Below are 72,089 nucleotides of genomic sequence, written 5' to 3' on the forward strand. Positions count from 1 at the left end.
TAAGCTCTCAAAAATTGTATATACTATGTAGGGGTACTTCACCCCTCTATCTAAAACAAGTTAACGGACATCAAAAGTGTAGAATCTAGCTATGTTCCTATCTACAAAGAAGGAATTATGTATGATTCTCCTTCTAAATGAAGGGAGTTGTAACCCGTCAACATTAAGCTCTCCTCTAGCTTCTTTAAGAATTTGAGAAGGAATACTGAACCAAGTGAAGTCTTGGCACTGCACACCAAAATTAGCAAGTTTGTCTACAACATTGTTGCCTTCTTTATAGCAGTGATTGATTTGGAAATGATCAAAATTGTTGAGAAGATTTTTGATATTTTGAATAATATCAGAAAGGTTCCAAAGAGGGATTTGATTTTCTAAGAATCCAGTTAACTAGGAGTTGAGAATCACTTTCAATCTCTAGATTCTGGATGCCATTACTGGAGCACCAATTCACACCAATCAACAGGGCCATTTCTTTAGCAAAATTATTGGATCTCTGGCCAAAAGTAGTAGCAAAAGCTGAAACCATGTATCCATCAGCATCCCTAACAATACCTCTACCACCACTGGGGCTAGGATTGCCTCATGAAGTGACATCTGTGTTCACTTTCATATAACCATTGCGAGGAGGGGTCCATGTTACAGGAATGACAGAGAAAGTAGGAATTGCATCTTGACTCAGGTTACTGATGTTTCCATTGCATAAATGGTGAGATGTGGTTGAATTGTTTGTGGGCTATGATATTGAGCTGATGGTAGGTGGATGTGATAATGTTGTAAGCATTCATTCTCTTGTTGTCATACCTATATTTGCATCTAGCCTTCCATAATTGCCATATAAGAATAGCTGGCATAACTTGAAGGGCCATTTTCACAAGAGGCCTCCTACCTTTGGTAATCCACCATTGAATTAGAACATGTCTAATATTAATGGCATGTATAGAGACACCAACCACCTTGTTGAAATGAGACCACACCTCCTTTGCAATGTCACTTTGTATGAACAAGTGTTCTTGATCTTCCAGATTCCCAATAGCACAACAAGAACATTTTGAAGGTAAGGCCACACCTGATTTGATGATGTTAAAATCCCCTGAAATTTTATTTCTAAGTAGTCTCCAGATGAAAAAAGATACTTTGAAAGGCTCCTTCTTGTTCCAAGTCATGCTATCAACCAGTGACTTCGAGTGCCATGTCCTAGTTGCATGCCAAGCAGAGTTACAAGTGAATCTTCCATCTATTGAAGCAGTCCAAATTGGCTGATCATCCAAGATAGGAGATCCAATTTTAACTCACAAATATGTTCCACAATATCTGGGGCTAGGCATTGGTGAAGCTTGATCATATTCCATCGACCATCTGTAAAGAAAGAAGAGACACATGTATTAATAGAAGTAGAAGTTGAACCATATTGTGATAATTGGTCCTTACCAAACCAATTATCCCACCAATTGTTGGCATTTCCAGAGTTTATTCTCCATTGTATGAGGTGATCTATTCTTCCTTTGATTTTCATCATTCTTCTCCAAGTATCATACTGTGAATACTTGAATTTCCTAGCAATATTTAGCATTTAAAAAATCAGTCCATATACATTTCTACAATTTTGAAAATACTCCAAAGTTTTGTGGCAAAGGTATCAGCTATCTCATGAAGAGATCTGATGCCAATGCCTCCTTCATTGGTAGGTGCACAGAATCTTTTTCAGGAAGCCCAATGATGTCTATTTCTACCATCCACAGTATCCCATAGGATGTTAGAGAGAACCATTTCAATCTGATAGAAAATAGTTTTAATGGGCTGACAAATAGAAAGTAAATGTGTAGGCATTGCACTAAGAACATATTTTATAAGAATGAATTTACCACCAGGGGAAAGAGATTTACTATTCCAAGTGCCTAGCCCTTTGGAGAATTTTAGAAGCAATATCAGTGAAATAGTGAGTTTTTTTCCTACCAGTAAAGATGAGGCAACCCAAATAATTAAAAGGAAAATCATTTTTCTGAAAACCAAGGCATTTAGTGACGATTTTCTTCCTTTTGTTAGGAATAGAGTCATCAAAAAAGAAACAAGATTTGCTCCTATTAATCAACTATCCAGAAATTTTTTCATAGTCATGAAGAGTTTCCATAATAAGGTTAAGAGTATAGGATTTCCCATAACAGAAAATGATCACATCATCTGCATAAGACAAGTGATTAATTAGAGGACCATTATTCTGCATGTAAAAACCAATGAATTTGGGATCTTGGAAAAGCTTATTCAGGCTTCTAGTAAGAACTTCAACCGCTAAAATGAAAAGATAGGGTGAAATGGGATCTCCCTGTTTGACCCCTCTTTGAGATTTGAAAAACCATGTTTGTTGCAATTGATGTTGATAGTATACTACATATTTGAAAGGAGATTTCATATAATACCAATCCATCTTTTAGAGAAACCAAATTTTCTCATAACAGCACAGAGCAATTGCTATGATAATCTGTCATGGGCCTTATTCATATCCAGTTTAATGACCACATTGTCGACTCTGTTTGGTTTCTTGAGCCAACAGAACATTCTCACTTATAGATCTATTCTTGACAAAACCACTTTGATTTTGAGAGATAATCTTGGGAATGACTTTGGCCAATCTCTCATTAAGGACCTTGGAAACTATTTTTTTGTGAAACATTACTCAGGCTGATGGGTCTGAATTCTGAGAAAGGTTGAGGAGCCTCAACTTTAGGGATGAGGACCAAACAGGTACTGGTGAAGAACTTAGGCATTTGAGCACCATTTATAACAGTCTTCACCATTTCCACAAAGTCATTTTCGACGATGTCCCATATTTTCTGAAAGAAACACCCAGTGATGCCATCAGATCCAGGAGAACTGTTGGCATTAATACTGAAGACAGCTCTTTTAACTTCATCCATGTTGGGTTCTTCAAGCAGAGAAAAGTTGTCCTCTTCACTAATTAAAGAAGGATTGACATCAAAACATTCCATATCAATTAAACAGTATTCTTGTGAGAAAAGTTGATGATAAAAATTGACTGTAGCAGCTGCAATTTCTTCATCATTTTCCAGTTTAGAATTGATCTAATATTACCTATTGGCACTCATGCTATAATAAAACTTAAGAGTACACTTGGTTGAAAGCTAGAGGAACATGACCCATTCTCACTTAATGTATTTTTTTCCTTTCTTAAATAGTACACTCATATTCCAAAAATTCTAAATTCAGCTCTGCTGAAAATTCTAAATCCACCTCTGTCATTATCTGTTTTGTAGTATGATTAATATGAATTTACATTGAGAAGTACTACTATACAGATTAAACTTTGTTTACAAAATGCGACTCTATTTTCAGAGCTCATACTCGAAAGCAATAACAAACTTTGTTTTTGTTTTTCTAATATAATAAATCACAAAAATCTAGCCTTTTGAGTTGTACTAATATGAAGGCCATAGGTGAATAGACATAAAAGTTGGCCACTTGGCCTAATTTGTTTTTTGGATGCCTTCAGTCATTTTTTTATTTATTTATTATTTGGCTTAATAGTTCGGGAACCCTGACATTTGACACCTTTTGTACATTTGAATTATAAATGGTTCTAATTACCCTGAACGTGGTATTTTGATAGCATTCGCTTATCTATATTTTTTCCATTAAAAAAAAAAAAAATTGTAGGGAGTCAAATGTTATTAATTTAATGGAAACGGCTCAAATATGCCATTGAACTATCGGAAATGACTCATTTATTTCACTCATCAATAGTTTGGCTCATTTATGCCATCGAACTATCGAAAATGACTCATTTATGTCACTAATCAATAGTTTGGCTCATTCATGCCATCACCCGTTACCAAAATGACTCATCCATGCCATTTTTCACTAATGCCGATTGTATAATACCATATATGACACGCGGCCTTCAATTCAATTGTGGTTGTGGGTGGGTAGGGTGTATGAGTCGGATTTTTTTATTAATTTGGGATTTAAAATTGGGCCGGTTTAATTAAAAGACGTAGACCTCTAATTAGAGGTCACGTGTCATATCTGGTATTATAAAACCAGCGTTAATGAAAAATGACATGGATGAGTCATTTTGGTAACAGACGATGGCATAAATGAGCTAAACTATTGATGAGTGGCATAAATGAGTCATTTCCGATAGTTCGATTGCATAAATAGGCCAAACTATTGATGAGTGGCATACATGAGCCATTTCCGATAGTTCGATGACATATTTGAGCCTTTTCCGTTAATTCTTTTACTGAATAGATCAAATAGCTCTGTTTTCAGGAGGAGTTGGCCAAAAGGCCATATTGAAAAGTTATTTTGCCAAAAGGCCACAGGTCTTCAAAAATTGGTGCTTTGGCCACCATTAATGACGTCAGTTTTCAGAGATTTGTTGTGTCAAATATTAGCCCTAAAGTTTTGAAAACTACACTTTGGCCTCAAACGCCCAATATTTTAATTACCCAAAAAAAAAAATCCCTCCAAAAGCTCCCGATTTATCCACTTTTCATATTCCGTTTCCGGCAAAAATTTCGGCGAAAGTTCCGGCTTTTCAACGAAAAATCAATCCCCAGCAACGTAATATGGCGTCGATTGCAGTCATAGACCATAGCCGTAGTCTATTATCGATTTATTATGGCGTCGATTGCAGTCATAAACCATAGTCGTAGTCTATTATAGATTTATTATGGCGTCGATTGCAGAATATATCATGGTAGGTGGTGATTGAATGGATGAATGGGAGGAGACCTCAAAATGTTGGAACTGGATTTCTATGAGCAAGGTGACAGGATGATCCTGATAGTCATGACGAAGAGCGAACAGACAAAAAAATAAAACACAAACCCCAAATTGCACAAATCTAAGGGATCATGGATAGGTATACCATAAACCGATCGCCGTCAATATAATAGCTAACAGTTATCATTTAGGCTCGACTTCACGCATGGTCAATAATTGTCCACATGTTATGTATAGACCAAGGACAATATTTGTCTAAAAATCCATAAGTAAATAAAATAAATAAAAAGTACAATAACACTTTTATACCATATGAGAGTCCTCATTCATTGAACACATGATTAAAAGAGTTTTAGGACAAGTAATGGTACTTAAAAGGCCAATATTTGTCTAAATAGCCATAATTTGTTTTTTTTTTTAAAAGGACATACCACTATTTAAACATTATAATAACACTGTAATACATCATATGAGAGTCACATCCATTAACACATGATCAAAAGAGTTTTAGGACAAGTAATGGTACTTAAAAGGCTAATATTTGTCGAAGTAACCATAAGTAAAAAAAAATTAAAAAAGGACATACCACTATTTAAACATTAAATAACACTTTAATACATCATATGAGTGTCCCCATCCATTAAACACATGATCAAAAGAGTTTTAGGACAAGTAATGATACTTAAAAGGCCAATATTTGTCTAAATAGCCATAAATTTTTTTTAAAAAAAAGGACATACCACTGTTTAAACATTATAATAACACTTTAATACATCATATGAGAGTCCCCATCCATTAAACACATGATCAAAAGAGTTTTAGGATAAGTAATGATACTTAAAAGACCAATATTTATCTAAAAAGAGCCATAAACAAATAAATAAAAAAGGACATACCACTATTAAACATTATAATAACACTTTAATAAATCATATGAGAGTCTCCGTCCATTGAACAAATGATCAAAAGAGTTTTAGGACAAGTAATGATACTTAAAAGACTAATTTTTATCTAAAAATGCCATAAATAAATAAAAGGACATGTCACTATTTAAACATTATAATAACACTTTAATATATCATATGAGAGTCTTAATCCATTGAACACATGATCAAAAAGAGTTTTACGAGAAGTAATGATACTTAAAAGACCAATATTTGTCTAAAAAAAGTCATAAATTAATAAAATAAAATAAAAAGAGGACATACCGCTATTTAAATATTATAATAACACTTTAATACATCATATGAGAGTCTTAATCCATTGAACACATGATCAAAAGAATTTTAGGACAAGTAATGGTAATCATAACACTACTATCCAATTAGTCTCACAATAAGTTATTGTTCTCAAAACACAACCTTGTTTTAAGGATAACCATTACTTGTGCTTAAACTCTTTAGACCATGTGTCTAATGGATGTGGACTCTCATATGATATATTAAAGTTTTATTATAATGTTTAAATAGTATCAAGTCTTTTAATTTATTTTATTTATTTATGGCTTTTTACACAATTATTAGCCTTTTAAGTACCATTGTCCTAAAACTATTTTGATCATGTGTTCAATGGATGGGGACTCTCTAATGATATATTAAAGTGTTATTATAATGTTTAATATCCTTTTTTATTTTATTTATTTATTTATGACTTTTTTAAACAAATATTGGCCTTTTAAGTATCATTACTTGTCTTAAAACTCTTTTGATCATGTGCTCAATGGATGGAGACTCTCGTATAATGTATTAAAGAGTTATTGTAATGTTTAAATAGTGGCATGTCCTTTTATGTATTTATGAATTTTTAGACAAATATTGTCCTTGGTCTATATATAATAAATGGATAATTATTGACCATGCGTGAAGTCGAGCCTAAATGATAATTTTTAGTTATTGATGGCGGTCAGTTTATGGTATACCTATCCACGATCCCTTAGATTTGTGCAATTTAGAGTTTAGGGTTTGGTGTTTGGGCTTGGGGTTTGGGGTATGGGGTCTGGGGTTTGGGTTTTATTTATTTTTTTTCAATTTTTTTTTCATTAGGCTAGTGTAAATTCAGCATGCTTTTCATTCCAACGGTCGCCTTTATTTCTCTGGTTTATCATCAACCAAAATGGTCTAAAATTATTCTAAGTAGTGAGTTATTATAAACTACGGTGATTTATTTCCGGTTTGGCTTATAATCTACCCAGCACACCTGGCTTTATTTCGACTGACGGACCACAAATTTCTCTACAACGGTAATAAAACAAAAATTTCTTAAATTTACAACTTTAACAATACATCCTTCCCTATATAAAACCGACAAAAAGTTCAAACTACTCCATTGTCTTTTTTCTTGAACAAACTCCTCCATTGTCTCCTTTCTTGATCAAACTCCTCCATTATCTTTCTTGATCAAACACCTCCATTCTCAGATACATTACCATCATTCTCAACTCTACTATCAACTCTATCTCCTCCATCACCATCAACACTACACTCATCAATGGGGTCTGAGTAGGACTCACTCTCAGCTTCTACACTTCTATTTCTTTTACATCTCAGCTAACTTCTTCACCTCTTCTTTTTTTATCCTTACGATCTGCAGTAGAACGGGTTTGAACCATATCACCAGAACGGGGGAGTATTTTTCCTCTTCTTCCTCTACACCTAGTCATTTATACGGTCTATATATAAAAAATACAGACTTTGTTGAAACACAATATAAGAACCATCACTCTCAACTCTCAACTGTATCTGAACTATCTTGAACGGGGACGTGACGGTTGTATTTGAACCATCCTCAAATAGGGACTTTATTTTGCCTGTTTTTCCAATACAGAATAAGAATAATGGACCAAAAGTCTATTAATAGACCATAATTTACAAAAAGCAAAAACACAAAAAGAAAGATCAAAACAAGCAAAATAAGTATAAATAACGCACATTTCCACGAGAAAACAGGCAAAACTTCAAAGGTTTTGGAAAAAAAAACGGAACTTTATAAACACTAGGTTTTTATCAAGATCGAAAAAAAATTAATCGAACCAATCTTTTAAATAGGCAATATGGATCTTAAAATGCTTCGCCATTGATGCAAAATTAATTAACATACCTGAAGACGACGATTGGAGAGCTTCTGGGCTCTAGAGAGAAGAAAAATAAACTGGAGAGATTGGTCTTGATAGAGAAGAGAGTGAAGAGAGAAAAGGTTTTGTATATTTTACTACAAGTCACGGGGACTTAAGTGTATAACTTAAAACCTCCAAACTTTTTAAAATTATGAAATACACCCCATTCCCCTTTTTCTAAACCTTAATACCAAAAATATTATTGAAAAAGAAATTGAACGGCCTTATTCCCAATTGAAACTTGAAAATGACCTCCTCCACAAATCTTCTCCTGTTTTTATCGGGGATATGGACGATAATATAAATACTATTGCTTGTAGCTTCTTAAAATATAACTATTCAAATATGAAAAAGATATTCAAATACTTCTTTTAATTATTTCAGAAACCTTTTAGAAAATATTTGTCTGCACTGTTGTCGAGTACTCGAGTTCCTCTAGTTGAATTTCTTTTTTACTTAATAATTCAATTTTCAGACAAATTTACATGTAGTTATAATTTGATTAATTAAGTCTAATCTGTCTGTAACTTGATTAAAATTATCATTTAGCTAAGGAACCTCTATATTGGTTATCCCCGTTAATTGTATGAGACAATTCTGATGAAATAACCTCTTTGCAATTTATTATGACATTTAAGTCACTAACAGTCAACAGACTCACTAGATGGTCTTCTAAGTGATTTTTCTTACTGAATATTGAAAATTTAATGGAATAATTAAAAGTCGTTAAAATACTAATTCTGGTATTATCCATGGACATCCTCACACAATGAAGTTTTAATATCCTTGGCCGGCTTGTATTCAATTTTTCTTTGTTCCAAGTAATAATTTTTATTACTGGATTTCGAAAAATTAATGAATCTAATTAAAAGTCGTTAAAGTATTAATTTTTCTATTATCCATGGACATCCCCCTACAATTACTCCCTTTGTCTCAAATTATTTGTCCTTTAAAAAAAAAAGAATTCCTTAAAAAATATTAATTAGGAGGAGTATTTGACTCCATATACCCTTATTTAAGTCTAAGTTATAATCTCTCTCCATTAAATGTTTACTCTATTTATGTATCCTCTCCACTAATTAATGATAAAATTCTACCAAAGTTAAAATGGGAAAAAATAATTAATTGTGCCTTGAACTTTTAAAACGATGATAATTTGAGACAACTATATTAATTAACAATGACATATAATTTGCGACGGAGGGAGGACGTTTTAATATCCTTCGCTAGATCTTCTTAGTGATTCTCTTTGCTGGATTTCAAAAGGGGAACTTACACAATTACTAGCAAATAAGTATTAAATTATGTAATGTACAACTATTTTCTAATTTACAGAATCTACCATATATACCCTATAAATGAGTAAAGGAGAAAATCTTTGGATATGGTAATTTTCCTATAAGTAATTATTTGATAGGTTATATTTTTTTTCCTAAATTTAATTAATTAATCTGTCCCTACAACTACCTATCAATAAGGAAACATTATCATCAAACCCTGGAAAAACTCCATTAACAGACAGTAGAATTTGCTCATACACTCGATCTTCTATAAGGTGTATTGTAATACTGTGTACTACATATATATTATACATAAGGTATTATTATGTTATATACTGTATATAATAAACAAACTTAAATATATTAATTCCTACTATTACACCCACAAATATTTATTATCATCTTTTCAATTACACTTACCAATTTGAATATACCATATACATGGTATTATTATATTATATACTATATATAATATAAAACTTAAATATACTGATTCTCATCTTTTCAATTACACTTACCAATTTGAATATACCATATACATGGTATTATTATATTATATACTATATATAATATAAAACTTAAATATACTAATTCTTACTATTATACCTACAAATATTTTATTACCATCTTTTCAATTACACTTACCAATTTGAGTATACCATATAAAGTTTTAGCATTTTCCCCTAGAAACAAAAATAGTGTGAACACATGCTTAGAAATAAAAAAAAATTGAAAAGCTTAAGTAAAAAACTACAAATAGTTCATATCAGAAGACTTTGAATATGTATATAAAAGCAAAGATTGAAAATTTGTATTTCTAGGAGCTTGAGGGAATGAATATGGAAGGGAGAGGACATGAAATTGAAAATTAGAGCACCTTTTGATTGATAAGGTAAGTTTTTAGGTGAGAGAATTACATTTTATTGTGTATTTAATTAGGAGAGATATTTTAGGGATATGAAAGATTGTATACAATATGATGAAAAGTTAAAAGATTAGAATAAATTGTATTAATGTAATTTTTTGAAAGTTGTTGTAATTTTTGAAGATTCCTTTTTTAAATCTTGTATTTGTGTGATTTTCCCTTTTCAAGAAACTAATAGCTCTAATTAAAAGCCGTATAAATGTTAATTTTGATCTTATCCATGGACATCCTCATACAGAGACGTTTTAATATCCTTAGCTGGCTAGTACTCAATCTTTCTAATATAAATAGAACCATTTATCATGCCACTGCATATGCAAATTAACAAACACCAAACCATTCAATTATTAGTTAGTGGTCATGGCTTCTAATATTCCTCAATTTCTTTTTGTTTGCATTTTTATTTTTCTTTTCTCGGATTATATTAGTTTTTGTTCTTGCCAATTATTCAATAATAGTTTAGATGGTGGCTTAGCAGTGGCAACTTGGTATGGAGATCCTAACGGACCTGGCAGTGGTAATGTGTCTCGCAAGATTGGGGGTTTTTTTTTTTCCAGTTTTTATTTGAACTTAACTTATGATTAACGGTATACAAATACCTAATAACACTATCAGGTTAATTTAAATGATCTATAACGAGGAGCTTGTTGATTACCTAGAAATAAAGTAAAAAACCTGATGTAATTGGTGAAAATAAAAAATATACACCATCAATGTACTTAATTTTTTTTCCTTTTTCGTCCTTTTTTTATTCTTTCTTGTGTGTTTATTTATATTATATAGGAGGAGCTTGTGGACTAGAAGATGATGTAGCAAAAGCTCCGTATAACGCCATGATAACTGCGGGAAATCAAGTTCTATACAAACATGGCTTTGGATGTGGTGCATGCTATCAGGTGCACACATTACTTATACGGGTGAAAATCATTTTCACGCCTTAACTTTGCTTTAAAAATCAAACTCCCCCTCAACTTTGAACAATAGACATTCTTCCCCATTTATCCTTTGCAATGACTATTTCACTGTTGTTTTTTTTAAATCCTCTATCATGTAATACATTTTTATATTATATATAATATATTTTTTTTAAATCTAGGTATTTATAGATTCTTATTTAAATTCATTAACATTATATGTAGAATAATACTTTTATGAATTTGTGACAAAATCTAATGCTATTTTGTATGATTGTTATTTCAATATTATATGCAGTAAGTATGTATATATGTATGTACATGCATGTGTGTATATTTAAGTTTCACTTCCCTCTTATTCTCTATTGTTTATTTAAATAGATAAGTTTTGATTGTCACTAATGAGATATTTCTTAAATATATTAAAATTCATTTACAGTATAAATAGATAAATTTAAAAAAAATTCCCCTATTTTTTAATTGTTTTTGCATTACATGCATAGAAACATATTTATGAAGTTATTTTGACATGTTATTTTTCACTTGTATGAATAAATATTAATGTTTTGATTTTTTCTTTTATTAAAATTATTTTTTTGTTTATTCTGCTAATTTATTTTATTATAGAACATCATTAACTTATATACCCAATTAGTATTTCTCACTTTTTCATTCGCCTAGGAGATAATATTTATCTTTTATAAGAAATTTGTTACATAAATTAAAAAAATTGAAAAATATCATGATTTTAAAGAAGTAAAAAAAGAAGACAAAAATTGATAATGTAAGGGTAAAATAGGCATTTAAAAAAGTCAATAGGATAAAGGGCGGACAATGTCTATTATTCAAAGTTGAGAGTTTGATTACTAAAACATAGTTGGAAGGTGTAAATGATTTTCACCCTTATACTGACTTTTTCTTAAATTTATTTCGCAGATTCTGTTGAACAATTCTCCTTACTAGTAGTATTATTTATTAATTGCATAGTTTTTTATTCTTCAATGTGTATTACTATCTGTTGCTTCATTTACTTTTCATCTTGCTACCTTGCTCTCATATATTTTTCTTGCTACCCTGCTTCCCAGGGCAGATTTAGAGGCTGCCTAGGGTGTTCACCCAAACACCCTCGGTAAAAAATTACAGTATATGTATATGGCAGATTTTTTGTTTTTATGTACATATATTAACTTTTGAATACCCTGAATAAATGCAAAAGGTTAGCTCAAGTAGTCTAGGGTGTTCAAAACTAAATCTAGCATCCTAGGTTCGATTCCTAGTAACAACATTATTTTTTTATATTTAGTTTTTGTTGTTTTTTCCGAACCCCCTAAGTCAAAATCCTAAATCCGTCACTGTCTGCTTCATAAACTTTTCTTTTGAGCCGAGGGTCTATAAAAAACAACATCTCTCTACCCCACAAATGTAGGGTAAGGTTTGGGACATCCCACACTCCCCAGACCCACTTTGTAGGACTACATTGGTATGTTGTTATCGTGGTAAATTCTGTTGAACTAGTGTTTCAAAATCAAACCATATATATGTATTTGTGTGTGCGTGCACACAAAATACAAGTAACTAAAGATAAAGTTAAATATCTAATATTTCAAAACTAATTCTCCCAATTTGAATCTCGTGTCTAGTCTATATCCACTATGTTCAATGTCCATAATTGTATCACAAAAGGAAGAGAAACTCAAAAGAAAAAGGAAAAACACATAGTTGATTATTTTATTGTTTTTGAAAAGTTATCCAAATAGATTTATATATATCATCTTGGTGCTATTGGAATGTTTTTTTCAGGTCTCATGCTCTAAACCACAATGCTCAGGGAAACCAATAACAGTGCCTCTTACAGATGAGTGTCCAGGAGCATGCAATGATGATCCAGTTCACTTTGATTTAAGTGGAACTGCCTTTGGTGCTATGGCAAAGCCTGGTCAAGCTGACCAACTACGTAAACTTGGAAGAATTGATATTTCCTACAAAAGGTGAGTCTCTTTATAACAAAATAAAAATAATTAGTGTTTTGCGGGTTTAAATTCTATGCATTAACATTAGGGAAAGTTACTTAAATATACTATTTGGCCAACTAGTTTATCAAAAATGGCTGAAGTACACACTATCTATACACTTTGGTTGTATATGTTGTATATAGGTATGTATAGCATGTATATATTTAGTATAAACTATACTGCATCTATACATTGTGTATATATTTAGTAAATTAAATGTCCGAATGGTATTCGGCTATAATTTTCTCTTAACATTGTCTAAATTGTTACCATCTAATTAAATTGACATATAACAATCCAACAACAACAAAAAAACTATACTGAAAATACTACTATCTCTGTATATTATTTAACTTCATTTTTATTTCGCTAACTTTTGCTTGGGAAATTTTTAGGGTGCCGTGCGACTACAAGCAAAATATTATGTTTAAGGTTGACAAAGGATCCAACCCTTACTTCTTTGCAACTGCAATTGAAGCTGAAAATGGAGATGGTGCACTTTCATCGGTCGAGATAAAAACAGCAGGTTCAAACAAATGGCTTCCCATGAAACAAATGTTTGGAGCAACATGGTCTGCTAATATTAATCCAAAGACACAAAAACCTCCATATTCACTTAGGTTAACTTCAGAGTTTAAGCGTCGGGTTAAAGCTGATAATGTTATTCCTGTGGGATGGCAGCCAAGAGCAATTTACAAATCAAATGTCAATTTCCCTCCAAAATTATAGTCTCTTTACTCTAGAGGAATTTGAAATTACAAAGTGAAATGTTGGACTCATTTGTATGCCAACAGTATGATGAATGAAATTTTTTAGTTTTCAAGATCCAAATGCTCAGTCTCACTTTATTTCATAGGGTTTTACTCCATCAAATTTTCTCAAATGTGATATAAATATCTAATATCTTCTTAGAATAGACCGTTAATTACTCTTGCAATTACATACTATGTTGTTTACATCAAATCAATAAATGCAAGATATATATCTATTATACCACATTTATTCCTGAATGTTGTAAAGTGTATGATTTTCACTTTAATTTTTAACTATTGAAGTTAAATTTGATAGAGAGAGAACAACAAAGACTGACTCCTAAATTTTATAGTCGAAAAACGTATTCGCTCTCGATGACTATTTGCACCACAAACACAAATTCTAATTTCTAAGACATGTATCTTATCATATAACTCTATCATTTAACCTTGATCAAGAGAGACGCATTTTAACTTTATTTTATGACCTGATTTCGTGAACGTGTTTAATTTAGTATAAATAACGAGTGGGCGTGTGCATCTTTTAAAAAATATAAACAAAGATGAGTGGCTAGATGAGTGGCCGCTCCACTTTGAGAAATCTTTTAGTCCTCTCCCTAACTTTGTACCTTGCGTAGACTCAAATTAGAGATTGTTCTCAAGACTTTTTATCAATATGAGGTGATCGTAAGACTGGTATATAAGATTCGTGATTCAGGCAATCCAATCTTCTATGTGTAAGGCGGAATTCTAAAAGTATAACAGCTGTTTAAGAGATGCGTGTTGTTGTATGCCAAGAAAATTAAAATGTAAATTTATATTTAGACATGACCATACTTTAATTGTGTGATGAAATCTACACCAAGAAATTTGGCATTTACATATATACTCCTACATTTTTTTGTCTAGTTGCTTCAAATGAGGGATTACATTTCTCATTTGTTCTTAACAATTTGTTGCTGCACCACCGTGACTGAAACTGGTCCATTGATCTCTGCAGCAGCAAGCATATCAATAACTGGTCCAAGTTCTGGTAAATCATTCCATTCATTAAGTCCTAGCTAATAGCTGTTGTAAATCGTCTCGATGGCGCCTTCCGACCACAATAAGATCAAAAGCTTCTTCCATAGCATGTATATAGTCAAAGTTGTTTCAGCCCCATCTTTAACTCTTTCCGCTTTGTACACAGTATTATCTTGGTACACCAACAAGTCTTATTTCCTTCAATAATTCAGCTAGTGCACATTCGAGAGTGCATCTATGAGTAATATAGATGCAGTTAGCATGGAAAAGGTTTCTCCATCAAATGTCTGTGATTCAACACAGGGGAGAGAAAATGGAATTAAAAACTCTGGTTGAAAAAGGTGAGGAAAATGATAAAAATGGTCCTTATGTTTGTGGGTTTATTTAAAATAGTCTCTTAAGCATGCACCGAACAGTTTTGGTTCTTGACAAGAGGGGTTGCTTAGGTGGTAAGTATCCTGTACCTCCAACCCGAAAATTGTGAGTTTGAGTCACCAAGAGAGAAAAGAGGGGGAGCTCCTGGGGGAGGGGTGAAAAAAAAACGGTTTCGGTTCTTTAAGTTTGTTAAAAGTTAACATTTTTCAAACAACTTCAATTGTTCTAATTTTTTAATTTAAACACTTATCTCATTCAAATTCCAAACTTTTCTCAATCAAAACAAATGGAGAATTCGATTTTTGCCATTTAGTAACCGAATGAGAATGAAATTAAATGTAACACAGATGTTAGCTTTGATATTCACATTATTCTGGCGAGAGTGGGAATGCTGATACGCACTACTATAGGAGATTTCATTAGCGGCAAGCAAGGTTGTTAAATAAAGTACCTAACCCGTTAGTTGCAGAGATTATGGGTGTTCGGGAAGCTCTCGGCTGGTTGAAGAGCGGCTTTGCTAATAGTCATGTGGTGATTGAGATAGATAATCAGCTAGTTCGTTAAGCTCTCAACGGAAACATTTCAAATAATTCTTATTCTGATTCTCTTGTTTATAATTGTAAGGCAATAAGGAAAGATATTCAATTAGTGTCTGTTTTTCTAATTAGAAAATCAGCGAATCAAGCTGTCCATGCTTTATTTAGGGCGGCTATTTCTATGTCTGGTTCGATGGAATATGGGTCCCCCCTCCCCCCCCCCCCCCCCCCCACCTCACATCTTTTATTTTTGATGTACTCACTTTTGATTTGAGTAATAATTGAAAAGCCATCGTTTCAAACAAACCAAAAAAAAAAAAAAAGGAGAATACAACTTATAGATCCCATTTTATAGTAGGGATCTAATAGCTCAATTGGTTGGCTACCTGAACTTTCACCTTGTTGGTGAGGGTTCGAATCTTTACGTTGTAATCCCCTTCCCCTAGTCTCTATGTAATAATTTGTTTTTTTAAAAGATCCCATTTTATGTATGAAACATAAATAGCCAATTGGAAAAAGCTTTTCATAAACTCATGAATGACGCCAGGTTTGGAAAACGAGAGATAATATGAAAATATATGGAATTAAAATTCACATTATCAGTTCGAACTCCAGCACAATATAAATTTTAGGACTCCAGCATAATGTGCTGGAATTTTGCTTGTAAAAGTTTTGAAATCATGTATTTGTTACTGGACATCTTTTGTGTTTTAAGCAAGGATATTTTTATCCAAATATTCTTTTGCGTCAATAGAGTCTATTTCCCTATCAAATATCCAAATATTCTCGACAAAGCCAATTTGACTAATTTTGGGAGCTAAAATTAGATTAGATTAATTCAATGGCCACCCACCTAATTTTTATTTGTTTATTTTCTGATGACCAAAAACAACAATTATTTCTTCTTCTTTTCTTTTCATAAAAGAGAAACTAGTAGGAAATCAAATATTATTAACTCCTTTACTGAATAGATATCAAATAGCTCTGTTCTTTTTTTAAGGATAAGAAGGATAATATAAATACCATTTCTTGTAGCTTCTTAAAAATAACTATCCATAGAAGTACTTTTTAAGCGCAAAAAAAAAAAAAAAAAAAAAACAAACAAACAAACAACTCAAATACTCGTCTTTTTCTATTCAGAAAGCTTGTTGGAAAATATTTGTCAGCACTGTTGTCGGCTTCCTCTAGTTGAATTTCTTTTTTACTTAATAATTCGATTTTCAGCCAAACTTGCATGTACGTTTAATGTTTCTGTAAGTAAATTAAATTAGCATTTAGCTAAGTAACGTCATTATAGACTAGCTGGCTAGTATTCAATTTTTCTTTGTTCCAAGTAATTTTTGTTGCTAGATTTCGAAAATCTAAGGGATCTAATTAAAAGTCGCTAAATTAAATGTTAATTTTGTTATTATCCATGGACATCTTCATACAGATTACGTTTAAATACCCTTGGCTGGCTGCGGGGGCGGATCCACCCTTTACGATGGGGGTGGCATGGCACCCCCTCAATTAATAAATATTTTATATACTTATGTTGTAATTTGCTTAAATTAGGTTAAATATTTTATCCTGCCACCCCCAGTTGTAAATTAGACAGAGGTGTCACGGCTGATAGACACAAGTTTGAATCTATTTTGAACATTTTCCGATTTCTGTTTTTCTTTGGGCTTTTTACTTCCTTTGTACCAGTAATTCCCTTTTCGGCCTTCCCAATTTTGTATTTATCTTTTTATTATTTATATTGATTTTTCTCTTTTCTATTTTATCTGTGATCTCTAACGAGAACACACAAATAGAAACTTCAAAATCCCTTAAATTAAGTATTTCTCTTAATCTCAAATCTGTGAGTATTTAAATCGAAAAACTTGGGTCTCAATGGGAATTTTGGATTGAGATCAAAATTCATTTTTTTTTTGTAATAATTTCTTTTGTTTATTACTCCCTCCGTCCATGTTTACTTGTCTATAATTGACCTGAGACACTCTTAATAAGAAATAAATAAAATGAGAAATGAATTGGAGTACTTAATAATAAGTATAAAATGGTAAATTATGTCTTGATTTTCCCAACTATATAACTTACAAGTAAAAGTGGATATATATTTTTAGTATAATAGACAAATAAAAATGGACTGAGGGAGTATTATAAAAATTTATGCTATTCTATAATTGTTAAATTCAATTTAAATCACTTTACTACTTAAATTGTGATGGAAATTTCGTAGGTACTGCTTAGAAAAAACATGAAATTTATGATTTATTTTTGAGAACTTTGTAGTTTATCTAATTCTACATTTACTTATGGGGAGTATTTACCTATTGAAGAGTTTTTCTATTATTTTTCTCATTTTGATTGGTGTAATTCTCTTATTGAAGATGTTATTTTACTTGTGCAAAGTCATTTTTTAATATACATAAGAGATGCAAGGTCCTTGATGAAAAAGTTGATTTTACTTCTGTTGTTAATGGGTGTTAATGAGTGTGATTCCTTATTTAAGATGTTAATTATGTTCGTTTCTTGATTTTTAAAATGTAATTTTCATATTTGCAAATTAAAAAAAAGCCTATTAAGTTGACCCAAATAAACTAAAAAGAGATGGACCCGACCCAAATATACGTTCCTAACAAGATGTATATTGAAGAAAAATGTGACACCCGCCACCTTCAAATCCTAGATCCGCCTCTGGCTGGCTGGTATTGAATATTTGTAATATAAATATTACTACTTTTCATGCCGTTGCATAAGCAAATTAGCAACAAAAAAAACCACTCAATTAATTAGTTAGTGGTCATGGATACTAATATTCCTCAATTTGTTTTTGTTTGCATTTTTGTTTTCTTTTGTCGAATTTTGTTAGTGTTTGTTCTTGCCAATTATTCAATGGTAGTTTAGATGGTGGCTCAGCAGTGGCAACTTGGTATGGGGATCCTAACGGAGCTTGCAGTACTGGTAATGTATCTCGCAAGGTTGATTGTATTTCTGTTTTTACTTGAGTTTAACTTATATACATGGTATAAAAGTACCTAATTTAACGGTTGTTGATAATTAATTACCTAGAGAAAAAAGTAAACAGCATCATGTAATGGGTGAAACTGAAAAACGTTACACTATGTCATTATAAATGTACTCAATTTTTCATTTTTTGTCTTTTTTTTTTTTCTTTTCATGTGTGTGTTTAGGAGGAGCTTGTGGACTAGAAAATGTTAGTGTCAAGTTTTTATGATGACAATTTTATTTATATAGGTATAATAATTAAATTGCACAAGAAAGCAAAGGACATCAACAAAGTTGACTACTTTTATAGAAAAGCCCACAAGGCAGCCCAGCTCTGGGTTCGAGTGGCATTTCATCCCTAACCACAACTCATCCGCTGATTCTTCAACATCAGTCGGTTCGGACCTCCACTTAGTTTCACCCAAGCTTCATCCTGGTCATGGAGGAAACTTTGCGCAGAGTTCTATTACTATTAATGGGTGGCTCCGCGATTTCTTATGGGCACAAGCATCCCAGGTAATTCAGTCTTATGGTTCTTCATTATCTGCATATGGCCTTATCTCTTTCGATGCAACAACAAGATCTTATTTGTAACAAGTGGTTTTGTTGGTTGGTTAATTGGTCACATTTTATAACAATCGCATAAACAAGATGGGCTTACACAAGTCCAATTCAGTGAAGACTTCACAGCCCTACAATTAGGTACTGCTATATGGAAAATATCGTAGTGGCTGCACAAGGGATTCTTATAGCTGCAAGCAGTACTAAATCAGTTCAACGAAGGAAAGAAGATCTGCGCTATTAAAGGAGGAATATCCCATCGAGTGTAACAATCTTCTTGATTGACAATGCAGCTCCATCGCACAAGGAAAGAAGTAACAACTCCAGCCTTATTCTTGGAAATAGGATCACTAATTCCTTTTTCCAAGGATCAAATCCCTTGGGTTGATATCTCTGCGTGAAGAGCCTAAACAACTACAAATAGGCTGCTTCACAAAACAAGAAAAAATACTCAGTCTCATCCTCTCAGTGCTCTGCTGTACTTTTCATAAACATTGTATGTCTGTGTGATTTATAGTGTAAGAAAAAAAGAAAGGAGAGTTATAGTATAGCTTGTGAGACTTTGTATCAAAAAGATTAAGAGTGATTTGAGTGTAGACGTAGGAGCTCCATTCAAACCTCCATTGTACCAAACCTTTAACAAAGAGCTGCAGAAAACACCCTTGCAACCCAAGGGGACTGGACTAGGATTCACATTGAATCTGAACCAGTATAAAATATTTGACGTCATTTATCTTCTGCATTTTACTTTAGCATTATCTGAGTAAACAGTCGACTACTGATTCACCTTAGTCGACTAACAGATCGAAAAATTACAATTCACACGCCCCCCCCCCCCCCCCAAAACCCCCCCTCGCACTTTCAGAAGATGCTGTAGCAAAAGCTCCATAGAACCAGGGGCGGATGTACCAAGAGCCTAGAGTGTTCACCCGAACACCCTGAACTGTATATTTAGGTTTAATTATTTTTCCGAACACTCTGAGTGAAAATTTTGAATCCGCCACTGCATACAACGCCATAATAACCGCTGGAAAGCAAGTTCTATTCAAACATGGCCTTGGATGTGGGGCATGCTATCAGGTGCACACATTACTTATAATGACTTTTGCTTAAAAAAAAATTCGTGAATTCTGCTGCACCAATGTTTCAAAATCGAACCATACATATGTAATTATGTGCGCGTGCACACAAAATACAAGTAAAGTAAAGATAAAGTTAAATGTATAATATTTCAAAACTCATTCTCTCAAATTGAATCTCGCGTCTATTTTATATCCATAATCACAAAAGGGTGAGAAATGCAAAAGAAAAAAAACATATATATCATTATTTTATAATTGGAATTGTTTTTCAGGTCTCATGCTCGTATCCACAGTGCTCAGGGAAGCCAATAAGAGTGGTTGTTACAGATGAGTGTCCAGGAGCATGTAATAGTGATCCAGTTCACTTTGATTTAAGTGGAACTGCATTTGGTGCTATGGCAAAACCTGGTCAAGCTGACCAATTGCGTACGCTTGGAAGAATTAATATTTCCTACAAAAGGTGACTCTCTTCATAACAAACTACTACAATATCAGCATAACTTTAACATCTTATAGCAGATTACCTTCTTTATTTTTCAGGTAGCTAGCTCATTGAACCATGTATCATTTGTTTTAACTTTTAGTTTGAATTTTTCAGGGTTGCGTGCAACTACAAGCAAAATATTATGTTTAAGGTTGGTAGAGGATCCAACCCTTATTTCTTTGCCGTTGCAATAGAAGGTGAAAATGGAGATGGTGCACTTTCATTGGTCGAGATAAAAACAGCAGGTTCAAATAAATGGCTCCCACGAAACAAATGTTTGGAGCAACATGGTCTGCTAATATTAATCCCCACACACACATTAACTTCGGAGTTTAAGCACAAGATTCTAGCTAATAACGTCATTCCGGTGGGTTGGAAGCCAGGAGCTATCTACAAATCGAATGTCAATTTCCCTCCTAAATTATAGTCTCTTTACTCTAGAGGAATTTGAAGTTACAAAGTGAAATGTTGGACTTATTTGTATACCAACAATATGATAAATGATTTTTTTTTTTTAATTATCAAGATCCAAATACTCAGTTTCACTTTATTTCATAGGGTTATACTCCTTCATTTTTTTCTCAAATGTGTGATACAAATATCTAATGTCTCTTGAGAATAGACCATTAATTACTCGTACAGTTACGAGTTATATCAAATCAATAAATGCAAAATATATACCCACATTTATCCCTTAATGTTGTAAAGTGATATGTATTTTCACTTTAATTTTTAACTGTTAAAGTTAAATAAGATAGACAGCGAGAGACCGAGAGTAGCCACCGGTTTAAAAGAGAGTCAAAATAGTATGATAAGCTAGTCGTCCATTATCCACAAATTCTGACTCCTAAATTTTTATAGTCGAAAAAACTTATTTGCGCTCGATCACTATGTTTCCCAAAACAAATTCTAAAGCATGCATCTTAACACGTATGGCTTTATCACTTAACCTTGGTCAAGACTTTATCACTTAACCTTGGTCAAGACATGTATTTTAACTTTAATTTGGGACACAATCTGATGGGTTAACATGTTTAGTTTAATGTAAACATCAAGGGTTTGAATATATAGCAAAAGTCAATTTTAAAAAAATATCAACAAAGATGAGTGGCTACACTTTGAAGTCTTTTAATCCTCTCCCTAAATTTGTGCCTTGCATATGCTCAAACAAAAAGTGGAGCGATTCATTGAAAGGTGTGATGCTGTATGCCATGAAACTTAAAATGTTAACTTATGTTTAGACATGGCCTTACTCTAATTGTGTGATGAAATCTACACAAAGAAATTTGGCATTTACATATATATTTTTCTGGTCTATTTGCTTCAAATGAGGAGTTACTTTCCTCATTTGTTCTTAACAATTTGTTGCTGCACCACCAAGACTGAAACTGGTCTATTGATCTCTGCAGCAGCAAGCATATCACCAACTGGTCCAAGTTCTGGTAAATCATTCCATTCATTAAGTCCTAATAACTGTTGCAAATCGTCTCGATGGCGCCTTCCGACCATGATAAGATCAAAAGCTTCTTCCATAGCATGTATGATCAAAGCTGTTTCAGCCCCGTCTTTAACTCTTTCCTCTCTATACACAATATTATCCTGGTGCTGACCAAGAAGTCTTATTTCCTTCAATAACTCAGCATCAAGTACAGCATCCCATTGGTTTTCACGTACGTCGAGGTCCCATGACACGAATCTAACCACGGTTAAGTGAATTTCAGGTGAGCTTGACATACGTTTAGCATAAGCTAAGGCTTCACGATCATCATTTCCTCCCATGAAAACCACAGCTACATGATACATCGATGACCCATGATCGGATTCACTTGCTAGACGCCTTATTTTCTGTCGGTCAATTAAGATACCTACAGAACAAGGAGCCATGTCCAATACATTATTGTTAATTGTCCTTAAGTTACTGCTGTCCAAGATAGTCTTTCCCTGGTGATTCCATTTCCTGTGAAACGGGAGTATGATCATGGACGCTAACTTGTCGAATGCGAGTGAGCAAATGTCCTGATGCATGAATCTTGGGAGCGACATTGAGGTGAAGAAATGAGTGCTGGCAGATCCCAAGTACCGATTTTCAAACGATTGAAAAACTTCCACGATTTTTTGTGATCGAGAGATGCCAGAAGTATTCTTTTGTCCGAGTTGATGATCAATTAGAACCGGGGATGCTCGACCAGCAAGTTCCACCAAGTGTAGAGCGTACACGGATAAAGGACTTTCTTTACATGGAAAAGAAGCATCTAAGATCTTACGGACAGCTACGACATCATCAAATCGATGAGCACATGCAAGCAAACGCAACTCAGAATTGCTTGAAGCATGTTGGATGTCTCTTTTCTGATAACCGGCATATATCCTTGTATGATCATACAGAGACCCGACACAGAAATGAGAGATTGCAGCTATGAGTAATATAGATGTCGTTAGCGCGGAAAACGTTTCTCCATCAAATGTCTGTGCTTCAAGAGAAAACTGAGTTAAAACTCTAGTTATTAGCACATTTTAGGAATGATTAACTATGGTTTCTTTTTCATAAGGAGCATTGCTATCACATACCACACTTCACATGTTGACAATAAACAACTACATAGTATCAACTACAATAAAATAACCCCCGAAAAAGAAAAAAGAAAAAAAAAATACCTCCCTCAAAAGGAAAGGGACATTGCATAAATTCGAAGATAATCAGCTATAAGCACACTGTTGCTCATCAATAAGAAGGTGCAAACTACTTAGGAGACGGGTTGGGCTGGATTTGGGCAGGTCATGTTTTTATGGGCTAATTTCTCCACTCCTAAAACTACTGCATTCAAACTAAATGGTTAAAACAACTTGCTTGTACGCTTAACTTGATGCAAATAGCATGTAGATGTTAAACTGAATCGTCTGTTCAAGATAGGTTGACACAGAACAGCATGCCATGGATTAAGAAAGCTAAATTTGTACAAATCGACCACATAAAGAAACTGTATTCACTACTAAAAACAAAGGTTTTTCCCAATGATATTCAGTGGAAAATTTGTGTTACAAAACATAATTTTCTCACCTCATTTCCACTGAACTAACTCACTGGGAAAACGAATGGTGGGAAACAAGTTCCTATTGAAACACTGGAGAATTTTCTAATTTTTCCCAGTGAAAACACTACAATTTAGGTTTTCCCCCCGACATTCGGTGGAAAATAATCACTGAATATTTTTCAGTGGAAATCAGTGGGAAAATAGAGATATTTTAATAGCGATTTAAGCTAATAACATTCCAGTAAAAAACAGTTACTGTATATGTTATGGTACGTAATTGCAGGCTCAGCAACACAACCTCAAACTGTATATATGGAACATCAATACTTAGATATTGAAAGGATAATCAATGTACCTGATTAATAACGTTGTTCAAGTAAAACGACATCTGAATAACACCTTGTGAGGTCATGATGAATGCAAGAGCTGCAGCATCTTTAGGCGGGACCTTACAGGCCAATGCAGGAAGAAAAACCGATGCATACTTCACCGTAAGACAAAAGAACACCATAACCCATACCCAATTAAGGAACATGACATCATACACATCGATCAGATTTATTTTCATACCACAATAAGTCACCATTAGAGGTGCAAGCATACCGGATACCAACGTCTCTAACTTCTCTACCAATGTGGACCCTAGAGGCGGACCATCCGGTATCACAAGACCTAGAATAAAAGGACCATATTGGTAATTAAGCCCTGCGTTATCCGTAAGAATCACGCCTAACAGGACCGTGACAGATGCCCAAACAATGTAAACCGAACTTACAGGCCTGCCTTCCGGGGTCCTTTTGATGATCCAAAGTGAAAAAGGTCGAACAGTGAAAATGATAAGCAAGATTATGGCGAGAAGTAGAACGAAAGACTGTACAGATATAACCGTCGTAATCTCTGCTAAGAGTCCGATTCTAAGTGTCGAGAAGATAGTCAACCCGAGATTACTGAACAGGTCACTTATCAAACTTGATGCCAGAGCTAGACGACCAAGCTCAGAATTCATGATTTTCAGGTCAACAAGGAGAGATGCAACCACGGGAAATGCGATTAAACTTTGTATCAGGAAAATACTTTGGGTGGCTGGTTGTCGATATCTATGCAGGTTCGTATCTAGTGCAAAATAACCGAAATACAAGCTCGCGAAAGAGGCCACGGGTAGAATGACTGCAAGCAATCCAACTGTCCACGCCCTTGAACCACTTCTCAACACCATTTTTGGGTCCATCTTCACTCCACTTAGGAATATAAAGAAGACATACCCGATTTTCGACATTAAATCTATGAAAATTTCTCCTGTTTGTGGGAATAATGTGTCTGTAAAGTCCGGGATTTTTCCTAGCATTGTTGGGCCCAGTATGATCCCTGCCTGTAGGTGGAATACAATACCATCAAAGTTGGAGTTAATACAAGCATCAATGAAAGGGAAAGTTAGACATTTGGCCGGTCGGCCAAAAATAATTACATTCTCTAGCCAAATATACAAAAACATATACATTATTATGTATCAAAAATGTATATTTAACGTATATTATACATCAATATACAGAAGATATACATTTGCTGGCTATTATTTTGGTGGCGGCTATTTATGTCAATTTCTCTAAATGAATTTCAGTTTGCTTTTTTGCATAGTTTGGCATTTGTGCCTTTGGTAGTCTAAAGAACCACCACTTTAGCCTTTTGATGAAAGAAGGACCACCATATGTTGGAATGAGGAGAGGGAAAATACAAGATTTTAGTTACCGAAAGAAAAAAGAAAGAATACAAGATTTCTCTTCCCGTGTCTTCTCGAAAAGAGAAAGAGCAAAGAAAAGAAAACAAGAGTTGAAATAGACATAAAAATTTCCAGAACAAATTGAAAGAACCTCAAAATTTTCAACCTCAACTTAATAAGTTTACTTTTTTGGGGGGTGCACAAAACTCAAAAGGACATTTCTCTATTTTATCTCCCACCTAGCAAACACTTGCTTCATCCCCTATTGAATTTTCACCTTTTATTCAAATCACCCCAAAAAATGACCACTTCCCTTGAAATGACAAATGTAAGTGCTTATTATTCAAAGACAAACAATAAAATGCTATTTGTCTCTTTATTCCTTAATAATTGAAAGTAACTTAAGACCTAACTTGTTTTCTAGATCAAACAGAGAATAAAATTTCAACGTACTTCTCTATTCTAATATTACAATCACCCCAAAAATTTCTTCCTTTTTTATCCAGAAATTATCTTCTCAAACTCTCTATCCATGTCCTTTGTTTTCTTTTCTTTTTATTTATAGGAATGAAGACCTTAAATGAGAAGAAAATGTAACATATACACAAGTAACTCTAAGTGATTTCTTTTCATTTGTCTTAGTTCTGGCAAAACAGAGTTACCCACTACTTTGCTGGTGGGAGGTAATAGATAGCTGGTGAAAACTGGAAAGTAGTCACGAAGTCAGAAATTCAGATAAAGTGATTCAAGGAAATAATAGAACGTCACACCTAGGATTTAAACATGCAACCTAAAGCAATTTTTGAACCCTCTTTGTCACTACACTAAAAAAATTCCTTAATGTCAAGGGTATTCAACAGCTTATATATATAACCAAAAAAGAATAGTTTTTTGGAATTTTTACACTATATAGCCACCCACAAAAATAATATCCAGCAAATATATATTATTTCTTACATAATTAGTGTATTTTTTTTTAAATATTTGGTTAGTCGTTATAATTATATTGGCCAAGTAGTCTTGGATGAAATAGTCGAGGGGCATGCAAACTAGCCTGAACACCCCAATCTCAAAAAATAACATGCAACATTATCAATAAAAGGGTATGAATAAAATTCCAAAAGAGGAAGAATACCAAAATCTCAGAGATAAGGCGAGGCAAACGAATACGTTTAAGAACCAAATGAAGACCTTGGGTCAGCAAAAAAATGACGGCTAATTGTAAAAGAAGCCTAGGCAAATTGAAATTCAAGAAATCATGTGAATCAGGTAAACCCCATAATCCAGGTGAATGAAGCGGTATTTCTGCATAACATTTTTCATCAACTCCACCAGGTAATTCTCCTTTTGGAGTTTCTTGTTGCCTTGTTGTTGTTGTTGTTGTTGTTGCCATGGTAAGATGATTATGCTGACCTTGACCTTTGGCTAGGGAGAATTACCCTCCCACATTTGCAAGAGAAATTTAAGAATTTTGGTATGTGAATAAAAAGGAGAGGTTTAAGGATTTGTGTCATTTTTGTTTGAAGCAAAAAAGAAATGGAGGGACCAAATTGCTACCAACCCGTAAAATGTTCAATGCCTTTGGTTTGTAGAAGGAATGTAGCGGGAAAGATGAAATACAGAGAGGAGAGATATCATGTTTAAGTATGGGATTATTTTAGAGAAATAATTACAATTGGATTTTATATCTCCTTTTCTTTTCTTTTCTTTTGTTGATCACTTTTATTAAGGGCAAAAGGGTCAAAAATGCCTCTACTTTGGAAAAATGGCTAAAAATATACTCTAAACTAATTTTGGATAAAAAATAACCCCCCCCCCCCCCCCCCCCCCCCTCCTGCCGTCATTAAAGTTTTCAAATATACCCTGTCTTAACAGAAATATGCAATATAACCCGATGTCATTTTTAAACCCGCTCCATTTAAAACTGACCAAACTAAATAAAAAATGCATATGGGTTGCCCGCTCTTGTGCCTAGTGGCTCCAGATGTAGGACTTTGGAACAAGTTAGTCGCATATGGGTTCTTTACGTAGTTGAGTCGGTTTTAAATGGAGCGGGTTTAAAAATGAAATTGGGTTATGTTGCATATTTTCGTTAAGACAGGGTATATTTGAAAACTTTAATGACAGGAGGGGTATTTTTGACCCAAAGTTAGTTCGGAGGATATTTTTGGCCTTTTTTCCAATGTAAAGGGTCATTTTTGACCCTTTACCCTTTTATTAAATATACTTCCTCCGTTCATTTTTACTTGTCCAGTATTCTAAAAATAGATTTTCACTTTTGTCACTTTTAGCATATCAAGATAAGACAATTTATTTATTTCTGTTTTACCCATAGTATTAATTACTCACTTCAAATCATTTTTCAAATTCAATAAAAATATGCATCAATTAATATGGGTACATTGGTAAATTATGTACTCCATTTATTATTTCTTAAACAACGTAAAAAGTCAAAAGTGGACAAGTAAAAGTTAACAGAAGGAGTATCATGCATTAGAATTTCCCTGAAAACTATGGCTTCTTGTTTCAGTTGTGTTTGAACATGTATTCACTTGGAAAAAAAAATAGTAAGTTAAGAATATTATTTAACTTAAAATACTGTGTAAATTAGTTTTTCAGTGTTTCATTAGCATTATAATAGTTTAGTATACGGAAATACTGCAAACGAATTTTTACAAAAACAAAAAAAGCATACTCCCTCTGTCCCAATTTATGTGATACACTTTTCTTTTCAGTATGTCCCAACAAGAATGATATATTTTTTTATTTAACAACAATTTAACTTTAAACTTTACTTTTTACGCTTAACGAGATGATCTATAGCCATACAAATATCTTTGGTTTGTATTAGACCACAAGATTCAAAAGTCTTTCTTTATTTCATAGACTCCGTGTCCAGTCAAACTGTATCACATAAATTGGGACGAAGGTAGTATTATTTATGGACAATAGTCCACAATAACTATTGTACAACAACAATAACAAACTCATGTAATCCCATAAGTGAGGTATAGGAAGGATAGTGTTACCCAGACTTTATTCCTATCTTGCGAAGGTAGAGAGGATGATTCCGATAGACCCTCGACTCAAAAGACTAATTGTTGACAAAAGTCACAATAACTATTATTTTATTTTATTTTGCCTGAAAACTGATGCCCTAACTCTTTTACTTTGTCTTGACAAAATTCAAAAACCTTATTTACTTATTCATTTTGTCTTAATTGTACATCATACAAAAATAATTGGGTTACTGTGTTTTGTAGAGAGCATGTAATGTCCAACTAGACACTAGCAATACTAGACTTGTAAGTTTGAATTCAGTGGTGGAACCAGGATTTATGTCAAGGGGGTTCAAAAATATAAAGAAGCCATAAATGAAGAAGCTAAGGGGGTTCAACGTCTACTATATATACATAAAAAATAATTTTCACCTTATATATACAGTGTAATGTTTCGCCGAAGGGGGTTCGGATGAACCCCCTCGGCTCTATCTACGTCCGCCACTGTTTGAATTGCATACTCCCCCAGTAGAAGTAGATCCTATGAATTCGGCTGAACTCACTGTTTTCAGCTCCAACTTACTACTACTGTATATAAGGGAGAATACCCATTTTTTGTAGTACTCACATGAATTTTTTGGTCTCATTTTATCCCTAATTAAAGTTTTTATGACTTTTTAAATCCTCAAACATTTTTGTAAATTTTGAGAACTTTAAGGGCTTTTTTCATGCCACTAAAATGATGATGTCATGGAAAAGGTTACAGTGACCCCACAAATCATACTCATACATATTTGAGTCTTTTATGCGGAAATATTATTAATTTATTTTAAATTAAATCTTTCTTTAAAATTTATTATAGACATGTAAAGAATTATACTGTCATTTAAATTCTATGTTAACATAGGCTTAATTATTTAATTAAAATTTCATCTATTATTTATTGATGTTATTTACCATTTATCATTTGCTATTTTAAATTTTTATTCGTCCGATTAAACGTAGTATTTTTTATTTTGTCTTGTAATTTTGTGTTGTACATGCTGGGAAACATACTTTAAGTTAAAAGAATAGATAAAAATAATTTAAATTAAAATGAATTCCGAAGTACGGTAGTTATTTAATCAAATTGTACATGCGCACACTTTTAACATAAAACTTATGTAATAAATTACTATATTCAAAGATGAACTATAAAATATTATATTTATATATATTCCTTAAATGTTTGAAGAAATACTGTAGTTAAAGAAAATACAATTTAATCTCCAAACAGTAATAATACTAGACAATTACAAGAAGTATATTTTTTGCTTTTTTTAATATTAAAGTATTTTAGCAAAATATCAGATAATCAATATTTTAATTTAAGACAAAATAGTTAAATTCAACATGAAAAAGTTATTACAATGCACATTTCATAAAATAGTTCATTAAATTAAGAAAAAGGAGAAAATGTTATCTTTTAACATGCATCGTTTGGAAGGAAAATGAAAGCTTAAAGTAAGAACAATTTAATCTTATTAACATTTCAATATTTTTTTGGGTGGTGTAATTTGAAAGGAACATCTACAAAAGGATCCTACAATAACAAGGTTTTTAATTATTTAGATTCATTTATAATTTAACTTTACTGATATCATCATAAAACTATATTTCCGCATTAGTTATTTTTGACATTAATTGGAAGTATAATATGTTTTGGTGAAAAATAAGTTAGCCATTATGCATTCGAAGAAAAAAATGAGATTAATTTAATATATAAAAAGCTCGATTTGGATCATCAGAGACTTTAATCTTAAAAATTTAGAAATTAAAAAGAGCTTTCAATTGTTTGATTGTTTTAAAAAAGTAATATATAAATTAAGAAAAATGTTTTCTTTTAAATTTTAGATAAATTTTTGTAATTTTTCAGAAGACTTTCAAAAGTGGCAAACTAGCGTTACAAAAAAAACAAAGAATCAAGAGCAGGAAAAAATTAAAAAAATACAAATTGAATTTAACGTTGGTTTTGGCTCGGGCTAAGCACAAGCCAACTGACACTAGTATGTATATATGTGCTTATATAATGAGATCGTACTCATACTTATTCTGAACTCACCAACGCTAGGTTCTCCTCTCTCCCGGTAACAATATCTGGAAAGTTGTTTTGCCTCTGAAATTGGTTATCAAAATCAATCAACATAGACAAAAATTTTGATGGGGATTTCAACAAAATAACTCTATATGTGAAACCATCAATACTGACTACTATGCTAAAACATTGCTGGGTAGTCGAACTTAATTTGGTAGTCAAACTCAATCAGTACAGAACGAAATGTAAAACTCAAGTAGCATGATAAGAAACAATCACCAAGTATAAATAATTGGCATCATAAGCAACGGAATTTACAACCAGTCTCAGATATGAACAATTTAAGTAAGATCATCTTCCTCTAGCTCCTTCGCCTTCAACGCTTCTTTTACTCTCAGAAGAAGTGTTGTTCTCCATTCATCCTGTTAAGTGGAAAGAAAAAAAGGCAATAGAAAAGGCATAAGTACTGCGATGAACAATGAAAAGCAATAGAAGAAAAAAAAAAGAATATTCAAATGTGTTTAGGTTGATTGAGCCAACAGAGTCCGAAATTCCCCTTTCCCTTGGATAACCGATATAAGAAACTATCCCTAGAAAGTATACATTCTGAAATATCCAAATAAATGAAAGAATTCGTTTCCCTAGTTTAGTCGCTTGGGAGTGGCACTATCAAATAGACGTACATAAAATGAACTGCCAAAGGTGTGACCAGTTACTACATGTAACGTGCATAGTCATTAGATATGTACAATTCTGCATTTAAGTTCCAATGCCAATATATTTAGACAATGCCTGAAGGTTAACTGCAACATCGATCAATCCTGAAATGCATCTACTTCTCTGTAGTTTATAAAGCCTGCACCCCAATCTCATAACAGAACATAAATGGAGTTCATTGCCTTAGAACATGCTAGAGAAAAGGAAAAACTCCGAGTTACTTTCTGCTATGTAGAGCAAGGATTGATGCTGATGTTCAAGTATTACTGAGGAGTTGATAGATAAGAAAATACGTAAGCCAAAACCACAAGGAAGTAACCCAAAAAATGTACAATTATCAGCAGTTGGTAACATCTAAAAATTTATGTTTCTTCTTGTAGGCAAAAAGTGGAGAAAACTAAATACCAGCTTTGTCATGCTATCATATTCCCTGAGACAAGCAGTAAACTTTGGAACATCTTCCTCGTCAATAGCAGCTGCCAAATCCTGTAATTGCAAAAGTACTCTCCAAAATTTATTCTACATTATCATATTTGGAATGACTATGCTATCAAGCGAGAGAATACAGTTACTCTGGCACTTGCATACAAGGACCTCAAACCTCAAATTGATGGTTCATCATATTAGTAGCTATGTTGGTCAGCAAGCATTGCGCTGATGTCCCAAGAAAATCATTTCGGTGGTCAATTTTATCAGACTTTGATTATCTATCTCGAAAGTTTTCTTTAATTTAATAATACTACATCGAAATTTGTCCTATTTTTTCACAAAACCCCATTACCAATATGTTATAAATATCTGCACTTTGATCAATCACATCAATTTACCCTTACTCAGACTTGACTAACGAATAAAAGTGCAGATTTTATGCCTAAAAAAAAAAGAGTAACAGAAAGATCAGACACAAGTCAACCCACGCATGAAACTCCGTTTTGTGTCCTGGTAATTCATCCCCATATATACATTTTCCCTGTCTGCATTAAACACTTCATTTAAGTTTCAGATCAACCACCTTAAAGTTAACAATTTTTATATTTTGGATAAATTCTTAACAATATACATACTTGATACGGTATATACTTTGCTATATCCACAGATAAGGCAGGAAAACTTGTTTAAAGGAGATATAGAAGGGATCAAGACAAACAAACTCGTATGCTTGAGTTAATACAAGCTATGGCATACCACTAGCAACTTGCACTCGCGTGTCCCTGAAAATGTTGGATCCAGGTCCTGCAAGTTAAGATGCATTATTTACTTAAACATATCATGTCCCATAGAAATCATACTTGGTATATTATTGTTGTTGTTGTTATATCATGTTCCATATAAATCATAGAGGCTGGACAAGAAGAACACTCTACCTGATATTTCTCCAATGCGTTGTTAATTGCAACAACATCACCTCTACAAAGTTGGCAAATACCAGCATTCAGAAGATGCCCTCTAACTCCATACTTCAACAAGTTGTTCTTGATGGAGTGTCTTGCTATCTCCTCAAAGATCGCAATTGCTCTTTCATATCTGGGTGAAAAATACTGAATGTTAAGTTATGGTTTTACAATGCAAAACTTCAGTTATTCTTACATATGGACCAATTAGAAGTTAAACATTAGCTTACTAACGTTTATAACTTATTAAGTTCTCAGCTCTTTTAAAATGGCATTTAATGAACATTTCTACTCTTAGTTTGGAATTGACTTCTTTTCTAAATTATGGGTTTTGACTCCTTTTATATATTTTCCTTTTCTCAACCCTTATATTAGTTATATTGTTACCATTATCAAAAAAAAAAAAAAAAACTTATATTAGTTATTGCAGCAGTACTCCAAGAGACTAGGATAGGATTCAATAATTCCACAGAGAAATATGTGAGATAAAGAGGGAAGCTTAGCGTCAAATTCGGACTTCCCGAATTACCCAGAAATTGTTCTCAGAGAAATTCCTATTGTAGTTTCTAGGTCCATTTTTTAACAAGTTGCCTTTGTCTTCAACTATGTCAACATTTCCATGTTCAGCACTGAATTTTCAATTGCCAGACACATTTATTTTTCTTTAGAAAAACTGTATTACTACTTCAAGACAAAGAATCTTACTTTTCTACTTTAGCAGAGAATTCTGCAATTTTCTGCTTGCACTGATTTGCAGATGTTGTTACATCCTCACTCTGAAAAAGATCAGCAGCTTTCTCATAGTAAATGATAGCCTGCTCCAAATTTTTCTCTTGTTCATATAATTCAGCAATTTCCTGGAAACAGTAGATTCATTATGTATCTTTCAAATGCAATCTAGCTGACAAGATACACTCTAATTAACTGCACACAATATCTAGAATCATTTTAATGAAATGGAACAGTGATGTACTACATTAGACAGTCACTTATCAACTTCCTGATGATATAAAGTTTAAATTGCTACATAAATTGATGAGACTAAGCATAAAATTTATACCAAAACTGGACCTTAAGTTAGAAAAGAATTTTGACCAAGCACACAGTACTGCTATTGAAAATATCAAAGAGCACACCCGAATTCTCCCAGACAATATAGTTGTACCTTGTAATATCTTGCAGACATATTTAGCCTTCCAATGTCCAGAAACATGTGTACTGCCTGCTCTAGACATGATATTGCCTCTGCAAGAGATACATCGTAGAGAGTTCTTTTTCAGTAAAAGTGAAATCTGATAAATGAAAAATGAATTCAGCATGATGATTACATACAATATGAACCTGAAATGATTAACTAATATGGTACTAGAATTTTGCTTCTATATTTTACACAATATACCAAGTCAATTACCAAGAGGTCTACACAGGACCGGCGTGCTCAGCTATATTCCTGAATAGTGGGACAATGCATTCTTTGTACATATTTACAGTAAACATTTAAGTACTGCTAGTATCATGTTGTTAGAATTAAACTGCCACAGGCTTACCCATAAAGGAGATTATTTAGCTGCTAAAGGACGACAGAGAAACTATATAGAAATAAGAAAGCGGTACAACCAACAACAATACGAACAACCACTCATAGACCATAATTCTGGGACAAGTAAACTTTGTTCATTACCAAATTGTACAAAATATCTTTTAAAAAGAGTTCCTACTGAAAGAAATCTAAGAGCTTCAATCTAGTGTGCAATGGACATATAACCAAGGATGTCAACACATCTTATGTTGGAGCACACAAGACATTCCGCAACATATAAGAATTTGACAGAAGCACAAGAAAGCAACACAACACCTCTCGTATTTGTTTTCTTGTAGCAATGAGCAGCATTAGCGTAAGCACCACCAGCCTCATGTTTGCTATCCAACTGATTAGATAAGAATAAATCAGTTCAAGAATTGAAGTTTCGTACGGAAAATGAAATGCAAAAGCATCAGATTTAGACAAGTCATTACGAGAGGATCAAAAACCTTACCTTCAGATGACAACTTGCTAATTTGACATATACAGCTCCAGCTCGATCCCCTGAAAGACCAACATTCCAAGATCAATATGCAGTTTTTCGTCATACCATATAGATGATTTACTTTATGAAACAGTAAGCCTTCTCTGATAGATCCTACAAGAACAACAACAACAAAAACTACTACTACTACTACTACTATGCTCAACCCCAAGTTGGGTTGGCTATATGATCCTCTATATCAATTTTGCCCCATTAAATCTGTTCAAGTCCACTATCTAAAAGACAAATTAGCAATTCTCTACAACTAAGGATTCTACAAAAATCTTAGACCATGCTACATTATATTCTCTCAGTTTTTTCCACTATCAAACAAATGGATGGCCATCTTATAAAAGAAACTATTAACGAATACCCTTTCTTCCATTTCCGGCATCAACTCACGGACTTTCACAAAGCACATAGATAAACGGGTGATAGTAGAAACATCGAACTACCCGTGCATCAACTCACAAGTAATAGTTGAGTCAGTGAATGGTAGTAGCACGTCGAAAATATGATAAAATCTGCCCACTAAATTAGTTTCCATAAATGAACAATATACCAGTCATAAGAAGATTGAGAAAGTAATATAACTGCCCTTCTTCCCAAATATTCACAAAAAGAAAAAGTACAGTAACTGCTACTACCTTTTACTGACTATACTCATACTCAGAATGATCATCAAAAGAAGCATTCTAAGTATTGCAATTTTTACAAATACGAACATAAGCATTCTGAATCAAGTCAACTTAAACAACAGAACTTTGTTTCCAAAAACAAAGAATTTATACTGTTGATCAAACACATTCAGTAATGGATAAAAATAACAATGAAAGCCTAAGAGAGTGAAAATCCTAACAAAAGTTTCATTATACAAGTAACCCGCAAGGGTGGCTCAGTTGGTTGAACATGGGGCTTTCATAATGGAGGTCTCAGGTTCGAAACCCCCTGCCTACGACAGCAGGGGATTTGCCTTCTGGGTCGAGCTCGTCGCATCGGGCTAGCCTAGTGAGGGTTACCTCTCCTATGTAGTTTGCGAGCTATTGCATAGGAGCTGGATTTACCCTGTGCGCACCCGAAGGGTAGCGGCTGCGGGTTCCCATGTCATTTCAAAAAAAAAAAAGGTTTCATTATAGAAGTACAGATAGATTTTACAAAAAGTTACTGGCTTTTTTACTCATACTTTTTTACAGCAGAAACTGACTATTGGATTAATTTCCCTCACAGCCACTTTACTCACAAATTGAATGCATATTACAAATAATTACTTTGACAGACCGATTCTCCGCATAGAATAACAATTTATTGAAAACATATCAGTATTTCCTAGTCTTCATAAATTCTAAAATAAACATTCTCAATCAGCTTGAATTACAAGATTTAAAAATAAAAACATAATATATCTCTTGATATAAAAAAAAAACAAAAAAAAAACAGAAACTAACACTAGCAAACGATTAAACAACAATCCTAAAAATTGAAATCACAGTTAATTACTACAATACTGGAGTTGATGATTCAAAGAAGAAGAAATTTTAACTATTAGTAATTAACTATTAACAATTGATGTTCGTAAAATAACACCAGCCATCGATTAAAAAATAATTCTAAAAAAAAAAAGATTACAATTAATCAGTACAATATTGAAGTTGATGAGTCAAAAGGAAAAGAATTTTATTTCATCAATAATAGTAACACCAGAAATCAATTTAAAAAAAACAATCAGAGTTAATGAGTAAAATATTGAAGTTATTAAGAATTGTGTAGGTGAAAATGAACTAACATGATTTAGAGAGTTTAAAGCAATTAGCAGCTTTATCGAATAAATCTGAAGCATCATCGTATTTGGAGCCAAACAGTCCCCAACCGTTGAGTTTTTTCTCAGCTTTTTTAAGGAATTCTTCTCCTCTTGCTATCTGATCCCCCATTGTTTTTGTTTGCTGCAGAGGATTCTGTAATGGAAAAAGAAAGAAGAAGAAAGAAAGAATCAAAGTAAGGTGGGTGAGATGTAATGGGAGTTGATTTTTAAATGAGGGGCCTTGACTTTTGTCAAAACGTTGTTGTCTACTTTTCGTTGGGCTTGGAAGGGGTCATTTAGCACAAATGTTCTATTTTGGGGGTGTTCTTTAATTTTTGTATCTGGTCTTTAATTTTTTCCCTTCGCTACTTTAAGTGGTCAAAAATATTTTTTGAGATTCTGGGTTCAAACCCGAGTAGAGTATATAATAAATAAGAATTCATAAGGCAGAATTTCGTAGCAAATTATGCCTATTCAAGCAGAAATAAGGCCTAACATCTGTAGAAACCCAGCTGAGTGAAAAAAAAATCGTAAGGCAAAGTTTCATAGCAAACTATGCTTATTCGGGGTAAAGTTATGCCTAGATCCGTAGAAATTAAGGTGCCGTTTGGCCATAAAAATTATTCACTTTTTTTCGGATTTTTTTTCACTTTTTTCCGAAATCAGCCTTTGGCCATGAAAATTCCGAATACAACTTGAAGTTGTATTCCGGAATACTAAAAACTCAAAAAACTTGTTTTTCAAAAAAAATTTAACTTTTTTACAACTATATTTCACCAAAAACTACAATTTCAAAAATTATGGTCAAACACAACTCCAACTCCAACTCCAAAATTCCAAAGAAAAAAATTTGGTATCAATGGACAAACAGGGTCTAAGTTACCTATACAACTACGCCTTAAGACATAGTTTCTATATAGAAGTTATGCATAACTTTACCCCTTATCCGGCATAGTTATATAGGATTCTACAGAAGTTACGCCTTGAGGCATAACTTTTGCCCGACTAGGCATACTTTGATACAAAATTCTATCGTGCGAAATTATTTTTTCTTTTTTTTTTTGCCTTTTCAGGGGTTCGAACCCGAATCTCTGGTTTCATAGACTTGCAAATAAGGATACTTTAACCCACAAATTTTCATTAAATGAGAAGTAAGGTAAAAAAATTAAAGATCACAGATATGAGAGGCAAAATTAAAGACTAGTGCGTTTGAAGGACAATCAGTGCAAAAAAATAGGTCAGAAGTTTTGGAACTGGAAGTGTAAATTTCACTACTAGAAAGAAGACATTTGCCAATATATATATTTTTTTTGCCATAAATAGGCTATTGTTGCAAAAAGTACTTTTGACAACAATATTTTCTTGTTGTTGCATTAAATTTTCCCAACAGCTATTATTGCAACGACGTGCAACAACTTTTTTGTTGTTGCCAAAAGTACTTTTTGCAACAAAAAAAAAAATCATTTTTAAAAGATTCATCATATATTGAATTTTGCCAACTATATTATTTTTGTTGCCAAAAAAGATATTGTCATTTCTGTACTTTCTAGTATTGTTTCAAAGAAATTGCTCGGGACTGCTATTTAGTACGGGTCATTTGCACTTTTGTCCCTATTTTGTGTTGGTCTTTATTTTTTTCCCTTCAAGATCAACCTTCTGCGTATATGGACATAAGTTACGTATCATAATATGCACAAGTTATGCCAGTACCCTTAAAGAACTTATGCCCATTCGATTTTGAAGGGAAAAAACTTAAAGACCAGCCCATTTGAAGGACAAAAATTAAAAATCAATCCATTTGAAGGGCAAACTGGGCAATTACTTGTTTGGTACGGTGTTTGTTTATGAAATTTGTGCAAAATTTCAATTTCAATTTCAAATCCCAAATTCTCTAAAAAGTAGGATTTCAAATTCCAAGTTGTGATTTCATTTTTTTTTTAAAAGTAAAACTTGATCCATAAATTTATACTTTATAACAAAAGACCCATCATTTTAAATTTTGCAAAAAAAAAAAAAAAAAAAAAAGACTCATGCTCGATGTGAAGAGATTGTCAGTGTCATGTAGAAGAATTATATTAAAAAATAACCAGTTACTAAGATTATTGATTTATCGAACCAGTGGTAGGAGTTGTTCCAAATCATTACGATCATCAAACTCATATGGGAAAGGGTGGTAGTAAAATGTCAATTCAGTAATAAAAATCAAGGAATATAATTGTTCTTACCTTATTGTTTACACCAAAACATGCTTAAGAATAATGTGTCGATAGAAAGAGCTTTCATTCATTTTATTCTCCTTGATTTTCATTCATTTCTTAATTGGAATTGAAAGAAATCAAATAAAATAGCATAACTTGAAATCACGACGACGATTGAATGTATCATAAAGTTATATCGGTATGACATGACATGTATGATACGGTTCTGAAATGTATGTTCTTCGTCTAGTCCTTGTTTATCTGTAGATTTGAAACTATGATGATCCGGCGTGATTTTTGAGTAATCTAACATGACATTTAAGTTGAATATAGCATGAAGTCACACCAATTTGTCACGACTTGCTTGCCATAGTTTTGAAATGTTTTTTTTTCTCATCTTTGTTTGTTGCTTTAAAATCATGACGATCTGATGGTTTGTGAGTCAACAAGATAGATAGGTTGAATATAGCATGAAGTCATGTTAGGTGTCATGCTCATGACTTGCTTGCTACTGTTCGGAAATGTATCTTTTTCTTTTTTGGTTTATAACTTAGAAATCATATATGGCTGAAGAAACTAAAAATCAAAGTTGGAAATCATAGTAGAAGAAAACGTTCAAGGTAATACATGACCTAACTTTGAAAGATTATATCTTCCGATAAATAAAGCATTTAGCCAAGATTCCTGAATGTAAATTGTAGCCCTTTTGAGTTTAAAAGTTCAAAACATTCATCAATCCGAGTTCAGTACAAAAGGTTATGATCATTTACCAAAAGATAGTAAAGTTGTCTCTTCCCACTCATGGGTGTGCGACGCGAGAGATATGACGCACATATCCTGGAAAAAAAATCAGAACTTTAGAACAGAATGCTCATTTTATTAAGAGGGGAAGGGTTCTTGAGTCCTAAGAGGCGATTTTAAGCCCAAATGGAATCAAACCAAGTTAAGCTTGATTTTGTTTTGAGTTGATTATACTCAATATACATGGAATCTAACATAACTTTTACATCCAAATCACTAGATTTTTTGTCAAATCTTTAAGAATTCAAAAAGCACTAAAGTTGTGATTTTTCAAGATTGGTCTACAAGAGATAGCCCACTGCACGAACCTTGTTATTTGTTTATAAATACACTCGTAGATAATGATATTGAGTTAAAACGTGATTTAGTTATATTGTTGAGCAAACTCTAGAGATGTGGTGTTTTTCAAGTGAAAGGAAAAAATCGAGAAGCCGATAGATAGTGTTTCCAAAGTTTAGAAATTGGTTTGTTGATGATATTAATGACTCAAAAGAATGGATAAACACTAATGAAGAGAACTATGGAGTGAAATATGTAGAAAGTGAAGAATCTGAGTTTTGAAAGGTTTGTAGCCACTTTATGAACTTCAATTGAGTTGAGTTCGATTTCTCTAAGTATGAATTAATGAAAATCGATTGCAATTATGTAGATTGTGTTTTGATCGGAGTCATCGAGCATTGTTGAGATAGTTGTTTGATGCACTTGCCGTCGTTTGAAATAGTGGAAAGGTTGAGCTTGGGACAAGGTGGGTTAGACTTAATTTACTTTAAGGCTTTTGAATCAAAGCATGATTTCAGTTTTATTGAAGTAAGTGTGAAAATGTATTTGTATGTTCGAGGGGATGCACGAGCGTACTTACACCATAATTATGTAAAAATTGGAGTAATTTTTATGCTAATGATTTGCTTTTCTTTGAGCCAAGGGTCTATCGGAAACAACCTTTCTGCCTCCCATGGTAAGGGTAAGGTCTGCGTACACTCTACTCTCCCCAGACTCCACTTGTGAGATTACACTGGGTATGTTTTTATTGTTGTTATATTTTTATGCTAAGTTCAAGTATGGTGGTTGAAGCTAAGTGTGATTTTCCACTTTCATTTGGGGTTTTTTTGTTCAATGGGCATCAAGTTTGAGATTATCAACCTCAGGAACATGCTATTCAACTTGTGGACTGATGCCTGCTCCATAATGGTCATGTGGACCAGACATCCCATCCTTTATGTCAAATTGAACACAGATGGCTCCTGCATTAATGATATGTGTAGTGCTGGAGGTGTTGTGAGAGATGATATGGGTAGATTAATCATGGCTTTCTCCCTGCCTCTTGGTAATGGAAATAGCAACTGGACAGAAGCTTGTGCTCTACTTTTTGGATTGAAATGGTGTAAAGAAAATAGTTACAACATGAATGCAACAATGATCAACACCTTGGAAGATTGTTGAGACTGTTAAGGAGATTAAATTACTTATCAACTTCCCTCAGATCGGTACCAATCACTGCTACAGAATGACCTTTATGGACCACAAGCTAAACCAACTGAAGATCCTCACCACCTTCAAATAGCTTACTGAGAGAAATTAAAGGGCTTCTCAATGCTGATATATGGAGAATTTGCTTCTTTAGGATTAGAAAGAGGAAACCTGCTATGCTTGTATATGATCCACCTAGATTGTACATAATTTTTGAAGGAACACAAGATGTATAGGGTGTTCCTTTCAGAGTAGCATTTACCTCATCTTCTTGTTCTTAAGATAGGTTCAAAATCTTCTTTTTGAGGAAGGACCTTTTGTTTTAACAGCTCCCTATCCTCTCATGTACAAGTTTTTGCTGAAGATGAATAAAAATCCTATGTTGAATAAAAAAAAAAAGAAAAAAAAGAGAGTAAGATCATCTTCCTTTAGCTTCTTCGCCTTCAACCCTTTCTTCACTCTCAGGAGAAGTTTTGTACTCCATGCATCCTGTTAAGTGGGAAAAAAAAAACCAATAGAAAAGGCATAACATAAGTATTGCGATGAACAATCCAAAAAAAAAAAAAAGAATAGCCATGTGTGTTTAGGTTGATTGAGCCAATGAAGTAAGAAATTCCCATTTCCCTTGTATAACCGATATAAGAAAACTATCCCTAGAAAGTATACATTCTGAAATATCCAAATCGACGAAAGAATTAATTTCTTTAATTTAGTCGCTTGGAACTGGCACTATCAAATAGAAGTACATAACATGAACTGCCAAAGGTGTGACCAGTTACTACATGTAACATGTATAGTCATTAGATATGTATAAATTCTGCATTTAAGTTCCATACCAATATACTTAGACAATGCCTGAAGGTTAACTGCAACATCAATCAATCCTGAAATGCAACTACTTCTATGTGGTTTATAAAACCTGCGCCCAATCTCATAATGGAGCACAAACGGAGTTCATTGCCTTATAAAATGCTAGAGAAAAGGAAAAACTTTGACGAACTTTTTCTGCTATGTAGAGCAATGATTAATGATGATGTTCAAGTATTACTGAGAAGTTGGCAGATAGGAATATACGTAAGCCAAAACCACTAAGAAGTAACCCTATATTGTACAATTATCAGCAGTTGGTAACATCTAAACATTTCTGTTTCTTGTTGTAGGCAAAGAGAGCGGAGAAACTAAAATTTACCAGCTTTGCACTTCCAATGTCCAGAAACATGTCTGCTGCCTGCTCTAGACATGATATTGCCTCTGCAAGAGAAACATCGTAAAGATTTCTTTTTCAGTAAAAGTGAAATTTGATGAACAAAAAAACGAATTCGACGTGATGATGACATACATTATGACCCTGAAATGATCAACTGATATGGTACTAGAAATTTGCTTCTGTATTTTATACATTATACCAAGTCATTTACCAAGAGGTCTACACAGGGCGGGCGTGCTCAGCTATATTTCTGAATAGTGGGACAATCCATTCTGTACATCTTTGCAGGAATCTCTAAATACTGCTAGTATCATGTTGTTAGAAATTTCCATAAGCTCAAACCATAAAGGAGATTATCTATCTAGCTGTAAAGGACGATAGAGAAACTATATAGAACTAGGAAAACAGTACAACCAACTACAATATGAACAACCACTCATAGGTCATAATTCTGGGACAAGTCAACTTTGTTCATTACTATATTGTAGAAAACATTTTTTTAAAGAGTTCCTACTAAAAGAAATCTAAAAGAGCTTCGATCTAGTGCACAATGGACATCTATCCAAGTACGTCGACAGATATTATTTTTGAGTACATAAGATATTCCGCAACATAAAAGAATTGGACAGAATCACAAGAAAGCAACACACAACCTGTCATATCTGTCTTCATGTAGCAACGGGCAGCATTAGCGTAAGCACTAGCAGCCTCATGTTTGCTATCCAACTGATAAGATAAGAAAAAGTAGTTCAAGAATTTAAGTTTTGTAGGAAATTAAAATGAAGGGAAAGGCATCAGCTAAGTCACTACGAGAGGATCGAAAACTTACCTTCAGATGACAACTCGCTAATTTGACATATACTGCTCCAGCTCGATCCCCTGAAAAACCAACATTCCAAGATCAATACGCAATTTTTCGTCATACCAAATAGATGATCTACTTTATGAAACAGTAAGCCTTCTCTGATAGATCCTACAACAAGTGTCACGACCCGACTAGAGGGCCATGACGGGTACCCAGAGCTACCCTACCGAGCACCACCTAACTCACTTGTCATCACATTCAATTTGAACATACACTGTTCTCATCATAAAACTCATTATGAGACAGCCTTCATTTACTTCCCAAACATATATATATATATATATACACATATGCCCACAAGGCTACAAAATGATGTACAGAACATGCACTAATAGGATCATGAGACATCTACTACTCACACACATGTATCTACGAGCCTCTACTAGAATACTAGAATCATAAGGACGGGACAGGATCCCGCCATGCCCTAAATATGTACACAAAAAATATACCAACAAGCGGCAACTCCGGAGAAGTGGAGTGCTCCTATAAGACTGTTGATAGAGCTCCTAGGTATCCGGTCCGTCTCTCTGTCTACCTGCGGGCATGAACGCAGCGTCCATAAAAGGAAGGACGTCAGTACAAACAATGTACTGAGTATGTAAGGCATGAACCATAATGTAGTAAAGCAATAAAGAAACATGATGGAAAAAGATAACCTGTATATCAAACTGCCTCTTAAGGTGAATATCATGCAAGCTTAGCCTTTTAAGAAAACATTTTTCATACATACATAACATAATATCATCACTAGCCCGCGTTCGGGGTAATCATCTCACGCCACCCACTAGTGGTGACTGCCCGGCCAACTAGGCCCGGTGTAATCATACATAAAATAAGCATGCATGAGAGTCCAATTAAAAGCTACAATTCTATCGGAGTGACGTAAGGTCGGTAACCTCCGATTATGTTATGGAATAATCATGATCGCCAAGTCTCACCTTGAAGGAACTAGTATTATGAGGTGGACTATCAACAATGAGTAATATCAAGAAAATCATGCAATAGGATCATTAGTCTTATTATAGCATCATTTCATAAGCTTTAGAATCTCGATGAATAAAATCATCATAATCATCGTCATTATCATAGAACATATCTCATCCCTTTCTCATAGGAAGCTTTTAGAAATCTTTAGCCTTCAACTTTGGGATATGAGGAAGTCATGGAAATATAAAGGAATCATCGTATAGGAGTCATGCCTTTGAAAGAAAGGGACTAGCCTTACATACCTTTACGTCTCTTTAACTTTATTGACTAACGCTTCCCCTCCAAGCTCACGATTCTACATTCAAGAGAATTCGTATTAAAATTAGATAATTGGAAGCATACTTGAGTCTAAACTAAAATGACTAAGAGCTAACGAAAATTGGGCAGCATTTCCTTTGTTCCAACCACTTACTCCATATGATAAACAACTCCCAAATATCGATAGCAACACCCATAATATCATAATCAATAAACTTCTTCAAGTTAAACATTATTCAACTCTTAAAATTCCCTTTCAAAGTCATCCTTAACCATAACTACAATGCAACACCATATCCATTTTCATATAATACTTCCTCAGCATCATTAGTATCATTCGCAACATGATTATACTCATGGCATATCAAGAATTATGATTCAAGTCAAATTACTATTCAAGAATATCACTATTTCCACATTTGAGCCTCATATTCTACTTTCTTCCCCAATCCAAGTCATTCAACCACTCAATACTCTTAATAACATGAGATGAATACAAAACTCACCTTTGGTGATATAGAAATGGACTTTGGATGAAAATACTTTACTTGAGAAAAAAGCCCAACTTCAATTCCAAGAGAATTCTTGGCTTACATCAACCCTAGTGAGCATCCACACACTTGATTCTCTTGATTTTTGGTGTTTAATCTTTGATTTCTCTTGGATTTGTGTTGATATGGTGAGTTAATGGAAGCTTTGAGATTATTTAGGGCTTTATTTTGGGTGAAAAATGAGGCCTAAATCGTGGGAAGCCTCTATTTATAGGCTTAGGAAAATTTTCCACCGACTTTAATATTCTGGAACTTTCAGGGAAAGTACGAGCACTGTTCATCCCGTACTTTGAAGTACGGGTTATTGTTCAGCCGTACTTTCAAAGTACGGGTTACTGTTCATCAGAGGTAAAACAAATTCCAACTTTCTAGAATTTTTTGCGAAGTACGCCCAGAAAGTGCGGGACGTACTTTATTGTACGGGCCGTATTTTCCTCTATACTTCACAGAAATGCGATCTGTCAGTTGCATTAGAAAAAAGACTCGCTGAACTTCAATTTTCATAGGTTATGGGTTCCGTAACCCGTTATATTCTAGGAGATATGCCCCTCACAAGTTGGACCAATATTTCTGTCCAAAATTCTACCAAGTTTTTACAAATTTTCAACAGACCTAATTTCTTCGATTCGCTTGATCCCGAAACCTTTAGATACTTGTCTAACACTTATTAAAAGTCTTTCTTGACCTTATAGGGGTATCATATCCTCTCTGAACTCACGTTAGTTTGCTTACGACGACGCGAAAATTCACGAGGTGTAACAACAAGAACAACTACTACTACTCTCGATCCCCTAAAAGATCAACATTCCAAGATTAACATGCAGTTTTTCGTCATATCATATAGACGATCTACTACTACTAAGTATTTTACCAAAATCTTAGACCTTGGTACATTATATTCTTTCAGTTTTTTCCACTATCAAACAAATAGATGTCCATTTTATACGAGAAACCTATGTTGCACGAACTCTTCAAAAATGTCAACAGGTGCGTACTGGATTCTCCAAAAGTAGTGTATTTTTAGAGAATCCGACATGGGTGCAGCATTGAAAGTGAAGAGTCCACGCAACTTAACAAGAAACTATTAAGGAATATCCTTTCTTCCATTTTTTGGTGTTAATTCACCGACTTTCACAAAGCACATAGATAAATCAGGTGATAGTGCAAACATCAAACTAGTTGTGCATTAACTCACAAGTAACAGTTGACTCAGTGAATGGTAGTAACACGAAAATATGACAAAAGCTGCCCAGTAAATTATTTTCCATAAATAAACAATATTCCAGTCATCAGAAGATTGAGAAAGTAATATAACTGCCATTCTTCCCAAATATTCACCAAAGGAAAAGGTACAACAAAGAACAACTCGTTTGACTCTCGAAAAGCGAAAAGTGTCAAACAAATTGGGATAGAAAGAGTGCTACCTTTTATTGACTATACTCATACCTGAACGATAATCAAAGTAAGCATTCTGAGTATTTCAATCTTTACAAATAGGAACATAAGCATTGTGGAGCAAGTCCAATTAAATAATAGATTTTCTCCAAATACAAAGAATCTATACTATCGATCAAACAACACTATTCAGTACTCTCTCTGTCCCAATTTATGTGATACCCTTTCTTTTTAAGTCTGTGCCAAAAAGAATGATACATTTTCTTATTTGACAATAATTTAACTTTAAACTTTACACCATTTATGCTTTTTTTTTTTTTTCAGAAACCATCACTATCGTAGTGATGGGGGGTTTGGCAGACCCCTACCCTGTCGATTGATTCCAAAGAATAGTTACATTGGAGGGGGACATGTCACCTTACCTACATACATAAGATTACATATATATACTATTCAAAGGATATACTAATGCATTGCAACTTAAGGAAGTTAATGCATAACATCTAAGTCACCTCAAGGTGGTTCAAAGCACCAGCCTGAGTTCTTTTTAACTCTTCTCCTAAAGGAGGAGAGGTCGAGCTTATTCATTCTGAGCGGTCCTCTAGCCTCCGTCGGCAGGTCACCTTCATTCAAAAAAATTAATAGGGACTTGAATTTGTGTTTCATATTTAGCTAGTGCATCCGCCACCTCATTTCCTTCTCTAAAGCAATGCTTTATCGAGATGTTTCTGTGAGCCATCTTTGCCTTAGTGTTTTCTATAATGTCCAATAACTTCCAAAGAGGTTTAAGGGAATCATCTATCATTTGTACCACCATCTTAGAGTCCAATTCTACTTCAAGGGCTTCGAAAAGATGATTGACACACCAAGAAATTACAACAAGAGCTGCATATGCTTCACTATAATTGTTAGTGCAGAATTGGGTTGGGTATGCAAAGGCCATGACCATATTCCCAATTTTGTTCCTAACAATACCACCGGCTCCTGCTTTGTTTTGACTTTTCATGTAACTTCCATCAGTGTTGAGCTTCCAAGTGTTGCCTGTAGGTTTGATCCATCTGATCATCTTACTTGTTATCACTGCTTTGAAATTTTATGCTTGTAAACAAACTTTGCTCCAATTCCAGGTGTAGTCTATGGATTTGAATTTCTTTGTTATTGCCACCTTGATCTGAAATACGGATTGAAAACATATATCAGAAGCAGTAGTATTTTTTTGTTCAAATTTCTTAGTGCACCTTGCTCTCCAAATTTCCCAACATACTATCACTGGGGTGATAAGTAGGAGGAATTTGTGAACAATATTTCTTGGTTTTTATCTCTACCATTGCCAGAGAATCGTTTGAACAGTGGAACCGGTAATGTTGATCCCTATCGGTCTGGTAATGATTTGCCATGTTTGATTTGCAAGCTCACTTTGTGCAAAAACATGATTCCCAGTTTCTATGCATGCAGTCCTACAACAACAACTAGCACCTTTGTCAATGTTAAATCTTGAAAGATTAGCATCTAGAGTAAGATTTTTCTTTAAAAGCTTCCACGTGAAAAAGGAAACCTTGAAAGGAATTTCTTTTATCCAAATGAAATTATAGATATGAGGGGAAACTTCCTTCTTCCTGAGGAATTCGAATGCACTGGAAAATGTAAATAAACCATTGCTATTCAGCTTCCAAATAGCCTGATCCTTTTCATTATGTTTACCAATAGGAATACTCTTGATCAGATTCAGAGTGTCCCTTGATAAGGAAAAAGGAATATCATCAAGCTGCCATTGTTGATTCAATAAGAAACAGTTAACTTTAATATTACCAGGCTTGGCCGAAGGATTTAACATCTGATAAAGAGACCCATGATGGGTCCAATTATCCCACCAAAACAGACTATTTCCAGAATTAATTTTCCAACTGATGTTGGCTTCAATATTATCTCTGATATGAAGCAAGTCTTTCCAAGCAGCTGAATCTTTTGGAGCAATGATCTTAGAGTTGAGATTGCTTCTTTGGCAATACTTTGATTTAATGAATTGTGCCCACAAAGAAGGTTCTGTTCTCAATCTCTATCATCTTTTAACAGCAAAAGTGTGACAGATATCAAGTAGACTCCTGAAACCCAAGCCCCCTTCTTTGGTAGGGTAACTCATGTTATCCCAATAGGACCAATGATAGCTGTTTTTCCCATCTTTTTCTCCCCAGAAGAAGTTAGCAAATTGCATTTCAATCTCATAGAGAGATGTAACAGGTGGCATTAAGGCAACAAATATATGAAGTGCTTGAGATTGAAGAACATGCTTAATAATGGTAGCCTTACCTCCTGGAGATAAGAATCTTCCTTGCCAACCTGCAATCTTATTTAGGATCTTTATGGAAATGTCAGAAAAATAAGAGATTCTCTTCCTACCACAGTATATGGGACAACCTAAATATGTGAAAGGGAAAGAAGACTATTTGTAACCAATCCACCTTCTTATCCTCCTGTTATAAATCCTGTCAGTCTTACTATGGGTGAGAAAGAAAGTCTTATCTTTGTTAATCTCCTGACAGAAGCCTTTTGATACAACCTTAGCAGATTCATTATGAGCTTAATAGAAAACTTATCGGCAGAAGTGAAAAGCACAAGGTCATCAGCATAACTAAGGTGATTAATTTGGGGCCTTTTTTTATGCATAGAGAAATTAATGAACCTATCATTCTGATTAAGATGATTCAGAGCTCTTGAAAGAGTTTCAGCTGCAATAATAAAAAGAGCAGGAGATAGAGGGTCTCCCTGTTTTTAGCCTCTAGAAGATTTAAAGAACCCATATCTAACACCATTAATAATAACAGAATATCAGTTGTTAGAGATCAATCTATAAACTAATTTGATAAAAAAAACTCATCAAATCCCATCTTTCTAGGAACAGAAATTAGGAAATTCCAAGACAATTTATCATAAGTTTTAGACATATCTAATTTAAAAACAACATTGCAACTATCAGGGTTGGGTCTAATACCATGAATAATCTCTTGTGTTAAAAGAATATTCTCGGTGATTTGCCTACCTTTAACGAAACCAGATTGATTCTCAAAAATTATCTTAGGCAAAATATTGTTAATCCTTAAAGCAAGAATTTTAGACAGTATTTTGTTTGAAAAATTACTAAGACTGATAGGTCTAAGCTTAGAAAAATAATCAGGTGAAGTAACCTTAGGAATCAGTGTTAAACAAAAATGAGTATAGTACTTTGTAAGTTCAGACCCATGAAAGAAGGACAAAACAAAGGAGATTACCTCTCTTTTGATGATGTCCCAGCAGTATTGAAAAAAAAAACCATTAAGTCCATCAGGTCCTGCACAACTGTTAGGGTCCATAGAATCTATTGCCGTCTTAATCTCTTCTGCTGCGGGATATCTTGCTAATAGGTGGTTGTCCTCAGTACTGATCAGATTGTCACAACCTCTAATAAAGTCCAAATTCATATCCCTTGATTTTTCACTGAATAAGTCACTGAAATGATCGATGGAAGCTTTGGAAATATTTACATTCCGTTCAACCCATTGACCATTCTGATCTTTAATTTTATAGATTTGGGCTCTTCTTCTCCTAGCCTTGATGGTACTGTGAAAGTACTTCGTATTGGAGTCCCCTTCTTCTGCCCATTTGATTCTAGCTTTTTGTCTTAAAATAGAATCACCCATTTTCAACCACTTGATGTATTCAACTTTAGTCTTATTAAAAATCATTCTATCAGTATCAGAATCAGAATTTAAGTAAGCAGTTTCTGCATCTGAAACTTCCTTCTCAAATTTCTTGACATTTTCAAAAATATCCCCAATACTGTTTCTAGACCACTTACTAAGTTCCTTAGCCAAAGTTTTCAGCTTTTGTTGTAATCTCCACATAGGGTTGCCATATACTTCAGTTTCCCAGACTTTTTTAACCAAAGGAAGAAACTCTTTTTTATCAGTCCAAAAATTAAGAAATTTGAAGTATTTGATTACCTGTTGGTTGTCGTCGGAGCAATTGACGAGGAATAGGTTGTGATCAGAACCTGTTTTGGATAAGTGCTCCACATTGATGTTTGGGAATTTATCACTCCATTCTTCATTGTGTAGAAACCTGTCTAATCTCATATGGATCCTCTCGGTCCCTCCTCGCCCATTGCACCATGTATGGATATTACCTACAAAACCAGCATTTGTCATACCACAATCATCCATACAGTTTATAAAATCAAAACATGTATTTAATCTAAAAGGAACACCCCCTTTCTTTTCCTCGGCTTCCATTATAGAGTTAAAATCCCCTTCGATGGCCCATGGGCCATCGATAATGGAATTCAAATCTCTTAACTTCTACCAAAGATACTTCCTTTTGTTTGCTTTAGATCCGTCTACATAATGGAATTCAAATCTCTTAACTTCTGCCAAAGATACTTCCTTTTGTTTGCTTTAGATATGGCGTAGACAGTTGTTATCCAGAAATTATCAGTGCTTCCCTGCAAGCAAACCTGCAAAGTGACCTGTTGTCTGGTTTTGGAAACTACTGAACAAACATAGTTAGAATTCCAGAAAATCCAAATTTACTATGAGAGTTGGAGATGGCATGATCGAAACCTATCCTTCTCCTAAACTTCTCTATTTTGTTACTATTATGAAAAGGTTCTTGTAAAGTTATAAAATCAATTTTATGAAGTCTGACAACCTTAGTGAGTCTGTCCAGAGAACCCTTGGAGGTTATCCTTCTAATATTCCATATTATGTATTTAATCATAATGGAATTTCAGGGGAAAAGACAACCTTCTCAGATTGTTCTGGTTTTTATGGGAAATTATTTTTGTTTCCCTTTTTGTTCTTTCTACCTTTCTTGTTTTTTTTACCTCTTGGTGACAAACCTTGTCGTAAAATAGCTTCTTTTTTTTCTTGTGTGATAGGGTCCTTGATTTCTTTTGGAGTTGGAGCAAATACTTCAAATAGACTATCAAGGATTTGTGCTTCTTCCTCTTCAGAGACATCTAAGAAGCTATCAGGAACCTCCTCGTCTAAGGATATTTCTGCTATTTGTTCTTCACTAGTGTCATAACAATATTCCTGATCAGAGTTATTTCCTAAATCAGGACTATGTTTATTTTCCGAAGGAATGTACTCAATGCTTCCCAGATCAATCTCTATTCTGCCTCCTTTTAATTTTAAACACTCAGTATCAGCTGTAGTAGGGGACATATGATCTTTTTGTATTCCTTTAGAACTGCTGCATTGGCTATCAACTGTTTTGTTCTCTTCTCGACCTTGATTGGCTTCCATATTGTTCTGGTGTTGCTCTTTTGTCATCTTATTTCCGTCTAAGGCCTTGTCGGGTTTTTCAGTGTGTTCTTGTTCATTACCAACTTTTGGTTTCTGTTTTACCCACAACATATTCTTGAGAAATCTGGCTGCAGTAACCTTCTTTTTCCTCTTTTTTTGTTTCATTTTTTGGCCTTTGGCTCCTGCTGCTTTGAATTTGTGTTCTTTGTTGTCTTTTTCAGTTTGTTGCAACCCATGGAGATGATTCCCTTGCTTGCCAACTCCAGGCGCTTCCCAATTAACAGGTTGCTGTCCTTCCATGGCCTTCTGTTTTTCTCGAGTCTTCGTTACTTTAATCCCTTGCCCTCGGTCTGAAAATTAGCTTTCTACTCCATCTGCTTTGTTCTCTATTTCCCGTGCCTGATTGTTCAGTAGCTTTGGATTGCTTGACATTTTCATAGTCCTCTTTTATATCATTGTTAATCTTGTCAATTTTGTTCTGAGTAACCATTTTCCCAATCACTCTTGTGTGATATTTTCCATTTTGAATATTGTTAGTCTTTAAGACCTTCTTATTCCTCCTCCTGGTGACTTCTATGAAACCATCATCGTCCTGATCAGTTCTAGCCACAGTTGACGTATTTGGTGCATTTTCACCTTTGATGTTGTCTTGTACATCATTGTTCTGCTGAATTTGTTATTTGTTCGTTTTTGTAGATGTGTTTCTCCTTTTTCGGGTTGATTCTGCCTGGTCTGTCCTTCCGCAGCTACCATCTGATTCCTTTCCTTTTTCTTTTCGAACCTTCTATATTGGATTATTGAGTGACCCAACATCATACAATGAGTACATAATTTGGGGGCGTTCTCGTATTCAAGCTTCTGATAGAACCCTTTACGAGGGCAGTTCTCATTTTTAGTTCCAATGAAGATAGAGTTGATTTGAGTCTTAGTGAGGTTCACCTCGACTCTCACTTTCGCCATACTTGGCCTGGTTCGATTCTCAGTGGCAGGATCCATGATAAGAAGGGTTCCTATCGGGGCAACTATTTGTTTTACATAATTCCAAGTATGTAAATGAAAAGGCAAGCCCGGTAATAGAACCCAAACTGGAACTACTGGAGAATTCTCATCAGGTTTGAACTCCGGCATCCACTTTTCTAACCACATAACTTGTTCATTAATTTCAATAGAACGTCTATACCAAACTATCTTAAAATCATCCTCATTAGAAAATTCGACAAAGACAATACGATAATCATAAACACCAATTGTAACTTTACCTCTAACAGTAATTATCTCTGCGAACCTTGCTCGTAGCTTTTCTATTTGAGGTCTGGCTCGAATAAATTTCCCAACCAGTGTGAATTTGCATTCTTCGGACATAACCCCATAATATTCATCGTTGTTGAATAGCACAACTGGTACTCCATTATGAGTGGTGTATTTGGCGGTGACATCTGGGTTCCCTAATCGGATTTGTTTCAAGATAGGAGCTTTACGGTTTTGAATTACCTTTGCCTAAGTGGAATTAGAAGGATTTTGGCCTGTAGGTGTAATCGGAGTAGAGTTATTAGCGGCAATTTCATTGCCACGCGCCGATTCCGGCATCTCCGGCGGCCCAGGGGGACGGCGAGTGGGTTTCAGACGCTTAGTTTTGGGGTTAGTTTACCGTTGTCAGTGGTAGAGAGAGAATGATTAAACCAATAAAAGAATCTGTTTAAGAAGTAGCTTAGGCAAAGTGGATACACATAAAAGTTTTTGAGACTTACTTACACCATTTACGCTTAACGAGATGATATGTAACTACACAAATATTTTTGAATTATTTTAGACCATAAGATTCAAAAGTCTCCTTTATTTGTTAAACTAAGTGCCTAGTCGGAGGGAGTAATAGATAAAAATAACAATGAAAGCCCAAAACAAAATTCAGAGTGAACAACCTAGCAAAAGTTTCACCATAGAAGTACAGAAAGGATCACACAAAACTTTACTGGATTTACTAATAATTTGAATGCATACTACAACTAATTACTTTGACAGACCGATTATCCGCATAAGAATAACAGTTTGTTGGAAAAGTATCAGAATATCGTAGCCTTCAAAAATTCTAAAATAAGCATTCTTAATCAGCTCAAATTAGAAAATCAAAAAATTAAAAAATACATCTCGTCGATGAAATAAAACAGAAAATAACACCAGCCATCGATTAGAAAAGAATCCTGAAAAACAAATTACAGTTAATCACTACAATACTGAAGTTAATAATTTTATCTCAGAATTGGTAAGTACTAGTAATAAATATTAGTAACAATTACAACAACAACAACACACCCAGTGTAATTCCATAGGTGGTGTCTAGGGAGGGAAAGTGTATGCAAACCTTACCCCTCTCTCGTGGGGTGGTAAAGAGGCTGTATACGAAAGACCCTCGGCTCAAATAACTCATATCAAAGCAATTTTTAAAAAATAAAATAAAATACAGAAATAAAACAGACATAACAAACAATAGAGAAATCATTATGTAGAATTCACAAAAAGGAACAGTAATAACAGCAAAATAATGCAATGACCGAAGCAAAGAAACAACAGGTAGTAGCAGAAATCGAAGAACAAGAAACTACGAGACTAGTACTAATGCTACTGGTATGCATGCGAGGAGACAACTCTCAACTACCTACTAACCTTCTATGCTAATAAAATAAATGTTAACAATTGGTGTTGGTAAAACTAACATGATTTAGCGAGTTTGAAGCGATTAATTAGCAGCTTTAAAAGGAACAGCAATAACAACAAAATAATGCAATAACCGAAGCAAAGAAACACTAGGTAGTAACAGAAATTGAAGGACAAGAAACTACGAGACTAGTACTAATGTTACTAGTATGCAAGGAGACAACCCTCAACTACGTACTAACCTTCTACTCTAATAAAATAAATAGTAACAATTGGTGTTGGTGAAAACTAACATGATTTAGCGAGTTTGAAGCAATTAGCAGCTCTATCGAACAAATATGCAGCATCATCATATTTGGAACCGAAAAGTGCCCAACCGCTGAGTTTTTCCTCAGCTTTCTTCACGAATTCTTGTCCTCTCGCAATCTGATCCACCATTGTTTTTTGTCGATTTTTTGCTTAGCAGAAAAGAAGAGATTCTGTAATGAAGAAAAAATAAGGTGTGGGAGTTAATATTCAAATTACGACCTTGACTATTGTCAAGCCCGTATCCTTTTGGAACAAAAGAAACAGTACTGAGCACGATATTTGCTTGACAATGCTTTTGAATTCATTTCAACTAATGAAGAAGCAAAAAACACAGACATTCTGTTCAATAGAGTTGAATAAATAAATAATGCGATAGTGGAAAAATCTCAAGAATTAAATCAACTTTTGAAGAGATAAAAAACTGACCAGAATTGACTCGGAGTAACTGATGAGTTACGTAGATAATGCACACGACCTGAAGCCGTTAAGTCACGTAGTTTCTCAGAAACCTAATTGCCCTAATTACCCGATCTTAACCTAATAGCTGTCGTACTAATATACAAACGTCTAAGTCATGCCAAGGTTTTAATCATACTACACTTTCTGGTTATGCGTAGTTGAGACAACCCTCTCTGGGTATTAAATTATTTGTCCTTTTTTTTTTTGTTTTATACATGTCCCTTAAGAAATATTAATTTAGGAGAAGTATTTATGTCTAAGTTATAATCTCTCTACATTAAATATTTACTCTATTTTATATGTTATTTCCATTAATGAAAAAAATCTACCAAAGGTAAAATGAAAAAAAAAAATTAACTGTCTCTTGAATTTCTAAAACGACAATTAATTTGAGTCAACTATTTTTAGTAACCCACGAGACGGGGGAGTACGTAACTTTTCTTTCTTAGTAGGTAGTTGTAACATTTTAAGAGTCAAAGGTTTTTGCTTGAACGAATAAAGAAAACAAAAGCAAACAAATCAGCAAATAGAAGAATATACTCCCTCTGTTCCAATTTATGTGACACTTTTTGCTTCCCGAAATTCAAACTGCATGAATTTTGACCAATATTTTAAGATATACTTTTTCACCAAACTGATGTGAGAAAAGTTGCAACATGTAGTACTTTCTATGTAGTTTTCAAATATATAAATTTTAATCTCAAAATATTGAATTAATCTAATCTAATTTAGCTCCAAAATTTAGTCAAATTGACTCTCAAAAAGCAAAAAATGCTGCATAAATTGGAACATAGGGAGTATTTATTTTAACCACAGTTTTGCTGTCATACAAGACACGTAACTCCCACTTCTTTCCCAACACGACAAGGATATTGATCGAAATAAAATAAACAAAGAAAAACTATATATAAAAAGATCCCCTAATAAAAGAAATTTGTAACCCTTAAAAGAGAGAATCGAATATTTTTTCGAAACGAATATTTTGTGTATCTTAAAATAACCATATGATCGTTGAGTTGACTAGCAAAAGGTATGAGGAAAATTCACCATGCTTCAACTAGATCTTTAAATAGTTATGTCTTCATTTTTCAGTTTATAGATTTTTAAAAAATTATAAAATATCCTACAAATTATAAATATCCTACACGTATCTTTTCAGATTTATTGAGGTTAATAATCTATTTGTCCAAGGATCTAAAAGGCCAAAAATGCTTATTTAACAAAAAAGAACTTATTTGAGAGGGTAAAGGTGTGTGATAAAATTTCTACTGAAGAAATAAGTGTTTTTGAATAGCAAAAGTTGTTTTTGAGTTTTTAAGCATAAGTTGAAAATAAGTGTTTTTGTTTTTTCTGACAAGATTACCCATACAAAATTTATACTACCAAATTAAAATTAAGTAACTTTCTTTTTCGTAGTCTGATACGTAAAAATCTATTATTTAGAGCAACTTTTCAAAAAGAACACTTTTGATAAACATTTCTCAAAAATAAGTTGATTTTGACAGGTTAACCAAACAAGCTATAAGTCGAATGTCTTGTCTCTTATCTTTATCTCTTTTTATATATATTAGTATCTATAAATGTGCTTAGCAAGATATTCTCTCTCAATCTCGAGCATCACAAAAAATATTCTGTAATATTATTTGTAATTACATACATTAATTTAAATAACAAAAATGTTACTATATTATAATTAAGATTATATCTACTTAATATTTCTTTGAGAATGATGTTCTTGGTATATATGTTGTTTTCCACACATGGAAACCTGTTATGACTAAGATAATCCAATATTAGGAATTAAGAGATCATATATTTACTTATTGTATTTTACAAACATATAAGTGTTGTATCCTAACTTAACAAAATTAAATCATGAAAATATCTTTCAGTTTTAAGAATATTTAGTTATTTATTGTAAATAAATTTATGTTTTACAAAGTGAAATATAATATTTATTTAAAAAAAACAAGTGCTTCCGTCGCTTAAAATTTTTCTGACTTCATGGGAGTTTTCATGATGAAATGTTTATAGGAAGAAACAACTTCTACTATTATATTTTCTTCAACATAAAAGTTTATATCTACCGGCTTGCAAAAATAATCAATTAATTTTACGATAACTATTCTTGTTTTTCTCATCCTTTGATTTAATTTAAGCATATTTGTATTGATTCACACAAAATATTCTAATCGATGGTCATTCAACTTTGAGTTATCAAAGAAAAGTCACTTTTCTATTTATTTATTTTAAACGAGAAGTCATCCAACTTAGAGTTGATCACGCAAAAAATATTTTTTCTAGTTTTAAGTATGTAAAAGTCAATTTCTGGCATTCCTATCTTAAATTTTAAAGATAAAAAAGAGACCCAAAAAAATTTGGAAACAAGAATATTTGAAGGATATTTTGGTCAACCAACATTTATATTCGTGCTTTTATAATAAAAGAAATTACGTTTAAATGAAAAATCAAAGGGAGAAAAACAACACAAACGGAACACGAAGAACAACACAAACGGAACACGAAGCATACCTCAATAATGAAATCTTAAAACTCTTTAGTAATTAATTTTATTGAAAAATTGATTAAACTTTAATTAAAATCTAAAATAATTATAATCTCCAACCTCGGTGTTTGATTCTGAAAACTAACGTTTTCAAGAATTTGATTGGGAATAGGATAGGAATTGTTGTATTTATGAATTTTTTTTATAGATATGAATACACCACAATTTGACTTGGACCATACAACTATTGAAGTACTTTACATTTTTGTACATTTATATTATAGAAAAGACATAGGATTGGAGCCTATTAAGGGTATAGAAGTCATTCAATATTTAAAAGATATTACAGTCAACCAACATTTGTATTAATGCTTTTACAGTAACTAGTCTCTATAAACGTACATTTGCACGTTATTCCCAGTAAATCTCAATCATAGTAAAAGATATTAGATATTATTATTTGTAATTTTATATATTTATTTTATGAGTTACAAAAATATTACTAATAGTATAGGATTAGATCTACTTAAAACTTTTTTGAAATTGATGTTCTCGCTATTAATCCTTTTCTTCTTTTTCCCCATATAAAAATCATGTTGCGACTAAAATAATTCAATATTAGAGATTAAGTGACCATAAAGCCGACACGTGGTAACCATCATCTAAAGGATACTTAAAATTAGATAATTCACTTGTTTGTGACCTTACTTTATAATTTTTCATCATTTTTGTAAGTTTCTTATAAGTGAAAAAAAGCATTATGCGACTTTTAAAAGTTCTAAGCAACATAACCTTGTTCAACATAGAATTATTTATTTTGAAGAATAATTTAAAATACAAATTCGCTGCTTAAGTTTCTATTTTTTATTGATGTCTTCCTTATTATATATTTTTTCTTAACATTGCGCGCTCCAAAAAAAATAAATAGAAATTCGAACTGTTTGTTTAAGCTAGTCTTAATATTAACATGTATTACATGATTGAAAATAGTTCATCATTTAGTAGCATCATCATTATAAAGAAAATTATGTCAATTTATAAAGTATTCATCTTATTTCATATGATACCTATAATCTCAAGAATAGGAGATTCAGATTTCATAGTTAAATCTTGATATACATCTTATGGACTCTCAATTTAAAATAATGGTTTTAATAGATATATATTATTTACATCAGGTTTGACTAATCTTCCAAAATATGCTTATTTTAAATAAATATTTTTGTCATAAGTTTGTTTTAAAAAAAGTACTTTTAAAGGATAGCAGTTTGTGTTTGACTAATCAATTTTTAAAAATAATTTATCAATATTAGAGCTACAATTTATGCTTAGTTGAGACTCCAAAAATGCTTTTGGAGAAAAACTGTTTCTTAAGCTTCTGCTACTCCTAAAAACACTTCTTTTTTTTTCTAAAAGTTTGACCAAATACCTTAAACTCTCTAAAATAAACATTTAAAAAAATATATTTGGCTTCTAAACTTGATCAAATTAATTATTATAATTATTTTTGGACATTGTGTCAACTTTCTTAACGACCCATTCCGGCCTCAACTTATGGCCGACTTTGTAATCTAGGCTTTCAAGGTAAAATTATCAATCTTTCTAACAAAAAATTATATATACATCAAGCTGATTCTTTGAATTCTATCTATTATTTGATTAAATATATATTAACATAACTTTCTTTTAATTCAATTACTTAGTCTTGAGGAAAAAAAAAGTCCCTTAATTCTTTTCTTATTTGTCCTCAAATTTCATAAAGTTCCATTATTGTTATAACAAATTTTTAAACATTGACAAATGTTCAAACTCAATTATAAAAAGTGGTCAAGACTAGGGCTGCTTATCGGGTGGATTGGACGGATAATTACGCTTAACGGTTCGGCTTAACGGTTATCGGCTTTTAAAAGTGCTAATCCGCTAGCCAACCTATAAGATATCGGTTGGTTCGGTATCGGATTAGCAATTACCGGACGGTTATCGGGCGGTGTATCGGTTAAATCTAAGAGAAAAATGAATGATAAAATCACATGTAGTCAAGGAAATTACCTGCCTTTAAAGTGACTCAAAATGTAATATTTTTACCTTATAGGTTATAAAGAAGATACTAATATCCTCCAGAAAAAAGGGATAGGAATATAACCAAGAAGATTGAAATGTTGGATTCAATATTAGTAAAAATACCGTAGCAAGTAGCAACAGTTTTCCAAGAAAATTAGCAAACTACAATATAGGCAAACAAGAAACAGGGAATGAACTATTTGATACAAAACTATCAGGTTTCACAATTAACAGAAATAGAGATACATATTTTAGGTTGAGGCTTTAGCTTTAGGTTTACAAATTACAATCACAATACATATTTTATTTGTTAGGGCTAAGAATATAAATATGAAAAATTCTTAACGGATTAACGGTTTATCCGATAAGAAAATTGAGTAATCCGCCCCCGCACCGATAAGCCGATAACTATAAAATTTTAATCCATTCCCCAACCGCTGATCCGATAACGCAATACCATTAAGCCAATAAGCCATTTTGCGGTTGGGTTATCGGTAGCGGTTCGGTTTTGAACAGCCCTAGTCAAGACACAAACAAATGGCATAGGTTAACGAAGAACAATAAAAGAATATATGGGTCAATTAGTGAGTTAAGTTTCTAGTTGTAATAGTATTAAGTATGTCCTAGGTTTTTTAGGTTTAAAGTATGTTAAAAAAGAAAAAGGATTAAAGCTCATGAAGGGTATAAAAGTCGTTTAATATTTAAAGGATATTTTGGTCAACCAATATTTATATTCATGCTTTTAAAATAACTAGTTTCTATGTGCGTATGTTGCACAAATATTCCTTGTCAATTATTATAAAAACTATGTTATAAAACCACATATGTTTATCATTATAAAGTTCTTTTTATTTGTTAAAATTATTTGATCATGCTAAATTCCTTCTTCAACTCCAATTCACATTTCTTAGACAAATCCTCCAGCAACTTTTCTTTCTTATAAAATCTTCAACACATATATACAATCCAAGTAAATATAACTCTCCACGTAAAGATATTAGGAGTTGGTTAAAATTTGCCTTATCCTTGTAAAATTGTCATAATTTTGGAATTGTCAATAAGAGGTATAATTTGGATGTGGTAGAAAAGATTCTTTAATTAATTAGTTTGAAATCGAAATTCGGATGTAGAATTCTTTTAAAACTCTATTTTCAACTGTGATTTTTTATTTACCAAAATAATCTAGAGAAATATGGTAGAATTAGAACAAAAGGCATATAAGTAGTCTAATATTTTAGGGATATTTTCGTCATTCAACACGTGCGTTGCACTTATGTCCCAATCTACAATACTTATAAAATTTATATTTAAATGATAAAATTTTACTCGCATATAGTTTACCTAGTAACTGATTTTAGCTATATTGAATATTAACAATTATGTTTATAGGCATTGATCGCAGTGCCAACTTAACCTTCAGAAGCTTCCAAAGTGAAGAAAGCTAATTGCAAGACAACTCCAGGATTCAATTGATCTTGGAATCAAATGTTCATAATTTTATTATATCTAATTTCTTGTGATTAATATCTTCCTTCTTTTCAAGCAAAAAGATATGAGCGCATATATAGATGCTCCTTCAAGGCTTAGTTGCTTCAGTGCATACTTGTTGGGAAAAAAAAGTTATGGTATATATTTTTTTTTTCTCAAAAGCTATTGAAAGGCTAGATTTATTGGCTACTATGATACAATCAAAGTCTTCATTTTTAGATGTTGCCAGTAACCGGCAAAGACTTTCTTGTACACATTTTTGAGGACATCATTTATGACAATCATCTTTACTTTCTTCTAAGGGCATGCTATGACGTTGTTCTTTATCTTGTTTAATAGATGTCGACTATCACTTTTTTCCGTCTGAGAATCTTCATATGCTTTAAGTGAGCGCGGGCTAAACTCCTTATGTCAGTTTAGTTATTCAAAAGACTATCTTCTTGCCTTTGTATCTTCACTTTTCGAAGAATCTCCACATTAGAATTACCCTTCAAGTATAATTTCCTTCTTTCATTATAATATGATACCTTTTCTTTATCAATGTTCAAAACAAATTAAAAAATAATGTCAAACAAATAGCAAGTATCCCAAAATACGTGATTTTTTTTGGATAATAACATGCTAAGTCATCAAATGACTTCAATTTAACCACAAATAATTGAAATAAGACTAAATACCATAACTTTTAATAATCCGGAAGCAAACTCTAAGCAAACAAAAGAGAATTCTCAGATCTTTGTAAAATATAAAGCAAAGGATTAATAGTCAACGTAAAAACAATATTGTGTGAAAAATAGTTATGAGAATCAATACATTACTTGAACCTGATTCTAATAAGCCAATGTTTCAGTCACATATCATAAGCCTTTCTTTATTCATGAACAATAATACTGAAAAAAGGAAATATATATATATATATATATATATATATATATATATATATATTTGATTTGTTAGATAAATAACATAGAGAAAAAAAGTGCTAAAGAAATATAACTCAGAGAGAGAGAAATCTGATTGCTATCTGATTTTGGTATACACTCAAACCTCTCTACAACAGCATCGCTGAGTTCGAAATCTTTTGGTTGTTATAGAGAATAGTTATTATACACATATAACAACAGTTGACATTTAAATGATAGTTGGCTGTTATAGGCAAAAAAATGCATAAAATCTAATTTTTTATTTTTTAATGTAACAAAAATAACAAAATTATTTAAATTTTAAATCTTAAAGATATGCATACTTCACTAACTAAACAATAAAGAAAGTTAATACAATTTCAATAAATTCATAATTGAATGTATAAAATTTTAAGCTCTAAGCCACACATTTTAAATCTACTTAAAAATTAAATTCTTTCAAGATTAATGAAAGAAATTTATAATTGTAGCTTGATTCACCGATTTCAATCTCTTAGTGGTGATATAACACCTGAATTGACAAAGATTTGCGTCCAAACTTTCAGCAAACGGGTATCCAATTGCTTTCTCTTAAAGAGAATCTAAGAGTTGAACTTTTGAATATTCTATCTTAGTCCAAGTAACAATAGATATTGTATTTTTATAAAGATGTTTAATAATTATATTACCAAAAACACACATTTTAAATCTACTTAAAAATTAAATTCTTTCAAGATTAATGAAAGAAATTTATAATTGTAGCTTGATTCACCGATTTCAATCTCTTAGTGGTGATATAACACCTGAATTGACAAAGATTTGCGTCCAAACTTTCAGCAAACGGGTATCCAATTGCTTTCTCTTAAAGAGAATCTAAGAGTTGAACTTTTGAATATTCTATCTTAGTCCAAGTAACAATAGATATTGTATTTTTATAAAGATGTTTAATAATTATATTACCAAAAAAGGAAGATAGTTGTTATATGGGGGGTAATTTTACACAAAGCGTGTTGTTATAAAGTTGGCAATTGCTGTTATAGATCACATGCTGTTATAGAGAAGTAAAATATAACATAAAAAATTAATTTCGAAATAACTTAGCTATTATAGAGAGTTATTGTTACAGAGAGGTCCGTATCAAAAGTCCATAAAAATATAATCTAATACTTGCTTAACAACAGATAACACTAATACGTAGAATAGTAACCGATATTTTTTCCAAGAAATTACCTTTTAGTAATTATAAGATAGACCTACATCAAATCATATATATGTCATCATAACATCAAGAAAAGAAGACATGAAGTTCACAATCATAAAAGAACTCCGAAATAATAACTTTTCTGTCATAAGTACAAAATACAGAAGAGAATCTTCAGACCAGCATATATATTTTCTTTAGCATTGGCAATACAAATCTAGAAATACTTAGCAATATCACATAGGAGAAAAGAGATTATGGCATAAGATAAGGAAGCTGTGATAGTTATTGCAATTAGCCAATGCTATTATGCTAACACCTTACCTTTTCTTCGCTGATTTAAAAAGAGGAGTTCTTTTGGTGCTCTGCAGAAACTTGTAGAGTTCATTGGGACATGCATATGCTTGAATTCTCTTAAAAATCTCAAGTATATGATTGTTATATTATATGAACAATTGAAAGAATTTCGAATTGGAAGTAAATTCAAATAACCAGTGTTTTTGTCCATATGGAATTAGAATGTGCGTTGGAGTTTCATGTTGTGTTACGGCTTTACTGTTAGGTCTTTGGTGTGATTGGGAAATGAAAGTTTTATTTTCTTTTGTTTTTTTCGGAAAAGACAATTTTTTGCCGAAAAGGCACATGCCTTTTCAGAAAAGACACATGCCTTTTCAGAAAAGACACATCTATTTCCTTAACAGACACATGTTGTTGGCTATAAATATCGAGTCATCCCTTCATATTTTCCTTACGAAAATTCTGATTGTCTTGTTCTTTCTTCTTGCACAAGAAAAATTCCAGTGTGATTTACAGCCTTCGAGTGGTTCGCCGTTTACCGGGGTTTGAGGTACCGCTACGCTGGTGAGTTAATTCGTTCTATCCTGGGAGGATATATTCCATAACCTCGGGTACTTGAGGGGAATAATTTCCTTAAGGAAACACTGTGAATTCAGTGGGCTCGAATTTATTAAATCATTTCTTTTCAGATTCCACGTTAGATTGTTTCCTCTCTTTTCATATTCTGTTTTAGATTAATTTTTTAATACAAATTGACAACAATCTTAAGGAAATTACTATTTTTGTGTTCTTCGTAACCTTTGTTTGGTGGAGACCAAATGAGAAAGAGAAACCAAGAAGCGACACGGTCTTGGGCAAATCCGCGTTATCAACTTCAAGTAACGAGGGAATATTTGGATCAAAAGTGATGAGCGTATGAACAATGGTGGTCTTCGTAATTAGTAATCTGTTTGGACGTCTGGTTTCCAGTTGAATCCAAGGGATTTTTGAATTACAACAAAGTGAAATTCTTTTCGTATCAGTGGGTGTGTGATCACTTGTCACATATGGCCAAGACACGGGAGAAAAGAAAAAAAAAAGAAACACACACCTATTCATAATAATGTGAAAAGGTGCAACACAAAAGGGATTCACCTTTTGGTAAATCATAAGATTTTTTCAATGAGAAATAATTTTGACTACAAATATGGCCACTTCGTCAAAGTAATGGATCAAGGAGAAGTGACAAAATCGGGTTATATTATCTTTAACTCTATTTACTTTTTGGTTATATATTTCTACCCTTTGCGTGATTTATGTGAAATATAGGGTACGTAGATGATCCACTTGTGATGATCATGATATATATTTTAAATAAGTTTAGGTACAACATATTCGATATGCTTATTAGAAATTTGTTATTTCGCGTCAAAGAAAAATATCATGACATGGTTGCAGTACCTATCTTTGTCCTCCCTGGTTTATAAGGAAAAATTAAGAGGTAGACCAATCAAAAATGATCATTGCACAAAGTCTGGTTGAAAAGATTTTGTGGCATCTTTTGCTCAGACCAAGTCATTAGTGTCAAATACAATCTTTCTGATGAGTGATGACTCTGATGATAGAAAGAAATACTGGAAATTGCTGGTCAAGAAATTGTGAGAAGCCCTCCATGTGCACCTAGGAGGCAAAGTTCCTTAAGAACTGATCTTTAATTTTTTTTTTTTTTTTTTTTTTTTTAATAATCTTGCTTTGCTTTCAATGATGCCAAAACAGTAGCGTAGTATTTTGATACGTATTGTGTAAAAGTTGAAAAAGGGACAAATTTATGGCCAATACTTGATAAAGATGGCATCATGACATGGATTAGAAAGCATCGGAAGAGATCCACAATACACAGTGACTACGAGGAGTTGTCATTGAATAAGTCAAATGACATGACTTTTCAGGATCAATTGCTTTATTCTGGCCACTGGTTGAAGATCTTGAAATGACATAAATTCGGGTTTTATTTTCTTTACTGTCTTTTTATTTTCTACCATTTATGATTTTGAAATTTAGTTTTATAAATATTAGGGTAGACGTTTATTATTTAATGATCTCAAAGTATATTCTATTGGCAGAACCATCAGGAATGATGATATAATAGCCAAGTGTATTGGATAATTTCTATATCCAATCTGTTATGACAGGCTGAGAATTCAGAAAGTGATAGTATTACATGGCAAGGTGCTGAAAATTTGTCTCAACAACTTAACTTGAAATTTCATTCGTTGAGACCATCAGTTATAATTTTCAGAAAGTATGGAACCCAACTGTGAAAGTGTTTTTCTTTATAATCTACTTAGAAAAGAAAATCACTCTTTTCAGAGAAACAAAGAAAAAGAAAAAGTACTCTTTTTGGAGACTAAAACTTTTGTGGTTTTTTCACTGTTTGGAGATTAAAATCTTTGTGATTTTCTACTCCAAGTTACTACTCGGTTTAAAGAATATAAAAACTTTATCGAGTAAGTAAATTTAGTTTAAAGAATATCAAAACTTTGCCGAAGTTAGTAAATTGTGTTGGTTTGAAGAAATAAAATCTTCGTTGGTTCTCATTGTTTTGAAGGGAAAAAAGGTATTTTTTCAAAAATAAAAGTACTATTTCCTGAGATAAAACGATTTTTTTTCCTTCAGGAATAAAAAGTTACTTTTTTGGAAACTAAAATCTTCGAATTTCCTAATCTAGTTTTGAGATTAAAGTTTTTGTAACTTTCGACTCATTTGGTTACTTGATTTGAAGATATAAAAACTTCATTGAGTATATATAAGTTTCTGCATTCGGTTTGAAGATATAAAAACTTCACCGAATTATTAAATTTGGTTGTGCCAGAAAGTGTTAGGTTTGAAGATATAAAAACTTCACCGTTTTATTCTCTGGTTAAGAGAAAAGAAAGATTATGATCGTAAGGATGTTCATTGCATTCTGTGTACGAATGACTGATAGAAATGAAAATTAAAGGAAAATTCTAATTGGAGTTTTAAAGTGTGAACGGACACGTTTTTTCTATAACTCCTTGTGATTGTCCTCCTGATTACAAAATTCAGTGACATTAAATATATTCGTGTCATCTATGTTCATGGCAAAGCCTTCTTCATCAGTCCCGTTTCCCATTTCCTTAACGGTCTCAAAGAGATTCAGACCATCAATTTTTTTATTGATAATTTAAGTGTTGATAAAGTGGTTATGATGCAAGGAGTAGGAGTTGGTTTCTTAGTTCTCCTTTTACTAATGGATGACTAATACGTACTAGTACTGATTCACGGAAACTAAGTGCATACGTGTTTAATGATGATGTTGCACAGTGAAGGAATGATTTAACATAGATGGTAAATGCCTTATAAACAAGTTCTGGTTTACCTCGAACTTGTGGGGGGAAGCTATCCTTATGACTACTAGAATACTCAATCGAGTGCCTACAGAAAAACACAATTTATTCCATATGAAAAATGGAAAGGAAGAAAGTCCAACTTGAATTACTTCAAAGTGTGGGTGTGTTTGGTTAAAGTGCAAGTTCCTAAACCTAATAGGGTAATAAATAGGACCGAAAACTATTGATTGTGTTTTCGTAGGATGTGCCACCAATAATAAAGGATATCGGTTTCTGGTTCACAAATCAGAAAAGTTTGATAGAATCAGAAAATTTTGACTTATTGACATTATTCTATTATGTCAACCCCACGATATATGTCCTTGGTGGTATTGACATGGTATGCCTTTGGTGGTATTGATGTGGTAGTTAGTGAAATATTCACATAACTCGTTCTGTCTTGGTAAGGACTAGTTGATAGAACTACTAATTTGATGAGGCTGATCATATGTCTTTCATTATAGGTCATGTTCATTAATTTCGTGAACGGATGTCATTTGAAATGTTGTGACTTTTCATGATAAAATGTGTCTGTTGAAAGATAATTCTTTGAAAAGACAAGACAGTTGTAACACCCCGCATCTTGGAACTGAGTTTAAGCTCATATCATTAGAGTTCTAGTGGAAACACTGAAGGTTTGAACGTTTTGCGAAAATGGTTGATAGGCCTATTTTGGGCAGCGAAAACTCCTTGATCGGTTTGGAATTTGGGAAAGTAACCCCAATGAGGTTGTAGTATGTATAAATACCTTTCTAACGATATAAGGACCAAGCCAATCAGAGATCGGAGCAAGGAGATATGATCGTCTCAATATGGCTAATAGTAAGGCACTTGAAATCCTATAGAATCGGCTAAGTTTTCGATACGTCTGTCTTCCAGTCAATTTTCGTCAAAATCCGTTGGTAATTTGAGAAAACTTTCTGGATGAAAGTTGTAGCCCTTTGAAATAGCTTTCCAACGGTATATTATAGGGGTCAAACGGACATCTATGCAAAGAGTTATGCCCATTTTACCGGAGCCTGCTCGCTGGAAATTCTGCCAGCGTAACGGTGACGTTACGGGCCGTAACAGTGGACCGTAACACACCAAAAATTTCCAGAACCTCACTGGAAATTTTCACCAAGTTACGGTACCAAGTTACGGTCCGTCCTTTATGTTACGGGACCGTAACAGTGACCGTATCTTGGTCCGTATGTACGTTTCGGGTCACCTGACTTCGGGAGGCCATAACCCTATCATAAATTGGGAATTTGGGAAAACTCAAAGAACAAAAGTTGTAGATAATTGAAATTCCTTTCCAAACATAGGTCGTGGGTTCACAGGTGACATCGGGATAGGGATATATGGACGTTTTAAGACAGAAAGGTCCCAACCCGTTTTCAAGTTAGGTTAAACCCATTTCCCCTTGGTATATAAGGGAAATGTTAACCCTAGCAACCCCATTTCCACCATATTTTCAGATTGTAGAGAGAGAAAGTGAGAGAGAAGAGAATTAGAGAGAGAAAGTAGAGAATCAACCAAGTTGAAGGCCCCGAATCCCGAGGCTCTTGAAGGATAAAGCGTAGTACAAGTTGTTGCCGTCATTCTAAGCTAAAAATCAAACTTGGGGTTGTTGATTTCGTGGTGACTACTCATAAAAGGTAATGTTTCTATCCCTAATCATTTATAGTTGTGAATTGATGAATTCTAGGGAAAATAATAATTGGGTTTGATGAAGAGAATTATATGAACTATGTTAGAGTTGTTGGATTGTTGACTTGGGATTGTTGTATTCATATGGGTGATGAAGAATGATGTTAATTACATCTAATTGAGATTGTAGAAGTATCGAGAAGTAATAGAATGGGGATTGGGTGAAGAAAACACCATTAATGAGGGTTGTGGAGCTTCATGCCCACCAAGTGTTTGATAAAATGCTTAGATGAACAAAGCATGGATATTGTTGCTAATATAGAATCCCTATGACATGTATTGCTATAGATTGAAGTTGAAGGGATTGAAGGAAATTGTGATACGCTCAAAAGCGGGAAGTTAAGGTATGTAGAACTTCCATCCACATGTGGGAATCTTTACGTTCTTCCCCATGCTCCGTCTCTTGATATCCATGAAGTTCAAATCCTAGGGCATTAAACCCAACATATTGGTAGCCCGTATTTATGTATTTATGTACATGAATCTTGTATCTATATTCGTTATTGTAATTCCTAATCTTCCATTACGGTTATTAGGAACCCGAGCTTAATCCATGAATCATGAATTCTTCCTCATGTGTTCTCATTATGTTTACATGAAACTTTATGATTTTATCTAGCAAGTTACAAGCATGTTTTCAAGTCAATTATATAAATGATTTCGAAATATTCTTATTACTCGTGAATCAAGAACATGTTTGCAAGACTATGACAAGTTATCTTATGAAACTATTTTACAAGTTATTTCATGAAACCATGTTTACAAGATTATTTCGTGAAACCATGTTTACAAGATTATTGCACGAAACCATGTTACAAGTTATTTCGTGAAATCATGATTTCAATACAAGTACAAGTTAATTCACGAAAGTCATGGGCTTCCTAGCCAACTATATTATGTTCATGTTTTTGGGAGTTGTATTAATACCGAGAAGACTCAGATAGCCTGAAACTACGTATGCCAACGTAGGATAAGGATCGCTCCGCCCAGATAGGACGATTCCTTCATATTTTCCCCATTGAGGGATTTTGGATCCATTTATGTCAGATTCATGTCTCGTGCCCCGACAAGGTACGAGATAGCTTAGTTGATCGGGCAGAGATTAGACTCCACGTTTCTCCCCATGGTGGATCATATCGGTATTACAGATTATCTCATGCTTACAGTACTCATGTTTATGTTCAGTTCCAGTTTCAATTTCATGTTTATGTACTCATGCTCATGCTCATGTTCATGTCCAGGTTTTCAGTTTTAGTTCTTAACATGTTATTTCATTCAGTTGTTTTACATACCAGTACATTCAATGTGCTGACGTCCCCTTTTTATTGCCCGGGGGCCTGCATTTCACGATGCAGGTACTGATATACAGGACGACACATCTGCTCAGTAGGACAACATTCGTATCAGCTAATTGGTGAGCCCCATCTCATTCGGGGTTTAGTCAACTTTTGTTTTACGATTAATTATGCATCTAAAGGTATGCTGGGGGTCTTGTCCCAGTAAGTATGTTTTCCAGTCAGACTCATGATAGAGGTTTCATAGACTAGACAAGTCAGTTATGTCATGTTAGACATTTGGAGTCGTATAGCCATTTTGGCTCACTCATGTTTAATAAAATACTCATGTTTAAACAAGTATTTTATTAAGTATTATGACTTACCATGTTTTATAAAGGCTCATCATGCATTCACGTTATATTTCCGCTCATGTATGCCTCATGATAGTTCAGCAAGCCATGTGGTTCGCTCGGTCACATGCAGTCAGGCACCGAGTGCAGTGTTACGTCCAGGCCATGGTTCGGGGCTTGACAACAGTTCACTGAATGTATAAATTCATTGGTTTATAAATCGAAGAACCAATTGATGATAATGATAAAAATCAACAATAGCGATTTTCACACCGGTAATGTGCTAGCAGTTGGATATTTGAAGAAGTACATTTACAAGAAGTGGAATGGTTAAGAAATATATATATTTTTAAAAGGTTGTGGCCACAACTGATGTCAACCATCCACGAGTATCATGATGTCACTTTAAGTGTAGTCAGTAGTCTGCAATATATCATATTGTATAAGCTTTGTTTCGCATTATAATAAAAATTGGATCACCGGGTCAACCGAAATAAAATCCATAAGTGGATATGTTATTACCATTGGTGGAGGAGCAGTGTCTTGGAAATCGTCCGAACAAACTTGTATCGCCCACTCCACAATGTAGTCCAAGTTCATAGCTTTAGACATGATTGGTGAAGAAGTTGAATGGCTCCGGAATTTCTTAGAAGATATTCCATTCTGGCCCAAACCATTGGCACCAATATGCATACATTGTGATAGCCAAACGACAATAGGAATGACAGAGAGCATTATGTATAACAGAAAATCTCGTCACTTACGACGGAGACATAATATTGTTCGACAACTACTCTTTATTGGAGTTATCACAATTGACTATGTAAAGTCAAAGATAACGTGTCAGATTCACTTACAAAAGGCCTAACTAGAGAGGCGGTTGAAAGATCATCGAGGGGAATGGGTTTAAGGCCTAGGACAAGTCATCATGGCGGTAACTCTACCTAGTAGACTGGAGATCCCAAGAGCTAGGTTCAAAGAGATCAAACAAAGTTATGAATGACGGTTCGACATTGTCAAATAACTCAACCTATTCTCATGATGAAGACAATGTTCAGAAACAAGAATAAAGCAGTAAGGCTTTTTAACGAGTTAATAAAGCTTAAGCTTTTTAATGGTTTCTAAGTTTGGAAAGATATGACCAGTTAGTGTATCTATAAGATACACGTTTAGAAATCACCTATGTGAGTGTGATGTGTAAGCCGCTTCAATGAGAATGATAGTAAAGGCTCATTTTCTATGCACTCATGAAACCAGGAGGTGTTCATGGCTGAAACGAATACAACCGTGAGAACCATAGACGGTTAAGGGTTAATTGTGTGACTTATGGTTGTCTAGGTATACACCAAAACTCAACGGTTCAAAGATATCAAATCTACCGATTGATCGAGTATATCCAACATATGTTCACTACGGAAAGTTCAAAGGGAAACCTACTTATCCAGATGCAATTAATCTTTACTTGTAAATCACACACTTGTCCGTGCATTTTTATATTATAGAGTCATTCCCCATTCATGTGGGGGATTGTTAGGTCTTTGGTGTGAATGGGAAATGAAATTTTTATTTCCTTTGCCTTTTTTGGAAAAGATATTTTTTTGCCGAAAAGGCACATGCCTTTTCAGAAAAGACACATGCCTTTCAGAAAAGACACACCTATTTCCTTAACAGACACATGTTGTTGGATATAAATATCTAGTCATCCCTTTATATTTTCCTTACGAAAATTCTGATTGTCTTCTTCTTTCTTCTTGCACAAGAAAAATTCTAGTATGATTTACAGCCTTCGAGTGGTTCGCCGTTTACCGGGGTTTGAGGTACCGTTACGCTGGTGAGTTAATTCGTTCTGTCCTGGGAGGATATATTCCATAACCTCGGGTACTTGAGGGCAATAATTTCCTTAAAGAAACA

General features: G+C 33.4%; 2 protein-coding genes, 1 long non-coding RNA gene and 2 pseudogenes across 3 annotated transcripts; 2 read left to right on the forward strand and 3 right to left on the reverse strand.

Annotated features, from left to right (window-relative positions):
* Positions 1–10,360: 10,360 nt before the first annotated feature.
* On the forward strand, positions 10,361–13,814 carry LOC132642282 (putative expansin-B14). The gene is made up of 4 exons (XM_060359528.1): positions 10,361–10,574; positions 10,841–10,953; positions 12,772–12,959; positions 13,379–13,814. The coding sequence occupies exons 1-4, from the start codon at positions 10,418–10,420 to the stop codon at positions 13,710–13,712; spliced, it is 792 nt and encodes a 263-aa protein (XP_060215511.1). The 5' UTR covers positions 10,361–10,417; the 3' UTR covers positions 13,713–13,814.
* A 4,483-nt stretch (positions 13,815–18,297) lies between these two features.
* Positions 18,298–21,217, forward strand: LOC132639183 (expansin-B4-like; annotated as a pseudogene).
* Positions 21,218–21,872: 655 nt separating this feature from the next.
* LOC132642283 (cation/H(+) antiporter 4-like) lies at positions 21,873–27,027 on the reverse strand (annotated as a pseudogene).
* Positions 27,028–30,809: 3,782 nt separating this feature from the next.
* On the reverse strand, positions 30,810–36,806 carry LOC132640432 (alpha-soluble NSF attachment protein-like). Its single transcript, XM_060357022.1, has 9 exons — positions 36,570–36,806; positions 34,757–34,806; positions 34,576–34,648; positions 33,886–33,965; positions 33,426–33,577; positions 32,694–32,853; positions 32,515–32,562; positions 31,735–31,815; positions 30,810–31,034 (listed from the first exon to the last, which is right to left on the reverse strand). The coding sequence occupies exons 1-9, from the start codon at positions 36,712–36,714 to the stop codon at positions 30,954–30,956; spliced, it is 870 nt and encodes a 289-aa protein (XP_060213005.1). The 5' UTR covers positions 36,715–36,806; the 3' UTR covers positions 30,810–30,953.
* A 4,260-nt stretch (positions 36,807–41,066) lies between these two features.
* On the reverse strand, positions 41,067–43,712 carry LOC132640434 (uncharacterized). Its single transcript, XR_009582235.1, has 5 exons — positions 43,575–43,712; positions 43,087–43,136; positions 42,911–42,983; positions 42,240–42,301; positions 41,067–41,539 (listed from the first exon to the last, which is right to left on the reverse strand). It is a non-coding gene; the product is annotated as an uncharacterized LOC132640434 (long non-coding RNA).
* Positions 43,713–72,089: the final 28,377 nt, after the last annotated feature.

This window comes from Lycium barbarum, chromosome 5, assembly GCF_019175385.1.
Source record: "Lycium barbarum isolate Lr01 chromosome 5, ASM1917538v2, whole genome shotgun sequence".
Classification (NCBI taxonomy): domain Eukaryota; kingdom Viridiplantae; phylum Streptophyta; class Magnoliopsida; order Solanales; family Solanaceae; genus Lycium; species Lycium barbarum.

Bases quoted from the DNA above. Each gene is read 5' to 3' on its own strand.
- LOC132642282 (XM_060359528.1), top strand. From the start codon at position 10,418: ATGGCTTCTAATATTCCTCAATTTCTTTTTGTTTGCATTTTTATTTTT. The intron at 10,954-12,771 runs GTGCACACATTA...TGTTTTTTTCAG, and splicing joins GATGTGGTGCATGCTATCAG to GTCTCATGCTCTAAACCACA. The intron at 12,960-13,378 runs GTGAGTCTCTTT...GGAAATTTTTAG, and splicing joins ATTGATATTTCCTACAAAAG to GGTGCCGTGCGACTACAAGC.
- LOC132640432 (XM_060357022.1), bottom strand. From the start codon at position 36,714: ATGGGGGATCAGATAGCAAGAGGAGAAGAATTCCTTAAAAAAGCTGAG. The intron at 34,807-36,569 runs GTTAGTTCATTT...TTGGTCTTTCAG, and splicing joins CTTTAAACTCTCTAAATCAT to GGGATCGAGCTGGAGCTGTA. The intron at 34,649-34,756 runs GTAAGGTTTTTG...TTATCTAATCAG, and splicing joins TAGCAAGTTGTCATCTGAAG to TTGGATAGCAAACATGAGGC.